Consider the following 72,089-nt stretch of genomic DNA (forward strand, 5'->3'; position numbering starts at 1 on the left):
ATTTGAATGACTTGGTTCAACTTTGTATCAAGGTTGAACAACAAAATTTGAGAAAGAATTTCAAAACAAGCTCATACTCATCTTCTTATTCAAAGGTTGACTACAAGAGGGAGGGAAATTTTTTTGAAAAGAAAAATACTTTTGATTCCTCCAAAAATCTAGACAAGGGTAAAGCAAAAGAGGAAAAAGAAAAGAAAAACACCTCACACACTAACACCAAGTCTAGTGACATTAAGTGCTTTAAGTGTCTTGGGAGAGGCCACATTGCTTCTCAATGCCCTAATTAAAAGATCATGATACTAAGGGGCCAAGACATTTATAGTAGCCAAGATGAAGCTACTACTTCTCCATCTTCAAGTGAGGATGAAAAAGAAGCAAGTGAGGGAGAGTCATGTGAGGTCACTTATCCTTATAATGGGGAACTTCTTATGATGAGAATGGTCCTCAATAACCAACCTAGTGATACACAATCCCAAAGAGAGAACATTTTTCATACAAGATGTAATATTTCAAACAAAGCTTGTTCTCTAATTGTGGATAGTGGTTCTTGGTGCAATTGTTGTAGCACTTGGATGGTTGAAAAGTTGGGCTTAACTACCACACCCCATCCCAAACCTTATCAACTTCATTGGCTCAATGATGATGGGGATATGGTGGTTAACCAACAAGTGGAAGTAGAGTTTTCCAATGGGAACTATCAAGATAAAGTTAAATGTGATGTAGTTCCCATGGAAGCTTGTCATATTTTATTGGGTAGGCCATGACAATTTGATAAGCAAACACATCATGATAGCCTAACAAATAAAATAACTTTCACTCACAAGGGTAAGAAGTTTGTGCTTCATCCTCTATCACCTTCACAAGTGATGGAAGACCAAGTACAAATGAAGACCAAACATGAGCAAGAGAAAGGAAAAGAAAATAAAAAAAAATGAAATTTTTTTTCTTCTAAAAACTAGTAATCAAGAGGATTATAGAGAGTCTAGTGTTCCCTCTCTAGAGATAGTTCAAGAAGAGACATTTGAAACAAAAAATTTACAAAAAATCACTCTCTTACTTGAACCATCTTCTCATATCCTCATGTGTAGAGGAACACTCACATGCACTGCCACAAGTTCTTTGGAAACTTCTCTACCTCTTGAGGTTACAAATCTTTTAAAAGAATTTGATGATGTATTCCCTAGTGAATAACCTACGGGACTTCCACCTTTTAGGGGAATAGAGCATCAAATAGATCTTGTGCCTGGGGCTAGTCTTCCCAATAGACCAGCCTATAGGACCAATCCACAAGAAACTAAAGAGATAGAGAAGCAAGTACAAGAATTGTTGGATAAGGGTTGGATTCAAAAGAGTCTAAGCCCTTGTGTTGTACCTGTTATTTTGGTGCCAAAAAAAGATGGAAAATGGAGGATGTGTTGTGACTGTAGAGCCATCAACAACATCACAATAAAATATAGGCACCCAATTCCTAGGCTTGATGACATGCTTGATGAGTTGCATGGGTCATCCATATTTTCCAAGATAGATCTTAAAAGTGGATATCACCAAATTAGAATCAAGGAAGGTGATGAGTGGAAAACTGCTTTTAAGACTAAGTTTGGATTATATGAATGGTTGGTAATGCCTTTTGGGCTTACTAATGCACCTAGCACCTTCATGAGGCTAATGAATCATGCCCTTAGGGATTGCATTGGTAGGTTTGTAGTTGTTTATTTTGATGATATCTTAATCTATAGCCAAAGTCTAAGTGATCATGTGGATCACCTAAGACAAGTCCTGCTTGTTCTTAGAGACAATCACTTGTTTGCCAATGTAGACAAGTGCACTTTTTGTGTGGATAATGTTATATTCCTAGGGTTCGTGGTAAGCAAAAAAGGGGTTCATATGGACCCCGAGAAAATCAAAGCCATCCAAGAATGACCTATTCCTACTAATGTTAGTGAAGTTAGGAGCTTCCATGGATTGGCAAACTTTTATAGAATATTTGTTCCTAACTTCTCTACATTAGCTTCACCTCTCAATGAGTTGGTAAAGAAGGATGTGGTCTTTTTGTGGCAAGAAAAACATAATTTAGCATTTCAAGAGCTTAAGCAAAAACTCACTCAAGCACCTGTTTTAGCTCTCCCTGATTTTAGAAAAACCTTTGAGCTAGAATGTGATGCTTCAGGTCTTGGCATAGGAGCTGTGTTGTTACAAGGTGGCCACCCCATCGCCTATTTCAGTGAAAAACTTCATGGGGCTGCCTTGAACTACCCTACCTATGATAATGAGTTGTATGCTTTAGTTCGTGCCCTTCAAACTTGGGAACATTATCTTGTGACCAAGGAATTTGTTATTCATAGTGATCATGAATCACTTAAATACTTGAAGGGTCAACATAAGTTAAATAAGAGGCATGCAAAATGGGTTGAGTACCTTGAGCAATTTCCTTATGTCATCAAATATAAGAAAGGCTCTACAAATGTAGTAGCTGATGCTTTGTCAAGAAGACATGTGTTGTTGAACATCCTAGGTTCTCAAATACTAGGGTTTGATGACATAAAGGAATTGTATGAGAAAGACCTTGATTTTGCTAACTTTTATTCTCTATGTATTCAAAAACCTTATCAAGGTTACTATATTTCTGAGGGGTTTCTTTTTAAGGAAAATAAACTTTGTATTCCCCAAGGATCTATTAGGAAACTCTTGGTAAAGGAGAGCCATGAGGGTGGGCTCATGGGGCATTTTGGAATTGAGAAGACTCTTTCACTTTTGAGAGAGAAATTCTTTTGGCCTCATATGAAAAGAGATGTTCAAAGATTTTGTAGTAATTGCATAGCTTGTTTACAAGCTAAGTCTACCACAAAACCTCATGGACTATACACCCCCTTGCCAATATCCAATGCTCCTTGGGTAGACATTTCCATGGATTTTATCCTTGGTTTGCCTAGGACCCAAAGAGGAAAGGATTCCATCTTTGTGGTTGTGGACCATTTTAGTAAAATGACACACTTTATTCCATGCCACAAAATGGATGATGCAAGTAGTGTTGCTAAGTTATTCTTTCAAGAAATAGTGAGACTTCATGGGTTACCTAAAACTATAGTCTCAGATAGAGATGTTAAGTTCCTTAGCCATTTTTGGAAAACTCTATGGGCAAGGCTAGGAACTAAACTTCTATTTTCTACCACATGTCATCCCCAAACTGATGGGCAAACTGAGGTAGTTAATAGGTCTCTTGGGACTATGTTGAGGGCAATCCTCAAAGGCAAAAAAAAGTCATGGGATGACTATCTCCCTCATGTGGAGTTTGCCTATAATAGGGTGGTCCATAAAACCACCAACATGTCTCCTTTTGAGATTGTTTATGGTTTCAATCCTCTAACTCATTTGGATTTATTACCCTTTCCCGATGTTGCTTCCTTTATCCATAAAGAAGGCACATCTAGGGCTGAATTTGTCAAAAACTTATATGAGAGGGTTAGAAATCATATTCAATCCCAAACAGAAAAATATGCAAAATACAATAATAAGGGTAGAAAGGAAGTTGTCTTCAAGGAAGGAGACTGGGTTTGGCTACACCTTAGGAAGGATAGGTTTCCTTCCAAAAGAAAGTCTAAACTTAGTCCTAGAGGAGATGGACCCTTTCAAGTCCTTAGAAAAATAAACAATAATGCTTGTATCCTAGATCTCCCTTCTGAATATGGTGTTAGTCATAGTTTTAATGTTTCTGACTTGTCTCTCTTTACAGGACTTGCTACCCAAGAGGAGGATGCTTTGGATTTGAGGACAAATCCTCTTCAAGAGGGAGGGGATGATGGAGGAGGCCCATGGGCCAAGGGCTCAACTACTAGGGCTATGGCAAAGAGGATCCAAGAGGAGTGGGCCCAAGCTCAAGGAAAACCCATCACACTTTTTAGTTGGGCTTTGATTCAAGCCCAAGTAGAGTAAGAATAGTGTAGGTTTGGGCCTTAGGGTTTGTATTTCATTTTAGGCCTTGTATTTTTGGCCACTTAGACTAGGAATTTCATTTCATGGTCATTTGAATTTAGGGTTAATTTAGGGTTACATGTGTATAGTCATTTGAATGTAATTAGCATAGCATTTGGTATGCATTTCGGCCATGTGCACACATGCACATGGTGTGACTGAAATGCAACTCAAATGGATGCCAAATTACATCCCAAATGAGTGCACATGGGTAGGTGACCGGGTTGGCTCCAAAATTTGAATTTTGAATTCAAATTTTGGGCGCCTAAGGTTAAGTAAACCATACCATGGTTTCACTTAACCTTAGGCTAACCCATGGTATACCTTAACCTAATTTTTCCTATAAATTCTAGTTGGCCGAGATTTATAAACACTTTTGGACATAATTGAATGAGTTTTCTTCATCTGAAATCTCTCTCTCCGAAAGTCTCTCTCAACCTACCTCTACCCTACTTGAGCTCCTCTCCTTGTAGAGTTAGGTCATTGTTCTTCTATCCGGACTTAGCTAGGTCAAGACTTGGCTACTTTGTTCTTCTTGGAAGCTCCTATTCCTTGCACTTCATCCAAAGATCCGAGAAGAATTGAAGTATTCCTTGAGGATTCTTGAAGTAGAACCTCATCAGAAAACAAAAGACACAATATAATAAAAACAAAATTAAATGTTATGAAATAGTAACAGCCACACACAGAGAATTAAACTAAATATAAACATCTAATAACAAATATTTTTAAAAAATGTATCATATGCAAATTATATATATTATAAATTTATATAATTTTATTCACAAATAAAAAAAACCTTAATTTAATATGAATTTATTAAATACTTTTTTTAATATATATATATATATATTGTGCAAACTATTTTAATTTTTCACCATTAGATATGAAAACACTTCCATAAAAGTGATTGTAAGGCAACTAACCCATGTTGAGGAAATGATTTTGCATAATGGGAACATTCATATAAATTCTGTGATGCCTAATAACTTTTTTACTTTATACTTTTGAATTTCTTTGATTGTATTTTGTAAATTTCACAACCACCAAAAGAATTTGTAAATTACTCACACCTAAAAAAAAACTTATTTTCCAACAAACTTAACTAAATATTAATTCATATTTACAACATACAAATTCATAAAATCAATTAAATATCACCTTTTATTTTTTTAATAATTTATAATAAACTATTTAATTAAACAAAATAGTATCAATAAACAAGCATCCCACATGTTATAAATTTTAGTTGTCCCACATACTCCTATTTGGTAACAATTATTTTTCCAAGAAAAGCACAGCTGAAAAATTAGAAAATAATATTTCCTAAATGCTATAACCACCTACATTCAAACCCCAAGCTCAAATCCACCTGGCTATACTAAAAATTACTTTGATATTGATTTTTTTATGCATATTTTATATTGATATAAATAATAGAAAAAAAAAATTAAAACCCACCTGGCTGTTATTAATATTTGTTTTTCCCTTCCCAGACAATTATTTACTAATTTTCCTTTCCCTCCCTTTTTCTCGTGTCCAAATAAAACCCCAAACGCACGCCACAATCAAAACAACTCAAAAGCTTCCTTTTCCTCTTCACTCCAACTCTCTTCAAATTATCGTCCCTCGCCACTTCAAAAACCACCATGCCCTTGGATCCCGCCGCCGCCACAACCGCCGCATCGCGACCCATATCGCCGCTCCCTCAGGCGCACTCGCACCACCATTACCCTTCGCAACAACAACAACCACAACAACAAACCCTTCCAATTCGCGCCCCAAGCCCTCTCTTGGCCAAACCCCACGACCCCCACTTCGTCTACCCCTTCGCGCCCAAGGCCGTCAGAGGCCTCGCCTCCGCCGATCACGGCGCCGCCGCCGCCGGGTTCCCACCTCCCTCCCTCATGTACGGCGGCGGCGGCGGCGTCCGCACCATGCCGCTGGACTATCTCAGCCACGCCTTGCACGTGACCAGGCCGGTGCCTCACGTGCCGTTCCCCCACGCGGGTAACGCCACCACCACTCCCACCGCCTCACCTCCAGTTAAGAAGGTTCTGACTTTGAAAACTCGTTTTTTTTATTTTGGAATTTTATATACATACATATATATAAATATATATATTTTTTTTATAACCGCGTTTTTAGTATGAAATATTTACCAGTTTTTTTTTGCCAATGACTAGTATCTATTGCCTGACTGGTCACCTTTAGTGATGTTATGTGTCCTTGCATAATGGGGTCGAGTTCAGTACCACTCAGACCAACGACTAATAGTTGTTGCCTTGTAGGTTACTTAGGCCTTGCTTAATGGTCGAGTCCAGTATCACTTGAACCAAAGATTTGTTGGTGGAGTTTTACAATTTTGTGGAAGAGTGATTTATGTTAGAATGAATAAATGATGATTATGGTTTTTCCTTTTTTTTTTTTTTTTTAATGAGATTCTAAATATTGTGGTGTTTTAAATTTTAATGATAGTACCAATTGGATTCGATGTGGTTTGAAATTGAAAGTGTACCTTTGGTGTTGGTTGATGTAGTGTGGTGGAAATCTTATGCTGTTTTTTTGTTTTTCAAATTGTTCATATTCCGTTGTTTTTGGTTTGGTTTTAGGCTGCTCCTCGGTCTGCGGTTTCTGATATCAATGGCAGTAAAGACACGAGTATGAGGTGAATTTTTTGAAAATATATTTATGTGGTGTTCTGCCATGTCTTTGAATGGTAATGGAGTTGGATTGATATCTCTGATTGGTTTCTCAGGGATAAAGGCAGAGATGATACATACATTGTTGTTAGAGATCGAAAAGTGAGTCTCTTTTTGTCTTATTTTACATCCTTTGCATTGTATGTCTTACAATGGTGTTTATAATGAATTCATTCGCAGTTAATATGACGTGGTTCCTTTTTGTATGTGGTGTAATATGCTGTGTGCAATTGCAACTGCTTGTTTAAATTTTTGTTAAAAGGGATCTGCACGATGAGCTTATGTTCTGCCTACATCGTGTCTTTCATGGAATCTCTACAGAATTTAGAGATGGATGAATAATTGTCATAGAAGCTATGAGATATGTTATATCTATAAAATGTGTGGTGTAGGAGTATAGCTTTATAAAGAAATAAGTGGAAAATAGCTTTAATGATTATGAAGCTCATATAAGTGCTTGTAATAATGATAATCATGGTAAGAATGAAGCATTATCAAAATTAAACTTCCATATGCTTAGAACTAAATAGTAAATAACATAATAGAACCTAGTGGCGACAAAAAAGGTAAGTATCATTATGAGCCCAAAAGGTCATCAAAGTAAAAAGAATACTGTGCTAACCTAAGTATCATTTGGATAATATACCAATTAGTTATAACAAGAGCCTATTAGTTTGGTGCATGTTAGTGTATATAAAATTACAACAAAAAAGGGAATATTTGTTTGTTAGCCTTTATTTACTTTTTGCATTCTGTTATATCTTTAGGATATCTTCAGAATCTTTTAGTGGACACCTGTCCAGCCACCTCTCATGATTTTCTCTCTCTGCTGGTTGCTTTTTACAACCGTTTTCACACTTTTCTCTCTCTGCTGTATTTTAGGAAGGGTTCCCTATATATTCTGAACCCGTGCATTCATTTGTAAGCAACAATGATAATGAAGCTTCTCTATTAAATTTTTTATCTCCCTTGATTTTGTCTAACATGGTATCAAGAGCCTTCTGATCCTGTACCAGAACCCTAAATTTCCTTCCTCATTTCTTCTATGGCAACGTCAAATAATCTCTCTCCCTTTTCACAATTTTTCTCCAACTCCATAGCTGAAAAACTTGATGATTCGAATTACCTTCACTGGAGGCAGCAGATCGAACCAGTCATCAAGTCCCACAAACTTCAACGGTTTGTGGTTAATCCGCAAATTCCACCTCGGTATTTGACCGATGCTGATCGTGATTATGATATTGTTAATCTAGCATATGAAACCTGGGAGGTCCAGGATCAAATGCTTCTCACATGGCTGTAATCGACGCTCTCAAAGACCATTCTCTCACGAGTCATTGGCTCCATTCACTCTTATCAAGTGTGGGACAAGGTTCATGAGTATTTTCATACTCAAACTAAAGCTCGTGCACGACAGCTCTGCATTGATTTGCGTTCCACCACTCTTGATGGTAAATCCATGCGTGACTTTTTGACTCAAATAAAAAATATTGCTGATGAACTTGTTGGAGTTGGGAGTGCTGTGTCACTTGAAGAATATGTTGATGCTGTTCTTGAAGGTCTGCCTCAAGAATATGCACCTGTGGTCTCTGTTATTGAAAGCAAGTTCGTCACTCCTCCTATTGCTGAAGTGGAAGCTCTTCTTCTTGCTCATGAGTCAAGAGCTAACCGGTTTCGTAAGCAATCTTTTTCTCCTTCTATTAATTACACTCAGGGCTATTCTCGTGGCAGTATTAGTGGTGAATCTTTTAGAGATAGAGGTGGTGGTCACAGTGGGCGTCGCGGTGGTCGATGTTCGGGCAGAGGCCGTGGTGGTCGATTTGCAAATTTCCAGTGCCAGATTTGCTTCAAGTATGGCCATACTACCAATGTTTGTTTCTATAGAGCTGATGTTAATTATCAACTTGCAAAATCCCTTGTTTTGTATGATCCTACCACACTGTAGCCTGTGCAGGTCACTCCTTCTTCAAATCTTAAGGTCTCCAACACTTGGGTGAATCCTAATCAGAAACAGCCCAGCCAGGATGCTCATGCCAATGTCACACCAAGTGCTATGGTTGCTAATACTTCTCAAGAAGGTGCTAACTCTTCATGGATTCCTGATTCTGGTGCTTCGTTTCATGTTATTGGTGAGCCTCAGAACATTCATCAGCTTGAGCATTTTGATGGTCCAGACCAAATCTTCATAGGAAATGGTCAAGGTTTGCAAATCAATGGTTCTGGTTCTTCCTTTTTTGTTTCTCCTATTAACTCTCAATTTAAGTTTCAGCTGAATAATCTTCTTCATGTTCCCCTTATCACCAAAAATCTGTTGAGTGTTAGTAAGTTTGCTAAAGACAATTGTGTTTTCTTTGAGTTTCATGCTAATCATTGCGTCCACAAATCTCAGGAAACCAATGAGGTTCTTCTTCAAGGTATTGTTGGTGTTGATGAGCTTTATTCTTTTCCAAATCTAAAGCTCCAAAGTCCCTCAGCATTGGTCTTTTCTTCAGCTAAAATACCTTCTCAGTCTGCTGTCTCAACCTCTGCAGTTTTAGATAATTTCAATTTAAAAAAAAGTTCTGATGTATCTAGTTCTTCCACTATGTGGCATACTAGGCTAGGTCATCCTAATTCTCATGTTCTTAAGCTTGTTCTTACACAATGTAACCTTCTCCCATCAAATACATATGTTACTGAATTTTGCTTATCTTGCTGTGTTGGAAAGTCTAGACTTCCTTCTTCTGCGTCTCAAATTGTATATTCTGCTCCCTTGGATTTAATTTTCATTGATTTGTGGGGACCATCTCACATTACATCTTTTTCTGGTTATATTTACTATGTTGCCTTCATTGATGCATTCTCTAAATACACCTGGATATATCCCTTAAAATCAAAAGCTGAAACTCTCTCTGTTTTTCAACAATTTAAGGCTATGGCTGAACTTCAATTCAACACCAAAATTAAAAGTGTTCAACCTGATTGGGGAGGGGAATACAGAGCTTTTACTTCGTTTCTTGCCATAAATGGAATAGAACATAGACTGATTTGTCCCCACACACATCATCAAAATGGTGTGGTTGAAAGGAAACATAGACACATTGTTGAAATTGGCCTCACCCTTCATCATGCCTCCTTACCTCTACAATTTTGGGATTTTGCTTTAACCACTGCAGTTTATCTTATCAATAGATTGCCATCTGCTGCATTAAATTTTGATGTTCCTTTCACTATTTTATTCAGCAAATCACCTGATTACAAATTCTTAAGAACATTCGGTTGTGCTTGTTTTCCTTTCTTAAGACCATATGCCAGTCATAAACTTCATTTTAGATCCCAGGAGTGTTTTTTTTGGGATACTCAAACTCTCACAAAGGTTATAAATGTCTCTCTTCTTCTAGCCGAATTTACATCAAGGTTATCGATGGCGGATAACAGTCTATGGCGGTGAGGCCAAAAATCCTTTATAACTCTATGGCGGATGCCATGGCGGCCTATGGCGGACGTCATGGCGGACAAAAAAAATATAAAAAAATATTTATATATATATTATATACAAAAAAAAAAACAGCAAAACAATAAATAACAAGCAATAAAACTAAATTAAAACCAACATAATATCAACTTAAATACTTAAATATCATAATAACAATACCATAATTCATTGTCTCATAACATAATTGATTAAAACACACCAAAAAACATAGAAAAACAAGAGTACAGAAAGCATTTTTCAGTTCTAATCATCCTCATCATCATCATTCTCCTCCTCTTCCTCAATGTAATCATTCTCTTCATTGAATGCCAAAGGGGCATAGCCTTCAACTTCTTCACCTTCTGAATTGTCAAAGTTAATATTTGGCAATTCTTCCTCTGACTCCTCACTAATATCTTCTGAGTCTTCTTCAACAACTTCAACAATTTTTCCTTTTCCTTTCCTAGTTGAAGAAAACACTCCTTTGCCCTTTTTAGACGATGCTCCTTCCCCACTTGGAGGTTGCTTCCTTTTGTTACGCCTAGTATACATTAGAGGCTCTCCAACCCCTGAAACATCATAAACTTGATTCCAAGTAAGTGGATCATTTCCACCAAAAACCCTCTCATCTAGAGCTTCAACTTCATCATCATCATCCCCATCCATCTCTCCAACCAGCCATTCATTACATTCATCAATATCATTAAGGCTAATGGGATCAACTTCATCCTTAAGGTTGTATCTTCGCATGAGTGCTTGATTATACTTAACATAGACCAAGTCATGTAATTTTTTATGATCAAGCCTATTTCTTCTCTTAGTATGAATCTGCAACATTAAATTAAATAATTAAGTAAACATTTTAAAATATTTGGAACTAATAAGACTCTTCAAAAGAAAATTAATTACTTGCTCAAAGACGCTCCAGTTACGTTCACAACCGGATGAACTACAAGTCAAGCTCAATATCTTTATTGCTAGTTGTTGTAAATTGGGGGTTGATGAACCATAAAGTCTCCACCATTGAGCTATAAAGTCAAAAGAAAGTGTGTTAAATATGGAACAATTAGTAGAATAGAAGTTTAAAACTCTTAAAGGTTTAGTTTCTAACCCGGTGAAACCTTTTTCCTCATTGCTACAGCAAGTTCAGTCCCAAACAATTCTCCTGCAACTTTATAAGTGTGTAGCTCCATCATGATTTTTTGCTCCACTTGCAAATCTCCTACCAACTTATTCATGCTTGCATAGAACCCTCTTATAATCTCACTATCAAATTCCATTTGAGGATTGTCATAATACATCTCTGGATTCAAAAAATGACCAGCTGCATGTAATGGGCGGTGAAGCTGAACATCCCATCTTCTATCAACAATTTCAAACACGGCTTTATATTTAGTCTCATTATTATTGAAAGACTTCATAATAGCCTCCTTTGCCTTATCCATAGCTTCATATATATAGCCCATAGCTGGCTTTTTCTCACTATCAACAAGTCTAAGTACTTTTACAAGCGGTGCCATGACTTTAAGTATGTACACTACATTCCTCCAAAAAGAAGGCATCAAAACAGTTTTACATGCTTCTCTTCCTTTTGCTTCTTTTGATAATTTGTTTGAATTCCACTCATCCGAAACAAACATCTTTCTTAAATTTGATTTTTCTTGGTGGATCCTTTCCAAAGAAAGAAAAGATGTTGCAAATCGAGTCACTGCATGTCTCACTAGCTCCCTTTTGTTTGTATAAAACCTTAACAAACTTAGGGTGCTTGAATGGCTATAAATGAAGCCAACAAGAGAAATTGCCCGTTGAATTGTTTTCTTGATATTTGGAAGCTTCCCAATATCCTCCAACATTAAATCTATGCAATGGGCTGCACATGGGGTCCAAAAAATTTTCTTTCTTTTTGCTTCCAACATCTTGCCAGCAAGAACATAATTACTCCCATTGTCCGTGATAACTTGGACAACTTTTTCCTCCCCAATATCCTCTACAATAGAGTCTAGTAATTCAAATAGCTTTTCTCCGGTCTTCACAAAATTAGACCCATCAACAGATTTAATGAACATTGTCCCTACAGAAGAGTTCACCAAAAAATTAATAATGCATCTTTGCTTCTTGTCCGTCCAAGCATCTGACATGATGGAACATCCAAAACTAGCCCAATGTTCCTTTTGACTCTTCATCAATTTTTCAGTATACTCTATCTCTTTTTGGAGAAGTGGAACTCTTATCTCATGATAAGATGGAGGTCGCAAATGCGGTCCAAAAGATCCAATAGCTGTAACCATGTCACGAAAGCTCTCCAATTTGATCATGTTAAAAGATAGTCCAGCTTGAAACCAAAACCGGGCTATATATTGGTGGACCCTTGCTGTAGCTTCTTTGTCACAACTCTCTCTTATATTTATTTGCTTCAATTTCTCCTTGTTTTTTGCAATTGCTGTTTCCGGACGTTTACAAAAAAGGTCAATAGGCCCTTTTTTCGTAGCAACCTTCTTCCTTTCATTGATCTCATGTGTCTCAACTTCTAACTCTCTTAAATCTCCTTCCAATGCATAATCTTCACTACCAAAAGTCACATCTTCCATTATTCTTTGACATGACTCACTTTCTTTCATCTTCTTATTTTTCTCAAGTGCCCACAACTCATCTTTAACCTCTTGTGGAACACTTTGACAAGGTGCAACATTTCCCTTTTTTCCCATTAGATGTTGCTTTGCTCTTGTAATTCCTCCTTTCATGATTTTTTTACAATAATTACACATAATTTCATTTGTATCATTGTCTTTGGTAGGATGACAATGTTTCCATCCTATATCTGTCCTCTTAACAGAGTTTGAGGATGTTTGACTTTGAGTTTGAGGATTGCTAGACATTGTCCTAAAAATAAAAATAAGAACAATAAAAAAAAATAGAGATTTGAATTGAAACAATTAGTACAAGAATTAAAAAAAAAAATTTGATGTTGCAGATTAAAACTGCATAGTAAAAACTAAATAAAAAAGTTCATGTTGCAGATTAAAATCTGCAGAGGACTTTAATCAAAAAAAAAAAAAAACTGCAGAGGAAAAACAATAAAAAAATTGATGTTGCAGATTAAAAACTGCAGAAAATTGAGTAGGAAAAAATAAAAGAAGAAGGAGGATTAAAATTGCAGAGGAAAAAAAAAATAAAACCTTTCAGGTTTTACGTCACCGGAGCTGCTCGCCGGAGCGCTAAACCACCACGATTCAGGTCGCCGGCGAGAAACGTGACCAAAGGGTGGTGGGCGATGGTGAACGGTGATCAAAGGAGGTTTCGAACAGCCTTCTTCCTGTTCACGCGCACGTCGTGGTTGAGGTTTTCGGAGTCGCGGACCACCGCGGTTCAGGTCGTCGGACGGAGAGGTGGCCGGCGAGTGGTGGGCGATGGCGGAGGAAGGTCAACGGAGACGGGTTGAAGAAGGTTGTCGAGCTGCGCGAGTGCTGGTGGCTACGTGCGTTCTCATTCATGAACCCTAAAACCCTTAGGGCATGCTTATTGGGCCTACGCTGAAGCCCAAAACTGGCCCAAAAACCTTTACGTCCGCCATCACCTTCATAGCGGAACAGCTCAAAACGGCCATGGCGGCCGCCACAGCGGAAATGGCGGACGGCGCCATAAAACGTGATTTTTCGGATGGCGAATGGCGGAGAGGCTCGAAACCGCACTGCCATACCGTTATAACGCCTTTATAACGGTTATTTGATAACCTTGATTTACATTTCAAAAGATGTCATTTTTAATGAACATAGGTTTCCTTACACAGATTTGTTTCAGCCAAGTCCTACTCAAAATGTCTCTCCATGTCAATACTTCACTCTCAATCCGGATTTGTCTCCTCCTTGCAATACTTCACCTGTTCTCTCACAGCAGCCTCCTCTGTCTTCTCAAATTGGTGATCTCGGTGTATCAATCAATCCTACAGTGTCTTCTTCACAAAATGTGTCTCCTTCTTCTCATGAGTCTTCCTCACATAATGTCTCTTCTCCTACCTCTTCCTCTGACACTACAAGTATTCCTAGAACCATTAATAACCATCCCATGCAAACCCGGTCTAAATCTAGCTTTCATAATCCTTGGTTACATCCATCTTTGTTCTTGGCTCACAGTGAACCTAAAAATGTTAAGCAAGCTCTTGCTGATCCTAATTGATTCTCTGCTGTGCAACAAGAGTACAATGCCTTAATGCTCAATCATACTTGGGATTTAGTTTCCCTGCCATCTGATCGCAAAGCAGTTGGATGTAAATGGGTTTTCAGAGTCAAGGAAAATGCTGATGGCTCTATAGATAAGCTCAAAGCTCGGCTGGTTGCAAAAGGTTTTCATCAAGTGCATGGTTTTGATTTTCATGAGACATTTTCTCCTGTTATTAAACCTATAACTATTCGAATCATTATCACTCTTGCTCTCACCCATAACTGGGACCTATTTCAGCTTGATGTAAATAATGCCTTTCTGAATGACAATCTAGAAGAAACTATTTACATGGTGCAGCCTCCTGGCTTTTAAGCTGAGGATAAGAATCTGGTTTGCAAGCTCAACAAGGCTCTCTATGGCTTGAAACAAGCCCCTCGACAGTGGTTTGACAAACTGAAATTGACTCTTACTCAGTTTGGTTTTCAAGCTAGTAAGTGTGATCCATCTCTGTTTTGGTACAAACATCAAACTCATACCATCTTTATTCTAGTTTATGTGGATGACATCATTATCACTGGCAGCTCTTCTTCCCTCATTCACCAAATCACCAATCAACTTGACTCCATTTTTTCTTTAAAGCAATTGGGAAGCTTGGATTACTTTCTAGGTCTTGAGGTTAAATACTTGCCTGACAAATCTCTGGTTCTGACTCAAAGCAAGTACATTCGGGATCTTCTCTTTAAAACCAATATGGCTGAAGCTCATGGTGCTCCTTCTCCTATGTTCTCTAACTGCAAATTGTCCAGGTCTGGGACTGACTTCTTTCATGATCCCACTCTTTTTAGATCTGTTGTTGGTGCCTTACAGTATGCTACACTCACAAGACCTGAAATTAGTTTTGCTGTTAACAAAGTTTGTCAATTCATGGCTAATCCTCTTGACTCTCACTGGGTGGCTGTCAAACGAATCCTAAAGTATTTAAAAGGCACTCTCTTATGGTCTTCATATGCAACCTGCTGCTGTAGACGGTCCCATCTCTCTTACTGCTTTTTGTGATGCTGATTGGGCCTCTGATATTGATGACAGGAGGTCCACTTCTGGTTCTACTATCTTTTTTGGACCCAATTTGATATCTTGGTGGTCCAGGAAACAACGTGTTATTGCTCGGTCTAGCACAGAAGTTGAATATCGTAGTATAGCTCGAGCTTCTACTGAGTTACTGAGTTAACTTGGATTCAAGCTCTTCTGCAGGAACTTCAGATTCCCTTATCTACACCTACTTTGCTCTGTGACAATCAAAGTGCAGTGGCCATTGCCCACAATCCTGTCTTCCACAGCAAAACAAAGCACATGGAGATTGATGTGTTCTTTGTTCGTGACAAAGTTCTCTCCAAGCAACTTCTGGTTTATCACATACCCGCTCTCGATCAATGGGCTGATCTTCTTACTAAGCCACTGTCTGCTACTCAATTTGAAGTTCTTAGGGGCAAACTCAACGTGCAAAGTTTTTGTGACAAACCTCCACCTTGAGCTTGAGGGGGGCTGTTAGTGTATATAAAATTACAACAAAAAAGGGAATATTTGTTTGTTAGCCTTTATTTACTTTTTGCATTCTGTTATATCTTTAGGATATCTTCAGAATCTTTTAGTGGACATCTGTTCAGCCACCTCTATGATTTTCTCTCTCTGCTGGTTGCTTTTTACAACCGTTTTCACACTTTTCTCTCTCTGTTGTATTTTAGGAAGGGTTCCCTATATATTCTGAACCCGTGTATTCATTTGTAAGCAACAATGATAATGAAGCTTCTCTATTACATTTTTATCTCCCTTGATTTTATCTAACAGTGCAACAAAATAAGTCCATGATCCATCTTCTAGGTTGAATGAAAAGCCCCAAAACATTTTCATATATTATATCCATCCTTGTTAGTTTTTTAACTAAATATTTTAAGCTCAATGCATAAACTTGAAGTGGTTGGTTATGACAATGAGTTGTACCTTTTGAGCTAATATCTTAGCTTTCTCCGTTGTATGTTTTTTAGTTGTGGTAATTAAGTTATATTTCAATCTTTTAGGTCAGAATAATAGAGGATGCTTCTCTGTATGCACTTTGTAGATCATGGTTGAGAAATGGAATAAATGAAGAAAGCCAGGTTTGAGATATATTTGTACTTCCTCTTTTTATCATCTTTTGACTTCAAGCATATGATGACTTGCTAAATGTTATTCTATAATTCTAGTTTGATGTTGAAGAAATGATACTAATTGCATGTATACTTTGATGATTTATAAAAGTAGCATCAACTATTGCAAACTTTTGCTATAATTAAACTTCCATTTTAAAAAAGGTTTGATTTGAGGAGACTTCATGAATGGTTGTATTTTATCCTATGTATAAAGGTGATTCTTGATCAAGTCATTTTTTTTTGTAAAATTTGAATGAAATACATGGATTTTATAATGCTGCCGTCTATGAACTAGGGTCTATGAAGCCCAAATACTTAGTACGACATAGGTATGATACGGCACAGATACGAGGATATGACAATTTCTTATAAATTTAGGATATGATACGTCAATAAACTTTTATAGAAAGATTTATATAGATGTAGAATATTGGTAAAGAAAGAGACATTAATTCTTTCTTATTAATTCATATTTATGATGATTATAATTTACAAAAAAGATATTTGTAATCATAACAACAAAAAATACAGGTTTTGCCCATATTAAGTTAACTATATTAATAAAAGCATCTTTGGTAGAACTTAAAACTAATATTGGTTCTATACAATGGCTTATAACTCAAAAGCATTATTACTAAATTACTGTCTGGTAATTGTATCACTCTCTTCTCTCCTATTACCATCATCTAGAAAAAAACATAGTTTTAAAGTTTGGTTCATCAAGAGAGAACTCTTCCAAATCAAGAAGTCTAGCACCATCATCATGTGTATGATGTATACCTCTACTAATGTCTCACAACCTAGTCTTTTTTTTTTTATACTCTTCATCTTTCATGCATCTTAGAATAGTGAATTTGAGCCTAACTTAACCTTACTAAACTGGCTTATAAGGTGAGGATTGAGGATTGCTCTCCACTTATATACTCTTTAATTGCCTTATCTTTAATCAATGTGAGACTTAGGTTTTTTCCAATACACCCCCTCACATCCAGTACTATTGGGCTTGGTACGTGGATAAATGGTGGATGACCCTTTTTAATGATCTAGGATAGGTGAACCTTTTTTTAATGATGTAAGATAGATTTGATACCATCTTAGAATAGTGGATTTGAGCTTAATTAGAGATAAGGAAATTAAAGAATATATAAGTGGAGAGCAATTCTCATCTTACAAGTCCGTTTTGTAGAGTTGAGTTAGGCTCAAATCCACTATTCTAAGAATGAACAAAAGTTGAAGGTTGAAATGCACATAAGCCAAATCTTCTATCCTTTTCAATCCATTTTGTTTTTCTTCAAAGAATGAATAAAAGAGTATGTACCCCAATTCCTTTCATAGCATGACAAAAAAATGATTGTACAAAAAGCTAAAGAAATGATTTTTTGGATACTTTTCAATTACATATCTAGAAGTATCTAGGAAGTATTTGAGGAAAAAAAGGTTAAAAAATAAATAAAAAGGATTAGATATGTTTCAGATACCTTTTTGAAAGTATCTAAGGAGTATGAGTATCTAGCACGGGTATAATACTTATTCTTTTCCATTTTTGGAGTATCCAGGCTTTATAGACTAGGGTCTTATAACCTGTTCACTTGATTACAAGTTTAACTGGAACACATAGTCTGGGTTTAAAAATTGTGACTAGGATATACCTTTCTCAGATAAACTTGAATTTGAATTTAATTAAAATCATCTAAAACTAACTTTTTTGGAGCCAAATCATTTGAGGAAGTTGTATGGATAGTTAATGTCAAAGCACTTAACACTAGATATTAGAATGTGAAGGTTTCAAGAGTAAGAAAATTGAAAATGAAATTGTATTCTTCATATATTAATCAGCTATAAGAGTGTACAAATTTATATGCAAGTAGGTAGACTTTGAGAAGAGTGTAGAACAAGCTACTGACTTTGCTAACTCAACATTGGTGTAACACAAAGCTAACTGACAGAGTTGCGGATGGAGAGAAAGATAGCATACTAAAGAGTCGCTATTATAAAAGTAGTCAAGAAGAAAGCTAACAAGTATATACGTTAGGTTGTATGCTTTAACACTCCCCCCACAAACTCAGGGTGATTTATAATGATCAATGACCTAGAGTTTGTCTCTCAAGTAGTAGAATCTGTTCTTGGACATGGGCTTGGTGAGGATATCACCTATTTGGTCTTGAGAAGGACACAAGAGACAATCCAAGAGTGAGCTAAAACCTTTTCTTGAACAAAAATAAATGTCCAGCTCCATATGCTTGGTTATGGTTCTCAAAACAGGGTCGTGACTCAAGGCAATAGTGCTTTGATTGTCACACTAAATGATAAATGTGGCTCAATCGTTCCTTAGTTCTTGTAGAAGAGGCTGAATCAGTGAATCCACAGGATTTTGATGGTAGTGGTGGCAAGACTTGTGTACTTTGCCTCAACGCTTGATCTAGCTACTAGAGTTTATTGGACCGCCAAGAAATTAAATTTGGACAAAGAAACAAGCACTCACTAGATGTGGATCTTTGGTCATCAATGAGAGGTCCAATATGCATCACAATAGGCATATAGTAGACTAAGATTTAGAAAAGATAGGTTACAAACTGAGACCATATGTGATTGTCCCTTTCATGTATCGCAAAATTCTTTTTATTGCCCTCTAATGATCTATATCAAGGGTTGTGCCATAAATTGGCAAACGTTGCTGCATTGTAACCAATTTAGGTCTTGTTACTTACTATTATACATTGCAAAGCACCGACAGCAGATATATGCAAAACAAGATCAATTACATGTTCAGAACCATATTTGGATAGCTTCATTTGTCCCTGTCCTGGTAAAGGATTGGAAGTTCCATTGGCCTCTGACATACTAGTTGTATCTAGCAAATCTATGATATATTTGGTTTGAGATAAGAGGGGAGAACCATTTTTGAAGTCTTTGACCTCAATGCCTAGAAAATAGTCAAGATCCCTTAGTTGATTGAAAGCAAAAACTGAATGGAGTTGAGTGATAGCTGTCTGAAATTTAATTTGTATGTGTTTTAGAATAATATATTCTCTTAGAATGTGGGTTTTGGGCCTAAATAAACCCTACAAAACTTATTTGTAAGGTTAGAGTTGCCTTCCACTTATACACTATATTTTGGCCTTATCACTAGCCAATTTGAGACTTGAGTTTTTGTTTAATACACTTCCTCACACCTAGGACTATTAGGCTTGGTGTGTGAATAATATGGTAGGTGACCGGTTAATTGATTTAGGATAGAATTTGATACCATCTTAGAATGTAGATTTTGGTTCTAATTCAATCCTATAAAATTGACTTGTAAGGTGAGGTTGCTTCTCACTTATATACTCTATTTTCATCTTACAATGTGGGTTTGGGCCAACTCAACCTTACAAAACTAGCTTGTATGGTGAGAGTTACCATTTACCTATATATTATATTTTGGCCTTACTACTAGTCTTGAGCACTAATAGAAAAGGATTGCACTTGTTTTGAACATTGCCAAACAAACCTAGCGAGAGTTTTAGTGATTCTTTCATACCAAGTACCTACTTAAGACCATAGATAGTTTTTTGTAATTTGTAGACAAGATCTGAGTTTCTATATTCAAAGCCTAATGGTTGAACCATGTATTCATCCTCTTCTAATAGACCATTCAAAAATGCATTGTTTACATCAATTTGTGAATATGCCAATGATTTGTGAGGGCTAAGGTGATAATAAGTCTAGTAGTAATAGATCTTATCACTAGAGAAGAAGTTTTTGAATAATTACAATCAAAATATTGATGAACATCTGTAGCAACAAGTCAAACTTTGTATCAAATAGTAAAGCTTCAGAGCGTGGAGGGTAACTGTTGAAGTTCGCTAATAGGCTCATTTGAGACAAAGACTATTATAAGATGAGAAGCAAGTGGAGTGCAAACAATTTGAAGGCTTTACTTGGGTTTAGGTACATGACCCAACCCTTTTACTTCCCTTTTTCCTTTTTTTTTGCCACAAACATTATAGTCCCCATGGTTGCCATAGGTATGACGGTTGCCATGTGAAACTTGCTATTCTGCCGCCATAAAATGCCTGTATCAATTTTCTACCATTGAAATCTGCCATGGCTGCTATTTAACAATACTGCATTATAGAGTAGCGTATGATTAAGATGAGGATTGAAAATACTAAACTTGGAATGAAATTGCATAGGGTGAGTGGATTTGGAGGTTGTTGTGAGGATTGAGAGGCTGAAGAAGGAGAAGAAGAATATGGATTTATGGTGCTTTAGGAAGTAGAAGGTAAGGGCCCAAGAGAAGAAGGGGGAGAAAGTAATAGTTGAGTAACATGCTGTACTCTAAATAGGGTTAAAGTTTGTCTTAGGTAGGTGAAGAAAAGGATGCAAGAATTGCACAAGGCATAGTGGTAGGCATGACACTAAGAGGTAGCACTCTAGTAGTAGTCATAGGATTAGGGGAGTACTGGGGGAGTTCCAAGTTTTAGTAGCAAAGGAGAATTTAGATTTTAGACTCATCAAACATCTATGTAAATGGAAATTTTTTCCATTGGTATGTAGACACTTGAAGCCTTTGTCACGAGGATAATAACCAAGGAATGTGCACTATGTAGATTAAAATTGCAATGTGTTTGACGTTTAAGGTCAAATGTGAGGATAACAAGCACAACTAAACACCTTTTGGAGTGCATAATTAGGATGTTTATCAAATAGTGAGTAAAGAAATGGAATGACAAGAGCAGAGGATGGTATCTTGTTCATTAGATAGATTATTGTGTGAAAGGCATGATCCTAAAAGGATATGGGAAGAGAGGTTTGAGATTTGTGTGAGTCCCATTTTGATTATATGATGATGTTTTCTTTCTATTACACCATTTTGGTAGTGAGTGAGGACATGTGTGGTGATGATGGTTAACAAGAGAGGTGGGGAATACCAACATTGGTTGGCACAAGTGGTAACGACTTGTGTCCTTTAACCAAGTTGTGCAAGATTTGAATCCTAGTCTTGGATATGAAAGAGAATATGTTGGGAGGGGAATACTTGTCTTGTGTGCACTCACAATCTCTTATGAAGATTAGTGACTATTGTTGGTGGTGGATGATGGAAACCTTCCTAGCATTGATGGAAGAAGGAGATAAGGTGTTTGATGGAAGGTGTAAGAGACACTCTAGGGTTTGGCTCAGTCCAAGGTTGATGAAAGCCACTCCTAGGGTTTTTACTCAAGGTGGAGATAGGTAGGGTTCTTGGTCGAAAATAGACCAAGAGAGACTAAGGAAAATATAAAGGCTCAAAGGCTCACTCTATATTGATTTCCAAAGTGTTTACATGAGGTGCTCCCTAGGGTATTTATAAGTGATGGGTGAGATCATAACCCTAGGGATGTGTGAAGGCTAGGTCATCATGGAGTGATCATTCCCACTTCAAAATGAGAAGGAAATGCACTCTAAATGAGACTTAAATGTAACCCTAAAAGTGGCGCACACGCCTAGGCCAAGTTGGCATCTTTTTGGGTTAAGTTAAGCTACAACTAGGTGCATGACGAGATTATGCAACCTAGGTGCCCTTCCACTTGGGCCAATGCTCTACTTAGCCCAATAGATCCCATAATGTTCACGGCCATTCACCATATCTCTAGGAATTAAAGCCCTAAATTCTAAGTACCCCAAAATACAAGGGCAAAATAAAAATACAAAGAAAAATAAATCCTAAATTCTAAGTACCCCAAAATACAAGGGTAAAATGGGAAATTAAAGACAAGGGCAAAATAGGAATAAAAATAAATTCAATGTTAACAAGGCTTAGGAGAATGATCAATATTCTATAGCCATAAGAAGCATGTCTCTAGGGGTGTTAGCTCCCCTATCCTCTTCCAATCTCTTAACCATGGACCTAGTGATGGGTCCCACATGAAGCTCCAAGGATGGTCTTCCATCAGTGGATACTTTGTACCAATCTCATAGTTACTTCCTCCTCCCCAAAAGAAAAAGAGGTGAGGAATTGAGAGAATGGTCTGAAATCACCCACTAATCTTTTTCAATCTCTTTATTTTTCTTGTTAAGTTATAGCTAACAAGAACTTTAAATTGTTTGAAGATATTTAGATTTTCTGAATTTTGTTTTATAAAATAAATCCAAGTATATTTGCTATAATGCATCAATGAATGAGCATAGTAATGATATCCTTTGGAAAATTGCACTTGGGATGGATCCCACAAATCGCAAAAATCAATGGTAAAGGTTTAAACTTCAAAGTATATGGAGGAAGATGGGTGAAATGGTAGTTTATGAGACTTGCTCTTGTAGCATGCTACATAAAAATCCACTTTCGTTTTTTTAGAATTTAAAATTTTGCATATTTCAAAACATTGGAGAGTATAATTGAATTGGGATGGCCATTCTTATTGTCCCACAGAAAACAAGGTGGTGTGTGTGTGGATACAGTGGGAAATCTATCCATGCTATGCGTTGTAGGTGTAATATATTTGTAGTCTAAAGGTCTAGCAAGAGTTGACTTAGAGTGAGTGCTTGACAAAAATCAATGAAGCTTTCAAGCTAGTTTAGTATCTTGAATGTCACCAAAATTAGTCATATCATGTGTATTTAGCTTCGATGTTGGATTTTGCCATTGTATTCTTCTTCTTGCTACTGCTGTTGGCCACACTGCCTCTCCTGTTTCTACGGCATCTGGTGCTACCCCTTCTGATAGTTCTGGCTCTGGACCTCCAGCTCTCTTCAATGACTTCCTTAAATTGTATGAGGAACGTCAAGCTTCTAATTCCACTGCTTCTGTTGCGCACACAGGCCCTTCATTTGTTGGTCTCACTCACTCCACCTCTCTTGGCCCTTGGGTCCTAGATTCTGGTGCTACTGATCATATTTCTGGTAATCGGTCTCTTTTCTCCTCTCTTTCTACCTCTGCTTATTTACCCTCTATCACTATGGCTAATGGCTCTCGCGCCACATCTCATGGTGTTGGTACTGTCCATCTTTCTCCTTCTCTCTCCATTGACAATGTTCTTTATGTTCCAGAGTCTCCCTTTAATTTATTATCCCTTAGTCGTCTTACTCGCTCTCTTGATTGTCTTGTCTCTTTTACTAAAGATTCTGTTTTCTTACAGGACTGGAGTTCGGGACGGATGATTGGCACCGGATGTGAGTCTCATGACCTTTATCACCTACGCACCTCTGCTCCTGTTGGTTTGGTGGCGGATTCCCCTTCCCTCATCCATGCTCAATTGGGTCATCCTAGCCTGGCCAAGCTTCAACACCTTGTACCATGTCTATTTAAGTTGTCTCATTTGTCGCGTGAGTCGTGTCAGTTAGGCAAACATAGTCGTAGTTCCTTTTCTCCGAGTGTCCCCAACCGAGCGTTGTCTCCTTTTGCTTTAGTTCACTCGCACCCTCTTACTTCATGGTCACGTTCCTCAACCTTTTTGGGGTGATGCTGTTCTCATCGCATGCTATCTCATCAATCGAATGCCATCTTCTGTCCTCAACAATCAAATACCTCACTCTATTTTATTTCCCACTCAACCTCTCCACCCTCTACCTCTTTCGCGTCTTTGGATCTACATGTTTTGTCCATAATCACAGTCCTGGTCTTGACAAACTCTCCGCTCGGTCTCACAAATGTGTCTTTTTTAGGGTATCCTAGGTCTCACAAATGTGTCTTTTTAGGGTATCCTAGGGAGTGTTAGATATAGTTTTATCTTATGGGCCTAGGCCCACTACTTGTATATAAACACATCTTTTGCTTTGCAATACACAAGGAATATGTTCTCTCCATTCACCATTATTCTCAACACCTCCAATAAAAACGCAATATTGAGTAGTGGATCTCCTATCTAATGATAACTTACCCAATCCGCATCAAAATAACATAATTTTGGCATTGCTTTTATCTTCATATAATAGTTCAAGTCATGGTGCATTTTCTATATAGAAAAGAATACGAACAATAACATCCCAAATCCAATGACTATCACAACTTCACAAGGGGCATTTAGAAATCGACTTACAATACTTATTGCAAATGTGATATTAGGCATAGTAGTCAATAGCGGCCGGAGCGGCCGCTATCGCTGCGCTCCGGAGCGAAGCGGCCTCACCCCGCAATCTGGCTGCTGGAGCGGAGCGGATTTGTGTAGCGGCTGGAGCGGCCGCGTCGGAGCCCAAATCGCGGAATCGCGGCGCGATTTCAGACTTACCCTTCATTAAGGGTAAGTCGGTCTTTTCAATGGGGTTTTTTTGCCCTAATCCTCCCTTTCCCTCTCGCGATTTCAGACTCATCCAAACCAAACCCCTCCTTTCGTCTCTCCCTTTCTTCTTCTCTGGCTATCGTGCATGCAGCGTGCAGCTCCAACGAACTCCGGCTCCGACGCACCTCCATCGCCGACGCGCCTCCAGCTCCGACGCACCTCGGACTCCGACACGCCTCCAGGTCCGACGCAGCTCCGACGTGGCGAAAGCTCCGACGCGCGTTTGTCTTCTATTCTCCTTCTATTCTCCTTCGAGGATGCCTTTTATGCAACATACAACATATTTTTTTTAATTATTTATTAAATTATTTCAACTGATTTTTTTTTAATTTCTGATTTAATTTAATTGAACAAAATTTATTTTTAAATTCTGATTAAATTTAATTCAACAAATTTTATTTTTAAATTCTGATTAAATTTAATTCAGCAAATTTAATTTTTAATTTCTAATTAAATTTAATTCAGAAAAATTTATTTTTAATTTCTGATTAAATTTAATTCAGAAAATTTTATTTTTAATTTCTGATTAAATTTAATTCAGCAAATTTTATTTTTAATTTCTGATTAAATTTAATTCAGAAAATTTTATTTTTAATTTCAGAAAATTCTATTTCTATTTCAGCAGCATATTTTTTTTAATTTCTGATTCTATATATATATATATTATTAATTATTTTTGTTTTTTTAGCTTTTATATATATATTATTAATTATTTAATATATATAAATTAATATTTAAATAGCGGTTATCCCGCTCCGCGTCATCCCGCTATCCCAGTTTTAGGGTCGGCCGCTCCGCGCCGCTATCCGGGATTGACTACTATGATATTAGGTCTAGTGATAGTTAGATAGTTAAGATTGCACACAAGACATCAATATCTTCCTAAGTCTTTCAATAGCCCCTCTTCCACCACCACCACCCCCCTAACTCCTCGTGAGAGGCTTGACACTGGGATCCATAGGAGTATTGTAGAGATGACAATTAGGCATACCCGTCGCAAACAAAAAGTTTAGAGCATATTTTTGTTGGAAAAAAGCAATGTTAGAGGACGATTGGACAACTTAAATAGAGGTTCCAACTCTTCTGAAACTAATTAAAGAGGTGGGACTTGAGTTGTTGGATATTGTCCATGTCATCAACAAAGATGATAAGATAAATGCATTGCCCAGCCAAAGAGTGGATGGAAAACACAATGATCAACCTCACAAGTCATGCCAAACGTTAGCAAGACACAATTGAAGTAGCCAAACTAGGCACAAGTAGGCTGCTTCAAGGCATAGAGAGAATGATGAAGTTGACAAACAAGTTAAGAGTCACTTGAAATTGTAAAATATGGTGACTAATCCATATAAACCTCTTCCTGCAGTTCACCATGCTAGAAGACATTATTGATTTACAACTGGTGAGGAAGCCAGTGACACATGGCAGCCTTAACAAGAATAGGTGAACGGAAATAATTTCGGCTATCCCCATAATCAAGACCAAAAATTTGGGTAGTCTTTGCCACCAAGTGAGCTTTTGGTCCAATTTTTCACCATATAAACCCAACAACCAACAATAGTCTTGTTGTGAGGTAAGGGGACAAGTTCCCAAGTACCACTAGTGTGTAAAGTTTCCATCTCATCCAACACTATTTGGTGCTAGTGGGGATTAGTAATGACTTCACCTGCAGACTTGGGAATAGACACAAAACCCAAAGAGGAGACAAAAGAAAAATAAGATGGACATTAACAGATGTTGAAGTCTGAAATTGGGTTGGCTGAGCATAAGCATCTGCTATGCCTCTGTTGAGGTTGAATTTGTGATGGAAAGATAGGTTGCATTGGTGCATGTTGCTGACCACAATTCATTGAGTGAACTGGTTTTGAGGCTGGAAATTGCTTTGAGCAACATACTTGAGATCATAACAATGATAGCAATTGGCAGCAATGTAGCCAAATTTATTGGAAACTTGACACTGAAGCGACCTCCATGACCATCTCCAAGTCCCAATTGGATCCTAACCTGGAGTTTACTAGGTTTTATTTAGAAGCTTATGATTTCTGGGGATGATCTATTTGCTATGTAGTCTTAAAATTGGTTACAAATAATATGACAAATATGCTTTCTTCCTTTGTTAAAGTATTAGGATGTTATTGACAATGACTTGGTGTTGGTGGATGAATATTTTATATGCATCTGTTTATTTTAATGTGTTATTTATTTCTTATGATATGTTTCTTTGTAATTGGCAGCCACAGCAGAAAGATGTGATGAAGGGACTTCCTAAACCATTGCCTGCTTCTATGGTAGCTAGTTATCTGTCAAACAAGAAAGAAGATGAAAAAGAAGATGAGCAGGAAGAGGTTGGGTTTTCTGGTTAACTACCTATTTTAAAGCAATCAAGTAATTTGTGAAAGTGAAGTCCTTATTATAACACGGGAAATAGATATTTCTTTGACACAACTGGTGTTATGTTTTGTAGAATAGTGTGGTTCTCATCCAGATTTTTTCTTTTGAAAACAATTTTCTGTTGAAATTTCATTTCTTTCACTTAGATTCTATTTTCTGTCAAGATTTCAACCTTATTAATCCATATCCTATGTTCTAATCATCACTGCTCCTATTTTCTAATCATCACTGCTTTCAGAATGAGCAGTCTGTTGAGCACTTATCACCTCAAGATCTATTGAAAATGCATATTAAACGTGCCAAAAAGGTTAGAGCACGGTAAGTTTTATCTTTTAACCCTCCCTTTCACCTTCTGGTATATTTATTCATCATCTACATGTGACTTGTCCCAACACATAAGAACATTGCATGACTGAGTTGAAAATGCATTATAAATTGTAACATGAAACTATGAACTGAATGTAGTAGATTAACCATTTACCATACAGTTTGTGAAATTTTGAATCCATGACTTTTGGTCAGAACATTGCAAGACCGAGTTGACAGCAAGGATACCAAAATTGTGATTTTTCTCGTAATATCATTAGATCCTTTGAGTTTTGGATGGCTTCCATTCTCGATTCAGTGTAGGATTGCTTTAGAGTGTGATTGTACCAGGGTTGATGATCAAATTCGCTAGCTCATAAGATCCCCATGCTTTTGCTAGTTGAAGACCCTCTCTCATCCCACTCAGCTGACTGATTTTTGACTCCTTTTCCTCTCCTACACACCACAAGTTCACAACATTTTTTCTTTTCTGAATTTGACACCTTGCTTGTTTTGAATTTTCTTTTCTCCCCATTTTAACATTTGATAGTGGGCCTTGTCTATTTTTTATTTCCTTTTTTATGTTGGTTTCTAACCCTCGCCCTAAGATCACTTTGGTTTCTGTGGACCAGATAAGTGTGTTTTGGTTGTTTCTGAAGCTCACTTTGGGCTTGTTATGGAAATAACCTCTGATTTTGGTTGTTTCTGTCTGATATTTTTTCTTCCTCATATTTTCTTTCCATAATCATTGTCAAATATAAAATATAATTAAGATATTGATAATAGAATGACTAAAAGATAAATATCTAAATTATTGAATTTTAGCAGACTTCTTAAGTTATCCTATTTTTATATTTTTAGTAGGATCTTACGATCCATGGTATGCTTTCACACTTTATGATTTTCCCTCCTTTTACTACCTCATGTAGGATCTTAATTTCGACAACCTTGGTTGACAGTACATTATAAGTTATCAAATATAGCTATCCACTGAATGTTGTAGATTAACCATACAAGTTATGTGAAATTGAAAAGCTACATTACAACTGTCATAAATCCTTCCAATTTTTGAGTTTTGACATGGATATTAGAAGGTCCATGTTGATCGGATATTAAAGTCTGCCACGTAGCTCTCTTGTAATATTGCACATAGCATATGGATTTTGCTAGGTCTTAGAATAGTGGATTAAGCCTAACTCAACCCTTCAAAACTGACTTATAAGGTAAAGGTTGCTTTACACTTATATACTATTCAATTGTCTAATCTCTAGTCGATGTGGGACTTGGGTTTTTCCCAATACACCCCCTCACGTCCAGCAATATTGGGCTTGGTACGTGGATAAATGGTGGGTGGCCCTTTTTAATCTAGGATTGGCGGGACTTGAGTTTTTTTTCTCAATACACCCCTCATGCCTATGATGCATGTATCAATGGTGGGTGACTTATTTTTAAGAATCTAGGATAGCTCTGATACCATATTAGAATAGTGGATTAAGCCTAACTCAACCCTACAAAACTGGCTTATAAGGTGAGAGTTGCTTTCCACTTATATATTATTCAATTGCCTAATCTCTAGTCGATGTGAGACTTGGGTTTTTCTCAATACTAGGAGACGAGAAGCCCATATAGAATCATAAAATCATAAAATTATTTAAATATCACACAATATTTGCTAAAAATGCCTTTGGTTTTCCAATATGGTCTTCATTTGTGGTTTAAACATTATTGTATAAGAGATTTCATGCACTTTACATATTTACCACCTTATAAACATAAATGCAATTCTAAAAATAGTAATAACTAATTACAATGGAATGGAAAATTTTCTCTTTATCAAAGTATTGGAATAAAACGTGCTTTTTCTTCTCTCAAATACATGTCTCTTGAAGGTCCACTATATGACAGAAGAAACAAAGGGCTCAATTAAGTGCCTGTTTGTTTTACTGTTTGATGACCACGACTGTGTCAGTGGAAGAGCTCCTTCTTTCTCTTGTTAAATGTGTCTTGGGAACTGAAGAGCTTCTGTTTGCAGTGAAAATGAATCTATTCAAACAGGCTGCAAGTCTGTAATGATCTCTTTTACCTTTGATGGCATGCAATAATAAGGACTTCTTGTAATTTCATATTGATCCAATAGAATTTATTCCCTCGACATTTAAATCAATTTAAACTTGGCACTTTTATATGGCTAACTTGTTTGCCACGGTCCTATTTGCCATTGTTTTTAATTGACCAAGTGTTAATTTAAAACACTTTACACTATCAAGTTTGACTATTTCAACCGCTGCCTAGGAAGTTTTAACTGTTTTATTCTTGTACCGCAATATTGCTGGATGATAGTATAAAAGACTTGATGATGATATTATTCATATTTAAACCCTGTTGAAACGAGTTTCTTCTAGCATATGCAAATTTTCAGTTCTAAAATTAATTTTTTCCCTTGTCTGTTTTCTGTAAATTGTCTTAGAATTTGAATTTCAGATACAACTCAATCCTACAAAATATATTTACAAAGGGCTCTTCACACTTTATAAAGACTATGAGTGTTTGATTTTCAGTTTGGAGAAAGCAAATGCACTTTCATTTGAAAGTTTTCCTTGACATTCTGTTTAGTTGCCTAGGAATGTGGGCTAACAATAAAACAAACACATTATATTGGTTATAAATCTAGTCCATGTGAATGATGGTGTGATGCTTAGTCATCTTGAAAATTTGAATTTTCCCCGTTAACTTTTCAGGATGTAGCTTATTTTTTGTCATAATCTTAATTGTAGTGTCAAAATAGATTGTTTTTAAGCATAAGCATATTTTTCTTTTGCTTCATATTTGACCCAGCCTTGTTACATATACCACCATTTTATTTATTTTTTCTTTGAACTTGAAAGCTGTTTGTACCTTTGGGTAGAGTATGGATCCCAAAAGAATTATGCCATGGGGATGTTCCTTACACTAAATCTTATAACAATGGTTTTGGAAAGCGTGCACGCACACTTTTTTTATTATATACCATGCTTCAAGATGGAATAAATAGATTAACAATGTTGTTTTTACTCTTTGCTGCATGCAGTTTAAGAGAAGAACGGTTACAACGCATCACAAGGTACAGAAGTAGGCTTAGGCTTTTGCTTCCTCCAGCCATTGAACAGTGTAGAAATGACACAGCTACTGGTAACTGACCTTGCTGACTATTCAGACATCAAGGTTATTGCATGACTCTAACAGGCTTGTACTTGATTCAATATTATATTTGTGGTTCATTATTATATCAAATGTATAAAACTGATTAAAAATGCAGAGATTTTACAACTTTTCTCCACAGATTCTACTTTGTCTGGTCTTTGACCAGGAAATTGGCAATAGTTAGAGGTTGAATGAATAGCAATGACTCAGAAATCACTGCCTAGACCATTGTTTATTCTTGTGGGCTGATTCATTGTCCAACTCATAGTGTAGGTATGGCTTATCCGTATCCTCTCGGAAGATTATACATCATTTGTTTTTTTGGAGGATCAAGCATTTGTATTAACTTATTTTTGAAGGAAATTAGTTTTAACCACAAACTTGAGATTTTAAAAAAAATCAAAATATAATTAATTTATGATAAAATTTTAAAATTTATCAAATAACTTTTGAACTTAAATTAATGATGTAATAAATTTATCAAATTATCTATGCATATATATATATATATATTATATTAAAATACATGAATATTAAAGATACTTTTTGAAAATATTTGTCATGCATTTTTTTTATATTTATTTAACATTATTGGCCCCCTTCAATTATATATGATTTGGACAAAAGCAGTGTTTTTAGATAGAAATAGTGACGAACAGAACTCTTTTTTTTATTTTATTTTATTTTATTTTATTTTCTAAACCACGCCTTCAATGAATCGGTATTTGTAATCTTATAGTCGCTAAAACAGTGAATCTGTTGCCTGCATTATAAACTTGGAGCTTTCTGAAGAAAAGTGTAAATACATTGTGTTTTATTTTACTCTTTAGTCTTTATAGTATAAATAGACCTTTTGTTTTTTATTTATTTATTTTAATTTTTTTTTGTTCATATGATTTAATATATATCTTTTTAGTCTCTATATTTATAGTTTTTTAATCATTTAGTCCCTTAAGTTATTCCTTTTTATTGTTTTTTTTAACAAAGATATTAATTCAATTTTTGTATCTGATGGTGAATTTATTTTGATATACTTATTCTAAAGTAAATCTTTTGATGTTGTATGTTTATTTTGTACTCTCGTTTTATTGTTGAGATATTTTTTTTTAATCTTAATACGACCGAAGATTTCTACTATGTCAATAGGAATTAAAAAATTATAACTAGAGGGATTAAATTTCTTTTTTTATCTTAAATTAAATGGATTAAAATGAATTGAAAAAAATAAATATAGGGATTAAAAATGTCTATTTTAAATTAGAGAGTAAAAGGGAAAGTAAATAAAATTATTGGATTAAAAAAGTATTTTAATGAAATTTAAATAAAAACAGTTTGAGCACTATTCACGTGATTTTTTTTATAAAGAAAATTACATTATAATTTTATTCTTTCTATTATACAGGGAAAAGTTTTTAATAAAGTTAAAATTTGGATCTTATGACGAAGAGTTTGATAATTTATACACTATTTAATGATCAAGTCTTATTTGAATTAGACTAGTGATATTGGATGGAAGCGTTTATATATTTATTTTCAATGAAAGACTTGTAGGGCTCCTTTAAATCCAATATTTTAAAATTAAATTCTAGTGTTTTTAAAAAATATCAAGAGTTAAAATAATAACATGTTGTAATATAAATTATCTTTATAATTTAAATATAATTTATAAATTGAAAATTATTTTTATACCAAAAAAATATGTTGAAAAATATTTATTTAAATATTTTAATTATAATATTTTATATTAAAAAATGTTTATTTACTATAAATTTTAGTTATATAAAACAAATATTTATTTTGTGCATTTCAAGGATAAAAATACTTTGATTATTTTAAATAAAATTAACTATTGCAAATCATTTCCTAACATTTTTTTGGATTACTTTTATAAACGATTCCTTTATATAATTCCAATGAGGTGGATTAATTTAAAAATTACTTTTGCATCCAAACATAACTATTTTTTTTATATATATTAATGAGTATAGTAATAGTAATGATTAAAAATAATTTCGTTTTATAGCTAGTCAAAACACGACCACTTGTTTTGATTAACTATGTTTTCATGTTATGCTCGATCTTCTTCCTTCTCTTTTCATTTGGAAAATTAAAAAAATGGTTTGTCGGCAAAAAGTGTAAAAGCATTATTAGTGCTACCTTAAGCAAAGCTGCTCGTGTTATTGCCTTCCGATTCACAAGTTTCTAATCATCATCTTTTCCATTGTAAAACCGTAATGAACTTGTTCTCTTTGAAGTAAAATGTATTTTTTCTTTGCAAGAGTTGTTTTGTTTTTATGACAATTGCCATTAGAATGGGGTTGGTAAGTTGACTATGCTCTTAAACACACATTATTCCTAAACAGATTTCGTTTCACTGACGAGTAAGTGGCAACTACATTCATGTCTTAATTGATGCTCGTAAAAGTGAATTGACTTTGTGCAATTGTTTGGACTAATTGCAATTCGCAAATAGAATGAGCTTGACAAATCAAACACGTATCAACCTCAAACTTTCCATGGGTCAATCATCTCCTTTTTGATGGTTTTTCATGTAAAATAAATGTTGAAGTCGTTTTCGTTTCGTATGTGGAATCTGAATTGGGCTTCTTTATTGCAGCCATAAAGGGTCAACTTGTGGAAATTCAATTCTCATTATTGGCCAGAAACAAAAGCCACTTATCTCCCACCTTAGTGTGCTTGGTCTTCTTTTTGTGGTGAATTCAAGAATTGCCAGCAAAACCATATTCAAATGGATCAATTTCAAGAACTAGACAAACATGCAGGCAGAAGAACCCCAAAAATTATTCATATCTCATAATAGAAAAATTGGTGGATATATGGAGGATAAGGAGTTTCATTAGACTAAGAAAAGATCACATTTCCAAATTGGTGGACATGTAGGCACAAGATGTAATGTTATATCTTATGAAAATCTTCCTAAAATTTTATGAAGAAGCATGATATTAAATAGATATATTCAATATCCTACAAATATAAAATCATGTAAGAGTATTTTATTAGATAAATAAGAAAATTAGTAATAAATTATAATGGGATTTATTGTTTCTTCTAAACAACATGTTCATGCTTTGGTCATGATAGATATAATTAAACTAATCATGTTCACAATCACACCGTCACCATATAACCACTACCATTTGAATTTTGATTATCCTGTTTAATTCTGTCTGCTTCAACCATTTTCCATTATCAATCATTGTCTTTTTCCTTTGGATGGTTTACTCTAAGATTCAGCGGATAAGAATGGGATTTGAAAGGTGTCTAAAAGTCAAAAAGTCATTTTTTTTATTATTTAAAAAATTCCATATCTCAATATTGGTTTGGCTCGATCTTCCATTCCTTTTCCTTTTAGCATTCTACAATAATCTTAAAAGGATAATCTTATTTCAAATAATGTATTATACAATATGGTTATTTTAATTATACAATAATAATAGTATATTTAGCAATTATATAGTTAAATCAATCATATTTTACGTCACATCATTTAAGGATACGGTAACACTTAGGTACCAAAATGTTGTCCCATTACCCTTCAAATATATCATTGCTATATACTTGCGTGTTGAAGATGGCACCCACATCATGCCATGGAGTTTGGTACCACATAACACGCATTCATCACGTCATTTGTTTTTGGTTCTATTCTAGGGTTTCTGTTGTATGTACTAATGGTACTACTATTAAATAATGATTATATTTGTTTGTTATTGAAACTGTTCAGATCATTCAGAATTCCAACCCATACTAATTCACAAAGTCATCATTAATGGAATAGTGAAATACTTCAAACTAGATAACCATAAAATAGTTTTTAAATCAAAGATTAGAATATTCAGAAACTTTTCATGGATTATGTTTAACAGGGATATATAAAGCTTACTTAAGATATTAATTAAGTTCCATTACTGATGGTTACTTAATTAGGAAGCTATATAAACGCCAATATGGTGGTGGAGGTTTGTGTGTGTATATACATGTATAGTTATTGGTTACATATAAAAGTTGAAATTTCAGCAAAATGTGTAGTGAAAGATAAAAAGTTCCATTGAATGTTTGTTTTAATGTTTAGTACTTTAGCGTCATAAATGCGTAGTGAAAGTGGAAAACCCAGGGAGTTGCACACCTTACCCAAAATTTAGGATTTTGAAATTAATGCGTTGAGGTAAACTAAGGAGTGATTTTACAATAATCTCCATTTTAGACACAATATTAATAAGCATTGGTAATTCTTTTTTTGATTTTTGAAATTAAAATCAATATATACATGCATAATATATAGTTTGCAAAATAGCACTTATATATAATTCAAATAAAACATCGAAAAAGAATATAATTAAAATAAAAATGAAAAATAAAACGTATTTTTAAAACTTAGTAATTAATTAAATATTTCACAAACCAATTAAGGTAGCCAAAGTTGAGTATATTATGCTTATTGTGTACAAGGCTTACTATCCTCGAAAAGAGTAGGTAAAATTAATTGTGAGGATTATTTAAGATCATATAGTATCAAATAATTACATGATATTAAAAGATTCATCAAATCTCATAATATCTCTACGTTATTCCGTCGATTAAGGTAGCTAAAAGAAGTTGAGAGAAATAAATGAAACATAGTTGATTTCAAGTACTACACTATAAAATCTCTATCAGTACTAAATCTCTCAATTTGAAAAGAACATGACAAATCATCATGGGCATTTGATCTGGAATGTCTTATTAAAAATGATGAATGTAGCATAATGTATAAGCTCATATTATCTCATTTGTTGACTAACGTTATAACCTTATCTAGTTCTATCGTAATCTGGAAGAAATTCATTATAACTTATGTTAAACTTTAGAATATGTGAAAAATGGGAAAAAGGGAAAATCATTAAGTGAAAGGGAAAAAGAAAAAAAAAACCAATCTGAATTTATCTCCATTGATTAATGCGAGCGAACGAAAAACAAGAAACAGTTTCTTTTTCTAAAGTTCTTTTTAAAGAAATTAAAAATTGGATACAAAAAAAGTTTATGAACTGGTGTCGACATTGAAATAACACGCCAAAGTGTAGGCGAAATGGCCTTTAGCTAGGATTCAATTAAGAGATTAAACAATCTCCAAATAAAAGAGTACAACTTGAATTGAAACTCATAGTACATGTTTATATCTACTCTATGAATGAAAAAGTTAACATATACTTTGATTATTGTAAAATACAAGTATTACCAATTTAATAATAAATATTAAAATGGTAATTTAATTATGAAAGTGTTGTCGCCATAATAATTAGTTAGTTGTTAACATCAATTTTTTGATTAAAGAATATCAAAAAATAGTCTTTCAAGAATATTTTGATTAGGTGGTAAAACATGATATCTTAATATATTATTTTGATAAGTATTGTAAAATTATCTTTTGATTCATCTCAATATGTTAAAAATAAAATAAATTTTTTGAAGGTTTGAAGAATCGATTGTAGAAGCTATTAATAGTTAAGATATCAAAGGCAAAAGACATCAACAATAAAAATTATAGGTAGTTATTAGAAGTTAAGATAATTGGAAATAGTTGTCTATAAATACTAGTTTGCAACATTTATGGAATTTTGAAAATTGTCAGAAAGTTGTGAACCCGAAAAAGAATTTTGAAGGACTCTTGCTACCATTGCTTGTCTTGCATTCATGCTTGGAGCTTGTTTATCCAAGTTAGGGGGAGTGAGTTGTCTCACTCATAAATATAGTATGAATTGTGGTAGATGAGTTGGTCCTAGACCCTGTAGGTTTTGTTTTTAAGTTTTAGAGGGGTTATGAATACCCTAAAGCATCTGCTGTTTAAATGAATCCAACTATATATATTTCTTTGTGGTGCTTTCATTCATTGATTTGAAAAGACCTTACCATTGTTTGGATTGCTTGTTAATAGACTGAATTAATTTGATATTGTTGTTGATTTCATTATTGAAAAGTTGAATCTTAAGTGTGTTGGGGGTTTGAGTTTTTGACTTGAAGAGAACCAAATTGAGGGTAGATGTTTGATAGAATCTACCAAAGGCTGCACTTGGAAGAATTTGAGAAATAAAGAAAATGGATTGATCTGTGTGACAAGGCCCATGGAGACATATCATCTAATGTTATTTTGTACATATTGATGCAGACTAAAACTCAATTTGAAGACAACACATGACAAGTCCAAATTGACATGTTCAAGAAGAAACATTGATGGACAAAAGTTTAATTAGTTTTTGGGTTAAATAATTGCTTAAGCCCATTTTGTTAATAATAATGTAATTTTTCTATTTTTTTTTAATTTAAATAATTCATATGTCTTTTTATATTGTCTAGGTCCATTTTTAGTGTTTTTAGGCTTTCTAAACCATAATGATAGTTAGTGAGATATTGAGGAGTCAATACAAGAGAAAAATAAGTGTTAGTGGGAGTTTATTTCTTAGTGGAGTCTAAGTGGAAATTTATTACGTGTTGTCTATCTAAGCCTATAAATTGGAACCTCTTGTAAGATTTGAAAGGAGATGATGGAAAACTTGTTGAGAAACCAGATTGATGTTGATTCCTCTTCAAGCTCCTCCCTAGACCTTTGGCTCCTTGATTCTTCTTAAGCTTTTCCAAGGTCTCCAATGGAGGAAAAGACATTGGAAGCACCACGGTTTGGTGCAGAACCCTCTCAAAAGATGCCACTCCTTGGGGAAGAGATAAGTCTCTTCAATTCTCACCACACTCTTCTATGGAAGGGATAAGAGAATTGGATGAATATCAAAGAGGTTAAAGAATTTTGGAAGAGAGAATTTTTGTGCAAATTCTGATCTCACTCAAAAATATCATCAAAAGTGATTACAAAGGTAAAAAAAGGTTTATATATGGTGGGAGAAACTTATGGTGCAAGCTAGGCTAACTATGGTTCAAGAGAACCATGGTTACCTTAGCTTGACCATCCTAGACGGTTTAGGAGGCTTGTGGAGCAAGCTTCTAACTTAGAAGCTTGGGAAGCAAGCTAAGTTAGAAGCTTGTAGCACAAGCTTCCCAAGTGTAGAAGCAACTAAGCAATTTCGGCCAAAGGAAGGCAAGCTGGGCGGCCCGCTTGTTTTTCCATATTTAATCCAATCCAAAAACTTAAAGTTGGTTTAGTTAGGTTCACCATATGATGGTGAGACCTAGCTAAATCAATTCCTTTGAAAATATGGAGCAAAACAAGCCCAATATGTAAAATTTGGCCTAGGCCCAATTCTGGCTCAATTACTAGTTGCACCTACACACCTTGCTATTTGTCACCCCACTTCTACTACTGAAAAATACAAAAATGAATGACCCTTAGTACAAGGTCAAATGGAGCAAAAGTCTCCAAGAAACATACCCTAAGTTCCTAAAGGATAACCTAAAATAAAAGAAATAAAATGCCTCACAAATACAAAGACAAAATACACCTATACAAGTATCTACTATATGCAAGGTACAAGAAATCAAACTATACAATGTATGTACAATAGAAACTATAAGACTAAAAAGAGGAATCATACTCAATACTCATATTGAGCATAGGTCTAAGAAGCACCTCCTCTGTAGAAGCCTCCTCTAGCCTCCTAACCATGGACCTAGTTAAAGGCCCAATGGTATTCAAGTGTGAGCCTCCTTGGATCAACCTTCACCCTTCTTGGTCTTACCTCTTCCAAAAGGATCCTCGGGGATTAGATTTCCATCATACCTTCCCCTTCGAAAGGATTTGTCCTCAAATCCAGTGGTCCTTCCACAAGGATATCATCACCTACAAAAATAAGAAACAAAGCATTAGGAATGATATATTCATATAATACATGTGGAAAGTGCACTCTATGAGGAATTCCTTCTATAGTCCTAACAAGGGTCCTTAGACTAGGAAGGATGGGTTCCCTAAAAATAAGAATAGGATCCTCACTATGGTGTAGTCTAAGTGTAAAACTAAATCCTAAAAATGTGAAAGTGCTAAAACTATAAGAAACTAATGAAGTAGTCCTACATACTAAGATATCTTGCCTAAAGTACCTTATGTAGTAACCTAGGAGCCTACAAGAAAACAAAGTGAATATAATAAGGAAACTACCTAGAAAACCCTTGATCATATTATATGTTAAATACATCATGGAAGAGGGTGTAAAGAGTTTAGAAGAGTCATAGAATCTAATTTGGTCTTGAAGGGAAATAGTCAAGTTAAGTTCAAAGAAGTTTGAACTTCCCTTAAGATCAAAAATAGAAAATAAGATACCATTAGATGTATCTAATAAACAATATAAACCAAAGGTTGGGTGCTTTATTAGAACAACTAAAGTAGAAGAAGTCCTAAATAGACAATGGCTGTCTACTTTGGGCACCACCAAAGTAGTAGCATAAGAAGTAAAACTAGGTGAAGTCCAATTCTTCTTCACTAAACTAAGAACTTGAGATCCTTTCTTTTAAAAAATATTTAGGTTGTGGATCTTAAGCTCTAAGTCTGTGGCAATAGTAGAAAAAGAGTTAAAATCTTTGTGAAGAAGAAAAGTCTTTTTGCAATCATTTTGAATTAAAAAGTGACTTTCCTTTTTCACAAGATTTTTGGAGGAGACACTATCCTCCTTACTCTTTTCCAAGAGTAGTGTCTTTTTAGTTTTGAGAAGGTAAATAGGTTGTTCAACTAGAAGACATTTTTTAATAGAATGTTTTATTAAAAATTGACTTCTAGGAACAACTTCCTTGGAGGAGACACTACCTTCCAACTCTAGAACCTTCTTTTTCTCCTTTTTTCTTTTTTTTTGATTTCATAAATACTTGATCCTCCAACACTTGTGAAGGTGAAAGAGGAGTCAAGGTATGTTTCTTTCCTAGGTGGACTAGGCGAATTTTGTTTGTAACACCATCATGAATGACCTTCCTATCATGTTTCCAAGGCCTTCCAAGTAAAATGTGGCTTGCATCCATTGGAATTATATCACATAAAATTTCATCTTTATATTTCCAATGGAGAAAGGAACATTTACTTGGTCCTTAACTTCTATAGGTCCATCCTCATTAAGCCATTGAGGTTTATAAGATTTAGGATGGGCTATAGTAGTTAAGTTAAGCTTATCAACCAACCTTTGGCTTACAAAGTTATTACAAGAACCACTATCAACAATGAGAGAACAATTTTTCTTAAAACTTTTGCATCTAGAATGGAAAAGGTTCTCTCTTTGTGATTGATCTTGATCATTGGGTTGGTTGGTAAGTAACCTTTGAGCAATGAATAGGTCACCTTCACATGGTGCTTCCTCACTAGAACTAAGGCTTTCATTTTCTTCACTTGAGGAGCATGAAGAAGATGAAATGCTTTCCTTACTTAGGATCTCATTGCCCCTAATGATCATTGTTTTCTTTGTGGGGCATTGGGAAGCTATGTGTCCCCTCCCTAAGCATTTAAAGCACTTAATAGAACTAGTTCTAGTCTCATTGGAAGGTTTTTCTTTTTGTTTTTCTAGTGGTCTATCTTTTGAATAGGAGGAATGGCCCTCCTTCTTGAAGTCCTTTCTAGGGTATGAGGTAGATTCCTTCCTAAGGGTAGGATTTCTCCTAAGTTGTTGTTCTACCCTCACACAAAGTTGAACTAATTCATTAAGGTGTCTATAGGGTAGTAGTTCAAACTTGTCCCTAATCTCTAGGTTTGGACCACTTTGAAACCTAGCAATGGTGGTTCTCTCTTCTTCCCTAATTCCAGCCCTTAGCATAAGAAACTCCATTTGTTGCCTATATTCCTCCACACTTTGATTTCTTTGTTGGAGCCTTTGGAGCTTGTCCATTAACTCTCTCTCATAATAGGGAGGAATGTGCCTTCTCCTTAAGGCACTCTTAAGTTCATTCCAATATTTAATGGATGGCTCTCTCATAATTTGTTTTTCTCTCATTAGGGAATTCCACCAATGCATGACACTCCCTTGAAAACTAAGGGTGGCCATAGGAAATCTTTTCTCTTCACTCACATTGTGGCAAGCGAAGAGTTTTTCAACCTTCATCTCCCAATCCAAGTAATCATCAACATTGTCTTTTCCATGAAAGGGAGGAAGGTCAACTCTAGGTTCTCTTAGAGAGGTTGTTTCATGCCTAGGCCTATGTTGCCTAGGGGGTCTTTGATAGTAGCCATCATCATGGTGACTACTATAAAACCCTTCACTTGAAGATGAGTGAGTGTGTGAATGATGGCTTTTGGACCGTGAGTGCTCTTCATCATGTTTTCCTCTATGAGGCTTAGAAGGCCCGTCACCATCATGTCTTTTGGGCCTAGAAGGCCCATAACCCTCATTGGCATGGGGTTTGCTAGACTCACCCCCACCACAAGTTTGCTCAACAACTCTCTAATGGTTTCATTATTTTTTTCATTTTCTATTTCTTTTTTCCTAATATAATCCCTAAGTTCCCTAAGTTCATCTTTAGTACTCCTATGACTTTTAGGAGTATGATGACCATGCACACTACTATTATGAGAATGATCACTCATTTTTGCAAGAGAAAGGTTTTCACAAGTTTTAAAGGATTTTGCAAATTGAGTGATAAAGGTTTTCACAAAGATTTTCTCTTTTTGGTGCAAGACTAAGTATTTGGAGGTCTAAGTATACAAGTTGCACTATCAAGGGAGGTGAGCTACAAGGAGCCACTTAATAACCAAGCCTTTTCAAGTGGAAATTACTAAACTCCCTTATACTTGTCTCACAAAACAACTTTTCACACAAGCAAGTCAAGTAGTTGTGTGTGTGTGCATGAACCCCTAGTAGGCAATAGGAAGCCTTCTAAATGAACTTGGAACTAAAACAAGTAAAGGAAAGCAAGTAAAGCATACACTAGTCAGTTTTCCCTAGGGTGGAAGTCCAAGTGACAATTAGAATTCCCTTGAACCACTTCTACAAGTACTAAACGTCCTATGAAAGCAATAAAGCCAGGACAATCCTAGTGGAAGCCCAAATGACACTTGAAGCCTTTTTGGGGACACTTCCACAAGTGCTAAACGAATCTAAGAATCTTTATTTGGAACTATTTAGGAAGTGGTGAGACTTAATCAAAGAGTTTTCCCAAACAACCACCCCTAAATGTGAGTTTGACTTAACAAAAGAAAGTTAAAAGTTAACCCAAGGGTAGGGTTAAGGAATTACAAACAAGAAGGTAAAACAAATCAAGAAAATTGAAGAGTTTCTTCAAAAGAGGTTGGTGACCGAATTTGGAACAACCCTTGTATCAAGTTTAGTGACCAATTTGAGAGTAGGTAGGTGATTTCCACAAATCCGTCTCTAATCTCCACAATCTGTCACTAGTTTCTTTCAAAATCCGTCACTAGTTCCTTTCAAAATCCGTCTCCAATCTTCAACCTAAAATAAGAAAAATTCTTGGCTGCAAAATGAACAAACAAGTGAGCCTTTCCAAAGTGTATCACTCTAGGATTTTAGTACCTCAATCTTCCTCAAATGGTGGCCTCTTTGAGATGAACCCAATATGTCTCAATTATCCTTCCCTTCGAAGTGTAATGGCTTGAAAAAGAATTATCTTCAACCAAGGCTTAACAACAATCAAGAGAATGCGGAGGCCAATGAAATCAAAACTAAAAATGCACAATTAGGAGAGGCTACACTCAAATAGGAGGTAATATTACAAAACACAAAGAGAGCCAAGAAAGACACAAAGCAACAATTAAGGGTTTATTTTCAACATTAGCACTCAAAGGAATAGTCCTAGGAATGGCTCTAGAATTGATTATAAAACCAAAACAAAAATTGTGCTAATATTTTGAGTATTTAAAAGTATTTTTCCAGCCACTGGAAAGCAAGCAAACCTCAAGAAAAATCACACAAAAATTCAAGGCCAAGTGCTCCTAATAGTTTCTTGTTTTCACTTTTTCTTTTTCTAGGTTTTTCTCTTTTGTTTTCTTTTCTTTTTCTTGTCTTTTTGTCTCTTTATTTTCTTTTTCTTTTTAATACAAAGTATGAGCACTTAAAAACAGAGGCCAAACAATAACAAACTGGTTTCCAAGTGGTGGAGAAAAGAAGAGTAAGAAGAGTAAGAAGTGTAAGTGTACTAGTCAAAAATTTCAATCACAAAATGTTACTAGTTTTGGTACTAGTTTGTTCTTCTTTTTTGTACACTTGAATTTTCGTTTTTAATACACTTCTAACTCTGTTTTCTTTTTCAAAACAAGCAAAATAATTCACAAGGAATTTCTGTCCACAAATTTCTAAGAAATTAATAGCAATTGAAGTTCACAAAAAAAAAATTGACTCTAGAACATGTTATGACTAATAACATGCATTGGAATCATTTTATGAGCACTCTAAGATTTATTAATGTTCAGCCAACAATGACACCATAAACAAACAGAGATTAATGCATATAGATTCAAAAATAAAAAGGCACACAAAGGATTTAATGACAAGCAAAGCAACTACACATGACTTTAAGACAAAACTAGAAGATTAAGAAATGAAAAATGCTTATATTCTTGTTTCTTTTTAGGAGTTTCTTTTTAGACCGAATATAATAGGATTCTAATGGAAGATAAAAGCAAACCTAAAACATTAAAAAGACATACAAAGAATACCTAAGGCACACACAAAGATTGATTCACAAGAATTTAGAACATGAATAAAAAACAAGCAAGACAATGTGAGTTTGTTCTATAGATTTATTAATGTGACACAAGAACAACTCAAGGCAGACAAACACAATACAATAAAAGGAAATACATGTAGGAACACATTAGACACAATATAACATCTTTTTGACCAAACAAATTGAAAGAACAAAGATCAAGAACGAATTTACCAAGGAGACCTAGCTTTAATACCAAATGATGGAAAACTTGTTGAGAAACCGGATTGATGTTGATTCCTCTTCAAGCTCCTCCCTAGAAATTTGGCTCCTTGATTATTCTTAAGCTTTTCCAAGGTCTCCAATGGAGGAAAAGACCTTTCAAGCACCACGGTTTGGTGTAGAACCCTCTCAAAAGACGCCACTCCTTGGGGAAGAGATAAGTCTCTTCAATTCTCACCACACTTTTCTATGGAAGGGATAAAAGAATTGGATGAATATCAAAGAGGTTAAAGACTTTTGGAAGAGAGAATTTTCGTGAAAATTTTGATCTCACTCAAAAATATCATCAAAAGTGATTACAAAGGTAAGAAAAAGGTTTATATATGGTGAGAGAAACTTATGGTGCAAGCTAGGCTAACTATGGTTCAAGAGAACCATGGTTAGCTTAGCTTGACCATCCTAGTTGGTTTAGGAGGCTTGTGGAGCAAGCTAAGTTAGAAGCTTGTAGCACAAGCTTCCCAAGTGTACAAGCAACTAAGCAATTTCGGCCAAAGGAAGGCAAGCTAGGCGGTCCACTTGTTTTTCCATATTTAATCCAATCCAAAAACTTGGAGTTGGTTTATTTAGGTTCACCATATGATGGTGAGACCTAGCTAAATCAATTCCTTGGAAAATATGGAGCAAAACAAGCCCAATATGTAAAATTTGGCCTAGGCCCAATTCTGGCCCAATTACTAGTTGCGCCTACACACCTTGCTATCTGTCACCCCCACTTCTACTACTGAAAAATACAAAAATGAATGACCCTTAATACAAGGTCAAATGGAGAAAGAGTCTCCAAGTAACATACCCTAAATTCCTAAAGGATAACCTAAAATAAAAGAAATAAAGTGCCTCACAAATACAAAAGCAAAATACACCTACACAAGTATCTACTATATACAAGGTACAAGAAATCAAACTATACAATGTATGTACAATAGAGACTATGAGACTAAAAAGCGGAATCATACTCAATACTCATATTGAGCATAGGTCTAAGAAGCACCTCCTTTGTAGAAGCCTCCTCTAGCCTCCTAACCATGGACCTAGTTAAAGGCCCAATGATATTCAAGTGTGAGCCTCCTTGGATCAACCTTCACCCTTCTTGGTCTTACCTCTTCCAAAGGGATCCTCGGGGATTAGATTTCCATCAGGAGAAAATTGAATTAATCAAAATTTGGATATTTTTCTAATTAAGAGGATCGTTTCTCTCTAAGTTATTAGGAATTACTTTTGAATTTTATCCTTGAATTTTATAATTCAAAGTGACAAATTTTCCGCAATTTATCAATCTTTAGGGATTACAATGATGTTCTTCCATTTCTTACCTCAATCCATATTTTTTCCATTTTAATTTCTTTATTTTCTTATAAAAATTGTCCAAAGAATTTCATGTTTTGAGATACTAGAAATTTGATCTTATGGGGTTCATATCATTTGATATTAGAGCCAATTTCAACATCAAATTTGTGAAGGTGTAAATATTTAGGCTAAGTAGGTGCATAATCTGGTTGGAACTTTAATTGGTTTGAACATGAATTGTTCTAAAAATCCATTTAAATTGGATTTAGTTCTATGGTCAGTACTAGTATTACATTAAATTTATTGTGATTACTTTGGTTGATATCAAAATTGAGGTTGGTGCATTTGGATCATATTTGGTGGTTGCAGTGCAAATTTTGGGAAAATTGTTGCAAGTCTTGGTACATAAATTTTGATATGAGGTGCATCAATTTCTAATTTTGGTGCCTTTTGTGTTTTAAAATTTTCATGCCAAATTTAAGTTATTATTAAATTAGATCTATGTCATTTGTGATTTGTTGGTATGATCATTGGTGTTCTTGTTGATTTTTGGGAAAAAAAATTGGGGAAAGAACATTCATAATGTTCTTGAGGCGTTCTTGTTGTTTTTGGTGTAGTCGTTGTTTGATCCAAATAAAATTTGTTTGGAGTGAGTAAGGTTGTTTTTGCACAAAACAATTTGATGTTAAAAAAAGAAGTCCATAGCAAAAGTTAAAAAAATTGAAAAAGGAAAATCTTCTACACCATTGAATTGTTTTTATTTCTCCTATTAGTTACACTTTCTAAAATTTCTGTGGGTTTTTTTGTTTAAGTTGTTCCTTGCCTTGAGTTTCCTATCTTGTCCTTCTTTGGCATTTTACTTTGAGTTATCTTTCATTTCTTTTAGCTTTTTCATTGCTTGTCTTTTAAAGTTCCTTTGCTTTGTCTTTATGATGGAAAACTTGTTGAAAAACCGGATTGATGTTGATTCCTCTTGAAGCTCCTCCCTAGACCTTTGGCTCCTTGATTCTTCTCAACCTTCTCCAAGGCTTCCAATGGAAGGAGAAGCCTTGGAATCACCACGGTTGGTGAAGAACACCCTTCAAGAGGTGCCACTCCTTGGAAGGAAGATAAGCCCCTTCAATCCTCACCACACTCTTCTATGAAAAGGATAAGAGAATTGGATGAATATCAAAAAGGTTTAAGACTTTTGGAAGAGAGAATTTTCGTGCAAATTCTGATCTTACTCAATCAATATCATCAAAAGTGATTACAAAGGTAAGAAAAAGGTTTATATAGGGTGGGGGAAACTTATGGTGCAAGCTAGGCTAACTATGGTTCAAGAGAACCATGATTAGCTTGGCTTGCCAATCCTAGACGGTTTAGAAGGCTTGTGGAGCAAGCTTCTAACTTAGAAGCTTGGGAAGCAAGCTAAGTTAGAAGCTTGTAGCATAAGCTTCCCAAGTGTAGAAGCAACTAAGCAATTTCGGCCAAAGGAAGGCAAGCTAGGCGGCCCACTTGTTTTTCCATATTTAATCCAATCCAAAAACGTGGATTTGGTTTAGTTAGGTTCACCATATGATGGTGAGACCTAGCTAAATCAATTCCTTGGAAAATATGGAGCAAAACAAGCCCAATATGTAAAATTTGGCCTAGGCTCAATTCTGGCCCAATTACTAGTTGCACCTACACACTTGCTATTTGTCAACCCACTTCTACTACTGAAAAAGACGAAAATGAATGACCCTTAATACAAGGTCAAATGGAGAAAAAGTCTCCAAGTAACATACCCTAAATTCCTAAAGGATAACCTAAAATAAAAGAAAGAAAGTGCCTCACAAATACAAAGACAAAATACACCTATACAAGTATCTACTATATACAAGGTACAAGAAATCAAAGTATACAATGTATGTACAATAGAGACTATGAGACTAAAAAGATGAATCATACTCAATACTCATATTGAGCATAGGTCTAAGAAGTGTTGAGATTCATGGAGTAGTGAATCAACTCAGATTTGGAGTATGAAAGTTTTGATGATAACAAAAGGTAGATTCTGAGAATCAAAGCTGACCAAGGACATCAACAAGACAAAAACAAGTCAAGAAGAGGATATGACTATTATGATGTGTAATAGGAATAGTTTATAAGTTCTTATGAGTTGTATTGCTTGATTAGCTTATTTTGCATGTGTGTGATTTGTGCATGAGTTAGTTTTAATCTAAATTGACTGAGAGTGAGTATGATGATGATTTAAAATACTTGGAAAGAATTTTTGAAGTATAAAATTGAGTTTATAAACTAACTCAAAATAATCGATTATCATTAAATGGAATCAATTATTCTAGCAACAGGTGAAAATAAACCTTGTTGTAATAATCGATTATTTGTGAAATAATCGATTATTCCAAGAAGGACTCTCTAGAATAATTGATTATCCTACAAAATAATCGATTATTCTGTTCTTGAGTGATTTCCAGAAATCTTGAAGAACAAAATAATTGATTTATCTGGTTCTGAAAATTTTATAAATAGATTTCACACTTTGAAACTTCATAACAGAGAATGAATTGAGAATCAAAAAGAGAAAAACCGTATTGTGAAGTCTTTGTGACCTTCTTGGAGTGTTTTCTTTGTGAAACCAAGAAGTAAAACATTTTGGAATGCTTTGAAAGAGATCATCATCATCATTACATTCTTTGGAGAGAAAGATTAAGATTTGCTTCTGGAATTCACCGTCTGATTTGTTCAGCTTCTAGGTGAATTTGTTTCTTTAATTCTTTGTGAAAAGTGTAAAGGAAATCTTAAGTAGGTGTTTCAAGTGGTAAGGAATTCTTATAGTGGGTTTCTACAAGAAGTGCTTTCTTGGGGGTAAGAAAGTGGTTATCTTGAATGTAGGAGTATATGCATGTGTTGTATGCTTGTAAAACTTCTTCATTGAGATAGTGGAACAAATTTTGATCAGGTTATGATTCAGGACTAGATATAGGTCACATGTGGAGTGGCTGAACCAGGATAAAAGACTTGTGCATTCTTCTTTCTCACCCTTATCTTTTACTTTGAGCAAAATCTTGGTTGAGTGCTAAAATGAATAATCTTGATTAATATGTTTGTATGCACAACATTGCCTTAAACTGAATCAAAGTGTTACATATTAAGTGTTCTTAACATTGAATTTTATCAAGATTAATTAAGAAAACATATAGGACTCATTCCCATTAGCAAGTCTTTCAAGGAACTTTTTTGAGAATTCATATTAGAAATGTTTAAGTTGAAATAAAGATCCTTAGAACTCTAAAAAGATTTTCAGTGTCATAGAATCCAATTCACCCCCTTTTGGATTGAGCCATTCTTTTATAACAATTGGTATCTAGAGCAAGGTTCTTGAGTGTTAATCAAGATTTCAAAAATGGACAACAACAACCTACCATATGGTGAGGGTGTGTCTATTCATAGACCTCCTGTTTTCAATGGTGAAAACTATGTCTATTGGAAAATTAGGATGAAAATTTTCATTGAAGCAATTGACATTGTTGTGTGGGATGCAATTGAAAATGGACCCTATATCCCTATGACCAAAGATGATGATGGAAAGAGAGAAAAACATTGGAGTGAGTGGAGTGATGATGAGAGAAAGAGAGCTCAATATGACTATAGAGCAAAGAGCATTATTACATCTGCATTGTCTATTTATGAGTTTTTTAGAATTTCTCAATGCAAATCTGGTAAAGAAATGTGGGACACTTTACAAGTTACTCATGAAGGAACAAGTGATGTAAAAAGATCTAGAAAGCATACTCTTATAAGAGAATATGAATTGTTGAGAATGAATCATGGTGAATCAATTTCTGATTTTCAAAAAAGGTTTACACACTTGATAAATCACCTTGTCGATCTTGGCAGGAAATTTGAAGAAGAAGAACTAAATTTGAAAGTGCTACAATGCTTGGATAGATCATGGCAAGCAAAGGTTACTGCAATAGAAGAATCAAAGGACTTGACTTCATTGACCCTTGCAACTCTATTTGGAAAGCTAAGAGAGCATGAGCAAAAGCTGCATATTTTTGAGGAAAATGAACAGCAAGACAAAAAGGGTAAAGGAGGGTCTCTAAGAGCCTTGAAATCAGTCAAAGGCAAAGAAATATGTGAAGAATCAAGCTCCTAAGATTCCGATTCAGAGAACTTCAACTTGCTGGTGAAGAAGTTCAGAAAATTCCTATGAAAGAAAAGGAGTTCCCCCTACAAGTTCAACAAGAAGACCAACAGGAAAGAGGAAGGAAACACATCCTCTTACAATTGTTTTGAGTGTGGAAAACCAGGCCACATAAAAGATGAATGCCCTAACCTTCTAAAGAAGCAACAAGAGGAAAAGAAAGGGAAGAAAAATTTCAAAGGAAAAAAAGCCTACATTGCTTGGGAAGACAATGACTCAAGCACAACAAGTGATGAATCTGAATTTGAGGAAAATAACTTATGTTTGATGGCTGGAGTTGATCAAGACACAATAGTAAGTGATTCTGATCTTGAATCTAATCCGGATTATGATCAACTTCAAGAAGCCTTCATTCAAATTCACAAAGAGGCTGTGAAATTAGATGCCTTAAATTCAAAGCTTAAAAACAAGCTGTCATGGTATGAAAATGCTTTAATTAGAGCTGAACAAGAGCTTGAAAATTTGAAAAATGAACATGAAAATCTTCAAACAATTTTCAACTTCAATGAAGCTCATTGTGAACCTCCCCTTCTTCAAAAGTTGATTGTGAAAACTGCAAGGTTTTGGAAAAAGAAAATGCTGATTTGAAAAACACTCTTGCAAAGTTCACAAATGGAAATGAAAATTTGAATATCATTTTGGGAAAGAAAAGACATACTTTTGATAGAAGTGGACTTGGTTTTAATCAAAGCATGAACATGCTGATGGCATCCTTACTTGCATGAACTTGAGATGATGAGCAAGGAGGAGGACGCCTTCTCCAAGGATCAAGTTCTTCAAAGGTGGACCAAGGTTTTAGGGTGGATGATGATGGAATGGACGAAAATGAAGGTTGGGTAGAAGGTGTTTGAGGAAATGCTTGAGAATGGTACTCTAGGGTTGGCTCACTTCATGATGATGAAGGCCACTTCTAGGGTTGTTTCTCTCAAGGTGGAGATGGTAGGGTTTGGCCGAAAATAGCCAAGGGTGACTAAGGAAAGATATAAAGGCACTAAAGGCTCTCTTTATATTCAATATCCAAAGTATTTACAAGGTGTGAGGTGTTGGGTATTTATAGGAGGGGAGGCATCTAGGGTTGCATTTGGAGTAGGCAAATGCATTCCAAATGAAATGCAAATGAACCCTAGATGCAACTTGGTGGCCAAGGATGGAATCTTTGGGTTTAGATTGGCTATATCTAGGTGCATGATAAGACCATGCAACCTTTGCCCTCCACTTGGGCCTAAGCCTTTCTAACACAAAAAATAGATCCAATGAACACCAAAAAAATGCGTCACCCTTCTAGTTAACACCCTAGCCCAAAATTAAAAACCCTAATCATCTAGATCACCCCATAATACAAGGGTAAAAAGGGAAATACAAGGGAAAATAAATTCTAAGTCCTAAACACCCCAAAATACAAGGGTAAAATTGGAAATACAAGTAAAATAAATTCTATGACTAAAAAGAACTTAGGAGCTAAGGTCCAAAAGTGGCGTCACTAACCCATTCCTCTTGCCTCCTTTAATATATCACCTCTTGGTCTTCTCGGCCTTAGTGTTATTCCATCACATGCCATCAAAATCGAATAAAAGGGTTTTTAAGAGGAACGAATTGTTTAGAAAATACAAAGGCAATTTCATTGAACAAACTACTTGCTTTTATTGTTGTAAGAAAGGTCATACAATAAGGAATTGCTATTCTAGGAAATATGGTGTTCCAAATGGAGAAATGATTTGGATTAAAAAGAGTCAAAGGCTGAGAACTAACCATCAAGGACCTTTCACATGGGTACCTAAATCAATTTTCTGATTTTGTTGTAGGAATGCTTGAGAACCAAAAGCTTATTATGGTATCTTGATAGTGGCTGCTCAAGGCATATGACTGGAGATCGTTCAAAATTCTCGAGTTTGAAATTAAAGAATGAAGGATTTGTTACTTATGGTGATAACGACAAAGGGAAGATTCTTGGTCATGGAAATATTGGTAACCCTTCCTCCTCAACATTGATTGAAAATGTATTGCTTGTTGAATGGCTGAAACATAACTTGCTTAGTATAAGCCAACTTAGTAACAAAGGATTTAAAATTAAATTTGATAACACTTGATGTTTAATCTGTGATAAATTGACAAAAGAAATTATATTCATTGGAAAAAGAATTGACAACATCTACATGCTAGATTTAGAACACTTAATTACAATTTCTAACACCAGGTGTTTAATAACCAAAGAAGAAAATATTTGGCTTTGGCATTGAAGAGCTGCACATATACACATGGATCACTTATACAAACTTAGTAGAAAGGAGTTAGTGATTGGATTACCTAAACTCAAGTTTAGCAAGGACAAACTATGTGATGCTTGTCAAAAGGGTAAGCAAGTGAAGACTAGCTTTAAAAGCAAAAATCAGATTTCAACTTCTAGACCTTTACAATTAATTCACATGGATTTGTTTGGTCCTTCAAGAACCATGAGTCTAGGAAGGAATTACTATGGGCTAGTTATAGTAGATGACTATTCAAGACTCACTTGGGTTATGTTTCTTGCAAATAAAAGTGAAGCTTTCAATGCTTTTAAGAAATTTGCTAAGCTTGTTCAAAATGGGAAAAACACAAATATCACCTCAATTAGAAGTGATCATGGAGGTGAATTCCAAAACATTTTGTTCCAAAAATTCTTTGAGGAGCATGGAATTAATCATAATATTTCAGCACCCAGGACACCTCAACAAAATGGGGTTGTGGAAAGGAAAAATAGGTCTCTTAAGGAATTAGCTAGGACTATGTTGAATGATACCAAACTACCTAAATATTTTTGGGCTGATGCAATTAACACAACATGTCATGTGTTAAATAAGGTTCTAATTAGGCCTATTCTAAAAAGAACACCTTATGAGATTTATAATGGAAGGAAGCCTAATATCTAATACTTTAGAGTATTTGGGTGTAAATGTTTTGTGCTGAATAATGGTAAGGAACAACTTGGAAAATTTGATGCTAAAGCTGATGAAGCAATTTTCTTAGGTTATTCTACAAATAGCAAAGCCTATAGAGTATATAACAAGAGAACTCTAATAGTTGAAGAATCAGTACATGTTGTGTTTGATGAGACTAACAAGCAAGAAACAAAGAAAACTGAAATAAAGGACTTGACTGATTTTCTTGATCAACCACCATTAGAAAGTGAACCTAGTGAAAAGCCTAAAGAGAGTGAATCAATTGAAACCACTATAAAGACAAGTGAACAATTTCCTAAGCAATGGAAAACTTCTAATGACTTATCAATTGAAAATATAATTGGAAACATTGGTAAATGAGTGTCAACTAGAAGATCCATCAAGAATATTTGTAACACTATGGCTTTTGTTTCACAAGTTGAACCTAAAACAATAGATGAAGCACTACATGATGAACATTGGTTAATGTCTATGCAAGAGGAACTAAATCAATTTGAAAGAAATGAAGTTTGGGATTTAGTGCCATTACCAAGTGATTATCCAATTATTGGAACCAAATGGGTTTTTAGGAATAAGCTTGATGAATCTGGAAACATTATAAGAAATAAGGCAATGTTAGTAGCTAAAGGGTATAATCAAGAAGAGGGAATTGATTATGATGAGACTTTTTCCCCTGTAGCAAGGATAGAAGCTATTAGATTACTTCTTGCTTATGCTTCAATAATGAATTTCAAGCTCTACCAAATGGATGTAAAAAGTTCTTTTCTAAATGGTTTAATACAAGAAGAAGTGTATGTGGAGCAACCACCAGGTTTTGTTGATTTTAAGTATCCTAATCATGTGTACAAACTTAAAAAGGCACTGTATGGCTTGAAACAAGCTCCAAGATCATGGTATGACAGGTTGAGAAAATTTTTGATTGAGAATGACTATGTTAGAGGTAAAGTAGATAATACATTGTTTGTGAAGAAATTCAAAAATGATATAATGTAGGTTCAAATATATGTGGATGACATTGTTTTTGGATCTGCTAATTCCCCTCTATGCAAAGAATTTGCTAAGACCATGCAAGGTGAATTTGAAATGTGAATGATGGGAGAGATTACATTTTTCTTGGGGTTGCAAATCAAACAAATGAGTGATGGAATCTTTATAACTCAAAGCAAGTATTGCAATGAACTGTTGAAAAAGTTTGGTATAGAAGGGTGTAAGGAGGCTGCAATACCAATATCAAACTCATCCAATCTTGACTTGGATGAGAAAGGGATAGTTGTTGACAACTCAAAATATAGAGGTATCATTGGATCACTTTTATATTTGACAGCTAATAGACCTGATATAATGTTTGATGTGTGCTTGTGTGCAAGATTTCAAGCAAATCCAAAAGTGTCTCACATGAAATCCGTAAAAAGAATTTTTAAATATCTAAGAGGAACAACTAATGTAGGTTTATGGTATCCGAAAAGAGTCTCGCTAAGTCTGATAGGTTATTCGGATTCAGACTATGCTGGGTGTAGACTTGATAGGAAAAGTATAAGTGGTACTTGTCACCTACTTGGAAGTGCATTTGTCTCATGGCATAGCAAAAAGAAAGCATGTGTTGCTTTAAGTACAGCTGAGGCTGAATATATAGCTGCAGGCAGATGTTGTGCACAAATCCTCTGGATGAAACAACAACTAAAAGAATATGGAACTGAGCTGAACAAAATTCCTTTGAGATGTGATAACACAAGTGCAATAAATCTAACCAAAAATTCAATCTTGCACTCTAGAACAAAACACATAGAAATAAGACATCTTTTTTTAAGAGATCATGTTCAAAAGAATGATTATGTTGTAGAGTTTGTTGAAACAAATAAACAATTAGCTGATATATTTACAAAACCTCTACCAAAAGAAAGATTTAATCAATTAAGAATTGAACTTGGAATTATCAATGAGTCTTGTTTGAATTGATTGTGAGTGTGCACTTGAGTGTGATTGTTTGAATAAAACTTGGTTGATGTGTGTATAGAACAATGAAATGTGATGCATAAAAGAGTGGTTTAAGAGTTGAAATGGATCAGGAATGGTTTAAAAGGTTTAAAGTAAGAGAAACAAAACTTCTCTGACATAATCGATTATTGTAAAATTTAATCGATTATTGTAAGTAAGCCTAGGAAAATAATCCATTATTTAGAAAAAAAAAATTGATTATCTGGGAGGAGAGGAATTCCAGAAGTCTATGAAATAATAGATTATTTGAGCAATAATCGATTATCTGGGTAACAAGAAAACATGGAGCCTCTGGAATAATCAATTATTTGGGTAATAATCGATTATTTAGGCATGTGAGAGGAAATGACCCTTTGGAATAATCGATTATTCTAAAAATAATTGATTATTTAGTGCAGAAAGGGTTTTTCAAGAGATTTTACTGATACAAATAATCGATTATTTGTATAGATAATCGATTATTTGCGCGACCCTTGGTTTTCTAGACGGTTTTTGAACGGTTTTATTCGCGCCAACCCCCAACCTCCCACTTTCCTTCATAAGTGGCACCTCTCTTCTACTCAATCCAGTGTCTAGGGCTTTAATAACACCTAACCCTCTTATTCTACAAATAACTTACATTCTCCCAACTCTCACACAAACCCTAACCCCTTTACCACACTTTCTTCTTCATCTTCTTCATCTCCAACAAAGAACCCATCTTTAACCATAAAATGGCCTCATCTTTCAAGAGACTCAAGAAGCTTGAAGTTAGGGGGAGCAAAAGACCTCTGCTCACAGGAGGTGAGCAATTGATCTCCAAGTGGTTTGCTGAGAAAGAGACCCAAGACTACTAATTTGAGTGGTATGCGGGTAAGAGAATCATTCGTTCGAAGACTTTGAAGCTGGAGTGGTTCAAGAGTGAGGGTTTCAGTTTTCCTCTTCTCTTGGAGCATCAAGAGCTTGGGAAGTTCTTGGAGTTGGAAGGTCCGTATTACCCGGAGCTTATTAGGCTATTCTTGTGCTTTGCCTCAAGCAATAAAGGGATAATGCAATCTGTGGTGAAAGGCAAGCTCATAAAGCTTGATGGACCAACATTGAAGGAAGCGGCTGGGCTGAGCAGAGACGGAAGTATAAAGCCCCAATCCTTCAATTTTGGTGACTTTGAAGAGCTGACAAATTTTAGAGATTGTCAAAGGAACCCGGAGACCACCAATTATAACAAATTTCTAGCTGGAGGTATGAAGAAAAACTCTAGGTTGATTTCTTTTAGAATAGCTTGGATGCTTAAGCCTAGACTTCATAACCATGCTCAAGTGTCTAGAGATGACATTTTGCTTATGCATGTCATTAAGAAAAAGATAAAGATAGATTGGGTGTCTATTGTGAACGATTGTATCTGGAAGGCTAGGAGAAAGGAGGATGGTCCAATACCATATGCTTTATTTCTATCTAGGATTTTTGAGAAAGCTGGTGTGGATCTAAAAGGGGAGAAAAAGATAATTCTTCATGCCTCAAATAAAATTAAATAAATATTCTTTACATCATATGGGGATGCTAAAACAAAAAGATAAATGAGTATTCAAAGGTGATGTTCCTCCAACACCGGAACCAGCAACGGATGAAGATGGTGTTCCATCTCATGATGAGGAACAGCCACCGCAAGTGGAAATTGAACCTGAACAAGAGCAAGAATCGGAGCCTAAAGCATTTTCTCCGTTTGAAAAAATTATGATTAACAAGCTTGATGTTGTGATGGAGATGTCAAGGAAGCATGAGTCATATTATTCTGGCATTCTTGATCAGTTTGATAACCTTGATCATGAGATTGCAAGGATTAAGGCTCAGCTTGGAATGCAAGAGGACTCAGAGTGATGAGTTTAGGAGCTTTAGTGTTCTATTTTGGAAGTTTTAGTTTTAAATTTCAATTGGGTTGTAATCATTTTAATTTCTGAACAATTTGCTTATTTTGGTTTGAAAAATTTCAATACTGGTGCAATATGAATTTAATTATGTTTATATTGTGTTTGGTATGATTTGGTTATGGTAACATTGATTTGGATGTTTGATAATGCTATATTTTGGTTTGAACATTGATATGTGATAGTATTGATGCATATATGTTGATGTTTGCTGGTATATTTGAGATGATGCTGAGTATAACTGATGTATCATGCGGAATCATTGATGTATGAAGTACATATGTGTTCATAATGTATCAAAATCTCTGATACAAATTCTGGTATTAATTTGGATTAATTGGAACAATGCCTATGGTGATATTGCTTGACTAATTTCTTGGTATTAAGTTAGTATTGTGGCATTGATTTTGAGCAAATGACTCTTGTGCATAAATCAAGTGCAATCTGAACATATATATATATATATATATATATATATATATATATATATGTTTGTTTTTGATGATGTCCAAAGGGGGAGAAAGGTTTTTGAGTTTGTTTTGCAGGACTAAATATGAACAAAGCTCATATCTAAAAATGTGAAATGCTGGTTTGCAAAACAAAATGACTTGTATGGTTTGTCATCATCAAAAAAGGGGAGATTGTTGAGATTCATGGAGTAGTGAATCAACTCAGATTTGGAGTATGAAAGTTTTGATGATAACAAAAGGTGGATTCAGAGAATCAAAGCTGACCAAGGACATCAACAAGACAAAAACAAGTCAAGAAGAGGATATGACTATTATGATGTGTAATAGGAATAGTTTATAAGTTCTTATGAGTTGTATTGCTTGATTAGCTTAATTTGCATGTGTGTGCTTTGTGCATGAGTTAGTTTTAATCTAAATTGACTGAGAGTGAGTATGATGATGATTTAAAATACTTGGAAAGAATTTTTGAAGTATAAAATTGAGTTTTTGAGAACTAACTCAAAATAATCAATTATCATTAAATGTAATCGATTATTCCTGCAACAGGTGAAAAGAAGCCTTGTTGTAATAATCGATTATTTGTCAAATAATCGATTATTCTAGGAAGCACTCTCTGGAATAATCGATTATCCTACAAAATAATCGATTATTCTATTCTTGAGTGATTTCCAGAGATCATGAAGAACAAAATAATCGATTATCTGGTTCTGAAAATTTTATAAATAGCTTTCACACTTTGAAATTTCAGAACAGAGAATGAATTGAGAATCAAAAAGAGAAAAACCATATTGTGAAGTCTTTGTGACCTTCTTAGAGTGTTTTCGTTGTGAAACCAAGAAGTAAAACATTTTGGAATGCTTTGAAAGAGATCATCATCATCATTACATTCTTGGGAGAGAAAGATTAAGATTTGCTTTTGGAATTCACAGTCTGATTTGTTCAGCTTCCAGGTGAATTCATTCCTTTAATTCTTTGTGAAAAGTGTAAGGGAAATCTTGAGTAGGTGTCTCAAGTGGTAAGGAATTCTTGTAGTGGGTTTCTACAAGAAGTGCTTTCTTGGGGGCAAGAAAGAGGTTATCTTGAATGTAGGAGTATATGCATGTGTTGTATGCTTGTAAAACTTCTTCATTGAGATAGTGGAACAAATCTTGATCAGGTTATGATTGAGGACTAGATGTAGGTCACATGTGGAGTCGCTGAACCAGGATAAAAGACTTATGCATTCTTCTCTCTAACCCTTATCTTTTACTTTGAGCAAAATCTTGGTTGAGTGTTAAAGTGAATAATCTTGATTAATATGTTTGTATGCACAACATTTCCTTAAACTGAATCAAAGTGTTGCATATTAAGTGTTCTTAACATTGAATTTTATCACGATTAATCAAGAAAGAATATAAGACTCATTCCCATTAGCATGTCTTTCAGGGAACTTCTTTGAGAATTCATATTAGAAAACTTTAAGTTGAAATAAAGATCTTTAGAACTCTGAAAAAACTTTAAGTGTCATAGAATCTAATTCACCCCCCTCTTAGATTGAGCCATTCTTTTCTAACAAGAAGCACCTCCTCTGTAGAAGCCTCCTCCAGCCTCCTAACCATGGCTCTAGTTAAAGGCCCATTGGTCTTCAAGTGTGAGCCTCCTTGGATCAACCTTCACCCTTCTTGGTCTTACCTCTTCCAAAGGGATCCTTGGGGATTAGATTTCCATCACTTTAAGTTTTTCTATTTTCTTGGCCTTTTGAGTTGAGCTAAGATTTTTTACATCTTTCACTTTGAATATAAATTCTAGATTTATGATTGAAAGTGTTTCTTAAGAGTCCTAGAGGAGTTTGAGTGGAAAAAGGTTAGAGTGGACATTAGAGAAAATGCCTCGAAAGTGTGAAACACAAGTGAATTTTGAGTGTATACCTTTAGAAAGTGGCGAGGTCCAATTGATTTTTAGTGTAGGCACTAACCTTTAAGCGCAAGTATGTATTCTTCATTTTATTATGGAAGTGAGGGAGGTAATTGGAAAGATGAGGGAGAGTGGAAACTGAAAAGACATGGAAGAGGGAGATATATAGGAGATAGAGAGAATAAAATTAAGGGAGTGAAGCTCAAAATACCACTTTTCAAAAGGAGAAGTGATCTTGAGGCATACTTGGAGTAGGAAATGTCTTTGGATCAAATTTTCTCATGTCAAAACTACTCTGAAGGTAAAAAGTTGAAACTTACAACTTTTGAATTTACTGATTATGCTCTTGTTTGGTGGGATCAAATGCAAAAAGAAAGAGTTAGATATGTGGAACCGTTGGTGGACAAATAGGAGGAGATGAAAAGAATTATGAGAAGACAATATGCACCATCTTGTTATCATAAAGAAATTCACAAAAAGTTGCAACTTCTTTCCTAAGAATCAAAAGGTATTGTGCACTAAGTTAACAAAGTGGAGAGACAACTTGCAAGAAAGCATTACTACAGAAAGGCCTATCACTATGACTCTTCTAGTGATTAGAAAAAATCCAATAAGGAGCAATCTTCCTCAACTAAGAAACAAGAAGTCTCCAAGTAGTAAACAAGTTCCTAACCTTAACATTCCTTTTAGTGCTTAAGTAAAGGCCATATTGCATTACATTTTCCAAACAAGAAAACCATGGTCATAAGGGACAATGGAGTTGTCACTAGTGAGTTATGTTCAATGTTTTAAAAATTGCCTCGAACCGGGAACCAATGGTTTGACCGATCTGAACCACTGGTCAGATCAGATATGTAGTTGACTTGGTGCGACCCGGTTAAATTCCTGGTTGAACAATTGACCCATTGAGTTTCATGACCCAGGTTAGGTCATCATTTTTTTTAAAATAATAATTTAAAATGACACCGTTTTGATTTAAAAAACATTCAAAATTAGAAAACATTTCAAATGCTCCACTTGTGCGTCTTTCCCTAACCTTAAGTCCCTAATAATCTAATATTGAGATTTTGAGACCCAACCCCATGTTTAGACTGTCACTAGTAGACTTGTTGTGTCGCTACCTTACCATGCCACCGTCTACTATTGCGCTGCCACACTGTCGCACCGCCACACCAATGCCCTATCACATTGCTGGCTCATTATACCACAACCCCTCTCTGACGCTGCCACATGTAGAACTGTAGAGAGCACGTGCATTCCAAGTCATTACCGTCATCATTCAATGCCACACCTCCCATCTCCTTTGTTGTTGTAGGTCACACGTCGCACATGTAGTTCGAGTTGTTGCCGTTGTTGTTCAACACCTCCCATCCCCTTTGCCGCACCTGCCATCTCCTTTGTTTTCCCTCTATGATGCATTTTTTATTGTTATCAACGTTTCTCGTTCGTGTTCAAGTTTAATTACGACATCTTGTGTTCACATTTGTATTCAATTTAAGTTTACACTCCTTCTTCTTGTTCAGGTTAACAACCATATTATTAAATTTTGACAGCTTGGATGCTCTTCTTAGTTGTTGTGTACATTGAAATGTTGGATGCTCTGTTTGTAAAATATAATTATATGTTAGCTTCTTTTTGGCTATATAATTTGGTTGCTTTAACATTATGTTAGCTGCTCTTTGACTCTATAATTTGGTTGTTTTAGCATTATGTTATTGTTAGCTGCTCTTTGACTCTATAATTTGATTGTTTTGGCATTATGTGTTATTGTTAGCTACTCTTTGGCTACTGATTATTATATTGGCTTTGGTTGATTTAATTTACAATAAATTTTTTTTTTGGTTGTAATTGCATGATATTTTGATATTAGGTATGGAAATTGGTGAAATGCCATCATCACAAGAGGGTTCTACTCAAAACTTTTTCCAAAAGAATGTTAGAGGGAAAACTGATATAGCTTGGGGCATTGTAAATTGCTTAAGGAGAATGAGAAATATATTATATTATGCATTTACTATGATAAAGTTATTCGAGGAGGTGGAATTAATAGGCTTAAGAGTCAATTGGTTGGTGAGAAAGGTCAAGTTGAACAATGTAAGAAGGTTCCTACAAATATTCATTTTCAGATGAAACAAAAAATTGATGAATGTAAGAGCAAGAAAAGAAAAATTCAAGAAGAAAATGATGATAGTTACACTTTCCCGCCTATTGAAGAAGGTGAAGTGCTAGAAGTGGAACAATCAACATCAACATTTTTAAAAGGCAAGAACCGCATTAGTAACATTTTTATGCCTAGAACAACTCTTGGAGCTCAACCTACCTTAAAAAGTGTGTTGCAAAGCAAATAAGTGATAGAAAAATGTGACATTGCTATTGCCAAATGGTTCATGATGCATTTGTTCCACTCAATGCAGCTAATTCAACATATTTTCAGCCTATGGTTGATGCTTTATGTAGTACAAGTCCAGGGAACAAGGTTCCAAGTATGCATATTATTCTTGGTCATTTGTTAAATAGGCGCGTTGATGATGTAAAGAAGCTTTTAGAAGATTATTGTTCTATTTGGAAGAAAACAAGTTGTACTCTTATGGCGGATGGGTGGATTGATCGGTGTAGGCGAACTTTGATTAACTTTTTAGTTTATTGTTATTTTTCTTAAATCTATTGATGTTTCTCATGCTTCTAAAACTATTGATATGTTGTATAAGCTTTTTAGGGAGATGATTTATATGTTAGGCCTGAAAACATTGTTCACATGGTGACAAACAATGTTGCCAATTATGTTGCTACTGGTAGGTTATTGGAAGCAAAGTTTCCTAAATTATTTTGGTCTTCTTGTGTGGTACATTGCATTAATTTGATGTTGTAAGACATGGGAAAATTAGAGGAAGCAAGTGAAGTTGTGTCACATGCCTAAAAGATTACTAAACATGTCTATAATCATTGTTATGCATTGTATTTGATGAGAAAGCACACAAGTGAAAGAAAAATACTTCGTCCTGCTCCAACTCGCTTTACAAAGTATTTTGGCTCAAAAAGATGCACTAAGAGCCATGGTAACATCTAAGGAATGGACAAGCTCAACTTATGCCAAAGAAGCAAAAGCAAAGAAATTTGTGGAACAAGTCTTAGAATTTGGGTTTTAGACTAGACGTGCTGATATAGTAAAACTCACAAAACCCTATGTACATGTGTTGCATATTGTTGATAGTGAAGATAAACCTGCTATGGGTTTTCTTTACCAAGCTTCACATAAAGCTAGAAAAGAGATAATGAGAAGGTTTAGAAGAAATAATAATAAAGTGGAACCTTACTTGAAGATCATAGATAACTGTTGGGATTCACAGCTTCGTAGAAATCTTCATGCTACTGGTTATTGGTTGAATCCAACTTGTAGATTTAATGATGAAGAATTTGAACAACATTTGTCCACAACATCCAGATTTTTAGATGTCATTGAAAAGTATTCTCATGGAGATCCTGAGCTATGAAACAAATTAACTATTGAGATGAGAATATATAAAGATTCTGAGTTGGATTTTGGAAGGCAATATTGCTTTGTATGAAAGAAACACGGTTATGCCAGGTAACTTTCCTAACTTGTGACTTTGTGATCCTTAATGTTTATTTAACTTTAATACATATATTGATTTATTTTATGCAATATTCTAGATCAATGGTGGGAATCTTATGGTTGTGGTGCACCAAATCTACAAAAGTTAGCTATCCGTGTTTTAAGTCAAACTTGTAGTGCTTTGGGTTGTGAACATAATTGGAGTGTATTTGAGCATATTCATTCAAAAAGAAGAAATAGGTTGGAGCATCAAAAGCTTAATGATCTAGTTTTTGTTCATTACAACTTGAGGTTACAACATAGATATTATTATGTTTCTTCTTTTATTTTGTATCCTTTTATTTCTAAATACATGTGCTTAGATTTAAATACATTACATATTTACACGTGCTTAGGAAAAAGAGACATCAAAGTTATGATCCTATCAATCTTGAAACACTTGATGACCATTCTAATTGAACAGTGGAGGATTTCCCACCATTTTTAACTAATGAGGAGGTGTATGCATTATGTAATGACCTTGTAAATATGGCCATCGAACCAATTTCAAGTGATATTGGTATTTTTTTATATTGTTATTTCATTATTTTGTATTTGTTATCACTAAATTTGAATTTGTAATTACTAACTTATATCCAAATTATTGTCATAGATCAATTAAATTTGGATGAGGATGATGATGATGATGATGATGATGATGATGATGCACAAGAACAAGATGATACTATGGAAAACATGAATTTAAATTAAAGCAATGTTGAGAAAATTATTGGAGACATAAATATTTTATATAGACTTGTTTAAACCTTGTAGTCTTATTATGTTTAAATGTTATTTGTAGCTTTGTTATGTGACTTGTTATATGTTTGAACTCACAAGTCAGATTGGAACTTATGTGTGTTTTTTATTTGTTTGAAACTCATATTTAGAACTTGTTTTATCTACTTAAAACTCATGAATGACATTATGAAATTATGTTAAAATGTGTTTGTAATTTTTTTGGAGTTTCTTTAAGGTATGAAATATGTATGGAATAAATATTTTTTTAAAATTTTTTAATAGAAACCGGGTCATGTGGTTTAATAGGTGACCCATCGGTTCGACCTTTGATCCACTAACCTAGTACCCTCATCAGTTTAATGACCGGTCCGATTTTTAAAACATTGGTTATGTTTAACTAGCTCATCCAATAATTCTAGTGATAATGATAGTGGATGTGGTACCAAACCTCTAGAGGGTGAGTTAATGATGTGCAATAGGTTGTTAGGTATCGAATATAAGGATAGGGAAGAGGTTCAAGAGGAGAACACATTTCAAACTAGATGAGTTATTCTAGGGAATGTGTGTTCTTTGATTATTGATGAGGGTAGTTGTATGAGGACATAGTGCCTACCACTAGACTTATTATCATAAGGGTAATGTTAAGGAGGATATAAGAAGAATAAGCTTATGATGAAGAGATAGAAGGCCTAAGCACTTATTAGGCTACAAGTTTGTCTCTTAGCCTTTTCTCTCTTATTGTATTTTTTTTACCTTGTATATATTTTCCTTATTTTAAACCTTGTATTTTGGTCATGTAGTATTGGTATTTTTGTACTTGTATTGTTTGTAATTTGAGGGTGTAAATAGTAGTTTAGCAGGAGTGTAACTAGAAAAGGTCCATTGTTGTTGTTAGTCTTGAAAGTGTCTTTGGTGCATTTCCATCTCTCCTTAGTGTTTTCAACTAGGTAACCACGTATAGTCTTAGTGAGAGTGGTCCTTGGAAGTCTTTGGTACTTTCCAAGCTCTCACTTACGTTTATTGCCTTTCACGCCTAGTTTATGTTTTCAGCCCTTTAAGTTTTCAAGTCATTTAAGTTTTCATGCAATTTATGTTTTAAGCAATTTATGTTTTCAAGTCTTTATGTTTTGATGGAAGACACATAAGCACTTGCTTGTTATTTTATTTTTGAAAAATACTTTGTGAAAACCTTTTGTGTAAGATAAGGCATAAGAGGGTTTAGAAATTTTTACTTGAAGAGGCTTGGTTATTAAGTGGCTCCTTGTAGCTCACCTCCCTCCAAAGTTCAATTTGTATTCTTAGACCTCTAAGTGCTAAGTCTAAGCACTTCAACAATATTATTTTCTTAAAAACAATTTTTGTTTGAAAAAAAATCTTTTTGTTTAAAATGTCTCAACAATCCGACTATAGTGCAAGTGATAGTTGTCCTAAAAGCATTTCTTACTTAACAAAAGAGCTAAAATCACTTAAACTATGGAGGAAGCAAGAGGCCATCCAAAAAGAGAAGGATAAAATTGAAAGGGAGGCCCAACTTGCTATCCTTGAGGAAGACTTGAGACTTCTTAAACAAGAAGAAGAAAAATTGAAAGAAGATATGACAAAACAAAAGAGGAGAAGTAGGAGTTCACATTCCCAATACTCTTATCCCGATGATAGCCTAAACATAGGCGATCATTATCAACCTACACCTAGAAGAACCACTAGGTCAAGGGAAGTCAAAGTTTATCTCCCTCAATTCTTTGGAAAGGATGATGTGGAAGCTTACTTAGATTGGGAGATGAAAAGTGAGCAACTCTTTGCTTGTCATAAGGTAAGTGAAGAGAGGAAAGTCCCTCTAGCTACCCTTAGATTTCAAGGGCATGCCATGTATTGGTGGACAACCTTATAAAGAGAAAGGCACCTCCACAATGACCCTCCTATCCAATATTGAATGATCTTAGGAGTACATTGAGGAGAAGACACATTCTCACCTACTATGGAAGGGAGCATATGAATAAGCCCCAAAGGCTCCAACAAAGGGACATGTCTGTAGAACAGTACAGACAACAAATGGAGCTTTAGATGACGAGGGCTTGCATAAGGGAAAAGGAAGCTACTACTGTAGCTAGATTCTTGAGTAGTCTTAACTTAGAGATAAGAGACCAAGTGGAGCTATGTAGACACCCAATTTCGTCCGCGGGGGCATACAAACAAAGGAATGAACGTCTATCATCAAAGAAATGGAGCTCCCAAGCATGGAAATAACAGGACATGACATCAGAAAGCTAAAAGCCCAAATAAGCTGGTTTTAGTAGCCCGGAACGGGCTGTTCCAAAACTAGAACGGGCTGTTCCAATTTACAAAAAGGGCCTAAAATCCTAATTTGGAATGGGCCGTTCCAAGCTCTTAAAAAAGGGGCTAAAACCTACGTTTGGAACGGGCCGTTCCCAAATAGGAACGGGCCATTCCAAGTGAAAAAAAAGGCCTCAAATCTTAATTTGGAACGGGCCGTTCCAGCATAGCAATTATGTGTTAAACGTACCTCTGGAATGGGACGTTCCGGTTTCAGAACGGGTCGTTCCAATATACGAAATTAACACACAACGTTCAGATCCAGACCGGGCCGTTCCGAATCTGGAACGGGCCGTTCTGGCCCCCATTCTGATACCTATAAATAGACAACTTGGACACAGTTCTCAGGGCCCCAAAAATTTCGTCCAGGACTCTTTAGAGCTCGAAATTTCTCTCTCTCTCTCTCCTATTGTATTTCTTGAGTATTGTGAGGCAATTGTAGTGTGAAAGGTTGCCACAAAGCACCTAGATTTTCCATATTTGAAGATCTAACAAAGCTTGCCACGAGGTATTTCATTTAATCATCTTCTCTCTTTTATTTCTTATTTTTAATATACATTGTTATAACAAAAGCAATCATGTAGACGTTTTAGGGTCAACCGTGTAATTTAAATTTCAAGCATGTAAATAGTAATTCTTAAAGGAGATCTAATATTTAATTTATTATTTCTTATCACATTAACTTCATCATAGGGTACTGATTGAAGGCGCTGTAGGGGTGCTTAATACCTTCCCTACACGTAACCGACCCTCGAACCCAATTCTGGTTATTAAGGCCATTATTGAATTTTTAAAAACCTTTTCTTTTTCTAATGTTTTGAGTAAAACATTGGTGGCGACTCCAAGAACCTATTTTCAAAACTATTAATTAGGGATTAGTCTGGTGTCCGGGCATTTCCTAATTGATGAGATCTTTTAAAAGGATGTCTAAACTATATGTTACGAGATCAAAAATTTTTAGGTTGCGACAAGCTACTACCTTACAGGGACCTAAATGACTTGGTCCAACTTTGTGTAAGGGTAAAACAACAAAAGTTGAGAAAATCCTCTTTTAAAGGAGAAAGCTCCCACTCTTCATCTCTAAGGAAAGATTACAAGAGGTAGGGAAAATCATTTGAGAAAAAGAAAGCTTTAGAACCCTCCAAGGATCTAGCTAAAGAAAAAGATAAAGGGAAGGGAAAGATCACTTCACACACTAGTTCTAGGACTAGTGATATTAAATGTTTTAAGTGTTTAGGGAGAGGCCACATTGCCTCCCAATACCCCACTGATGAGTCATTATTTTCCCTTATTTTCTTACCTTTCTGTACTTATTTTAATCTCTGATTTGCGTTTAATTGTTGATTATCTGCACTGTTTTCTATTTGGGCTTTAATTGGACCGGTAATTCATATTTTAACTAATTTGAATTTTCTGAATCTAATTATTCCAAATTTTTATTTTCAGGGCAGTTTAATAATTATCTGGGCTTGGAATTAATTTATGGACTTCAAGTGGAGCTGCCACGTCATCTGCCACGTCATCTGCCATGTCACTGTTGCACCATTTTCCACCTCAGCATTTAATTTCATTTTTGTATTCTGTTTTATTGTAATTTTCGGGTCAAACCTGACTTGGGGCCCATTTTGACTCTTGTAGGTTTTATTTTAGGGTTTTAGGGCAGCCACTAGGGGACATTGTGAAGTGACTACGTAGCTGTATTCCCTCTCTTTGTTTTCCTTACGTTTGATTTTCTCTGTAGCTACAGTTCACGTTTTGGGGCTCTCCATTTCTGTTTATTTTACGTTTTGCTTATTTTTGCTTCCTTTTGAACTTCTGAACTCCATTCCATTGTTATTAACATTTTTGTTGCTCTCTGTTGGGTTATTTTTCGTTTTCCCTTCTCTGCCTTACATTTCCATTTTCTCTTTTCTGCCTTGCATTTTCGTTTTCTCTTTTCTGCCTTGCATTTTCGTTTTGTATTTTCGTTTTAATATGGAAGGCTAAAAACCCCTGGGTTGGCTTGTTGTTGTGGATTGTAATCTCTGTTTGAGGTTGGGTATGTTCGTATGTCTCTGTTCTACTTTGTTCTTCTCCATTTAACCTCTGTGTCCATGCTTAATGGGCTGTGCTCCAACGCCACAGTTGCTTAATCTGTGAAGAGGTTGATGTTGTATACGTTTGCTTAATTCGTGTAGGGAAATCTTGAGTTAATCTTCGCTTAGTTGATTAACTCGGATGCAACAAGGATTAAGTGGTTAATAGAGTAATCTTTGAGAACCAGGGATAAAAGAGTTACAATCCAAACAAGGAGCCAATCTATTTTACTTACTGTGTTATTTCGTTTTATTTTGTTATAAACTGAAAATCTGAACCAAACCCCCCCACTTCGTGTGTTTAAGCCTTTAACAGTAAAAGACGGTCCTTGGGAGATGACCTAGGAGTCACTTCCTAGTACTACATTTAATTGTATTTATTTGACCGAATACGGCTTCGATCACCTACAAATAAAGTCATGATCTTAAGGGGGCATGACACTTATAGTAGTCAAGAGGAGACTATTACTTCCTCTAGTGATAGTGAGGAAGAAACAAATGAGCAAGAAGAGAATGTGGAGTTGACTTTTCCTTATGAGGGGGAGATCTTAACGATTAGGAGACTCCTCAACAACCAACCTAATGGTACTCTATCACAAAGAGAGAATATTTTTCATACTAGATGTAATGTTTCAAACAAGGCTTGTTCTCTCATTGTTGATAGTGGATCATGGTGCAACTGTTGTAACACTAGGCTAGTTGAGAAATTGTGTCTAACTAATGTTTTCCATCCTAAACCTTATCAACTACATTGGCTTAATGAGGATGGAGATATAGTAGTTGAACAACAAGTAAAGGTCAAGCTTTCTATTGGGAAATATGAGGATGAGGTGCTATGTGATGTAGTACCAATGGAAGCTTGTCATATCTTACTAGGAAGGCCATGACAATATGATAAGAAAACCATGCATAATGGCCTTACTAATGAGATAACCTTTACTCACAAGGAAAAGAAATTTTTGCTTCATCCTCTTTCTCCTCAATAGGTGGCAGAAGATCAAGCACAAATGAAACTCAAAAGAGAAAGTGAGAAAAAAATACAAAAATAGGAAGAAAAGAGAGAAAAAAGAAGTCTGTGAAAACTAGGGATAAAGAGAATTTTAGGGAGAAAGGAGTCCACTCCCTAGAAGTTGTTAATTAAGAGAATGAGATTTCAAAACAAAACTTCTTGATTAAACAACCCTCTTTTATCCTTCTCTGTAAAGGGACTCTTAATTGCACTGCCACAACTAGTGGAAATGAGATTCTACCTAAGGGGGTCAAAATTCTTTAAAAGAATTTGATGATCTATTTCCTCTAGAGGGTCCAATGGGCCTTCCCCCTGTAAGAGGGATAGAACATCAAATTAACTTTGTACCTAAAGCTAGCCTACCCAATACGCCAGCCTATAGGACAAACCCCCAAGAGACTAAAGAAATAGAGTCTCAAGTCCAAGAGTTGTTGGAGAAGGGCTAGGTTCGAAAGAGCTTAAGTCCTTGTGCTGTACCAGTGTTGTTGGTTCCAAAAAAAGATGACAAGTGGAAAATGTGTTGTGACAGTAGGGCCATCAACAACATCACTATAAAATATAGACATCCTATCCCTAGGCTTGATGACATGCTAGACGAGCTTCATGGAGCCATTATATTTTCTAAAGTTGATCTTAAAAGTGGTTACAATCAAATTAGAATTAAGGAAGGTGATGAATGAAAGACTGTTTTTAAGACCAAGTTTGGATTATATGAATGGTTAATTATGCCTTTTGGGCATACTAATGCTCCTAGTACATTTATGCTTCTCATGAATCATGTCTTAAGGGATTGCATAGGAAAGTTTGTTGTAGTTTATTTTGATGACATTCTTATATATAGTAGGTGCCTAAGTGATCACATAGGACACTTAAGGCAAGTCTTTAATATTCTTAGGAAAAATCATCTTTTTGGGAATTTAGAAAAATGTACCTTTTGTGTAGATAGTGTTGTGTTTTTAGGTTTTATAATTAGCCTAAGAGAGGTTCATGTGGACCCCGAGAAAATCAAGGCCATCCAAGAATGGCCCACTCCTAAAATTGTTGGAGATATTAGGAGCTTCCATGGGTTGGATAGCTTCTATAGGAGATTTGTTCCTAATTTCTCCACACTTGCCTCCCCATTAAATGATTTAGTCAAGAAAAATGTTAAGTTTCAATGGGGAGAGAAATAAGAGAGAACCTTCCTAACTTTAAAGGATAAGCTCACCTATGCGCCATTTTTAGCTCTACCAGATTTTTCTAGAACTTTTGAGCTAGAATGCGATGCCTCTAGGGTTGGCATAAGGGCGGTTTTGTTATAGGGTGGGCACCCATTTCTTATTTCAATGAAAAACTAAAAGGTGTCTCCCTTAACTACTCTACCTATGACAAAGAGCTATATGCTTTAGTTAGGGCCCTTCAAACTTCGGAACACTACCTTATTCCCAAGGAGGCTTTCATTCATAGTGACCATGAGTCACTGAAATATTTGAGGGGTCAAGGAAAACTTAACAAGAGGCATGCAAAATGGGTAGAGTTTTTTGGAACAATTTCCATATGTGATCAAATCCAAGAAAGGGAAAAATAATATTATTGCTGATGCCCTTTCAAGGAGACATACCTTGCTAGTCTCCCTTGGATCCCAAATCTCGGGATTTGATCACATTAAGGAGTTGTATTCCAATGACTCTGAATTTAATGAATCATATACCCAATGCTTGATTAAACCTCAAGGAGGTTTCTATGTTTCTAAGGGGTTCTTGTATAAAGAAGGACGAATTTGTATACCCCAAGGATCCATTAGAAAGCTCCTTGTTAAAGAAAGTCATGAGGGTGGACTCATGGAGCACTTTGGAGTTGATAATGTTGAGATTCATGGATGATGAATCAAGCTCCGCTCTGAAGTTCTGAGAAGTTTTGATGATAACAAAGGATACAAGCCAATAACAAAGGGCAAGCTAGTCAAGAAAGGAAGACATGAAAGAATACAATATGTAATAGGAATAACTTATATGTTCTTGTATGTTGTGTTGCCTTGTTGAGCTTATTCTGCATGTGTATGCTTTGTGCATGGGTTAATCTTAATCTCAATTGACTAAGAGTGAGTATGATGATGATCTAAATGACTTGGAAAGTTTTCTAAAGTGTGAAATTGAGTTTTTGAAAACTAACTCAAAATAATTGATTATCATTAAAAATAATCTATTATTCCAGCAAGAGGTTCAGGGAACCTTGTGTAATAATCGATTATTCTCATATAATCGATTATTCCAAGAAGTACTCTCTGGAATAATCGATTATCCTGCAAAATAATCAATTATTCTGTTCTTGAGTGATTTCCATAAATCATGAAGAATAAAATAATCGATTATCCTTATAAATAATCGATTATTTGGGTTTGGAAAACTTTATAAATAGTTTTCACACTTTGAAACAAGTACAGAGAGATGAACTGAACATAGAAGAGAGAAAAACTGATTTTGTGAAGTCTTTGTGACCTTCTTGAGGTGTTTTCTTTGTGAAACCAAGAACAGAAATATTTTGTGAAATGCTTTGAGAGAAATCATCATCATCACTACATTCTTGGAAGAGAAGGATTAAGATTTGTCAAGAATTCACAGTCTGATTTGTTCAGCTTCTAGGTGAATTCGTTCCTTTAATTCTTTGTGTAATGTGTAAAGAAATCTTGAGTAGGTGTCTCAAGTGGTAAGGAATTCTTGTAGTGGGTTTCTACAAGAAGTGCTTTCTTGGGGGCAAGAAAGTTTCTATCTTGAATGTTGAAGTGTATGCATGTGTGGTATGCTTGTAAAACTTTTTCATTGAGATAGTGGAACAAATCTTGATCATGTTATGATTGAGGATTGATGTAGGTCACATGTGGAGTGGCTGAACCAGGATAAAACACTTTGCACTCTTCTCTCATCTCTATCTTTTACATTGAATCATCTTTAATTGATTGTTAAAATGGCTGGTCTTGATTAATATGCTTGTATGATTAAAATGGTGTAATCTGAAACATGAGCATTGCATATTAGTTGTTCTGTAAGCTAATTCAATAAAGATTAAGCAAGAACTCATATAGAAGTCATTCCCATTTGCGAGAGGTTCAATTAACTTCATTGAGAATTCATATTAGAAAAGTTTTAAATTGAAATAAAGATCCTTAAACTTTGAAAAAATTTTAAGTGTCAATGAATCCAATTCACCCCCTCTTAGATTGAGCCATTCTTTTCTATCAGATAAGACTCTAAGTTTTCTCAAAGAAAAATTATTTTGGCCCCACATGAGAAGGGATGTTGAGAGGTTTTGCTCTAGATGTATAGCTTGTTTACAAGAAAAGTCTAAAGTGATGCCTCATGGATCCTACACACTCTTGCCTGTTGCTAACTCTCCATGGGTTGATATTAGTATGGATTTTATATTGGGCTTGCCCAGGACCCAGAGAGGCATGGATTCTATCTTTGTGGTAGTTGACAGATTTAGTAAAATGACTCATTTTATACACTACCACAAGATAGATGATGCTAGCAACATAGAAAGACTCTTCTTTAAGGAAGTGGTTAGACTTCATGGTCTACCCAAGACTATTATGTTAGATAGGGACACCGAGTTCCTTATCCATTTTTGGAAAAGTCATTGGAGTAGGCTAGGAACTAAACTACTTTTCTCAACTACTTGTCATCCCCAAACTGATGGGCAAACAAAAGTAGTTAATAGGTCCCTATCTACCATGTTAAGGGAAGTCCTTAAGGGTAACCACAAATCTTGGGATGAGTACTTTCCCCACATTGAATTTTCCTATAACAGGGTAGTCCATAAGACTACCAAAATCTCACCTTTTGAGGTTGTTTATGGTTTTAACCCTCTCACTCCTTTGGACCTAGTACCCCTACATGATTCTTCTTATTATTTTCATAAAGAAGGGGTATCTAGGGTTGATTTTGTGAAGAAATTATATGAGAAGGTTAAAACTCATATACAACAACAAAATGAGAGATATGCCTTAGAGAGAGGCAAAGGAAAGAAAGACCTCATATTTGAGGAAGGAGATTGGGTTTGGCTTCACTTGAGAAAGGAAATGTTTCCTTCTCAAAGGAAATCTAAACTCAATCCAAAAGGAGATGGTCCTTTTCAAGTCCTTCAAAAGATCGATGATAATGCTTATAGGTTAGACCTTCCCAATGATTACGGAGTAAGTAACACTTTTAATGTTAGTGATCTTATTCCTT

At 35.2% G+C, this 72,089-nt stretch overlaps 2 protein-coding genes across 4 annotated transcripts; one reads left to right on the forward strand and one right to left on the reverse strand.

The window, feature by feature from the left end:
- The first annotated feature begins 5,513 nt into the window (after nucleotides 1–5,513).
- LOC109806400 (proline-rich family protein) lies at nucleotides 5,514–30,818 on the forward strand. 3 transcript variants are annotated; one of them, XM_083065891.1, is made up of 8 exons: nucleotides 5,514–6,014; nucleotides 6,582–6,637; nucleotides 6,728–6,773; nucleotides 16,359–16,436; nucleotides 23,567–23,719; nucleotides 26,941–27,051; nucleotides 27,336–27,415; nucleotides 30,471–30,818. In XM_083065891.1, exons 1-8 carry the CDS (start codon nucleotides 5,619–5,621, stop codon nucleotides 30,577–30,579), a joined length of 1,029 nt encoding a protein of 342 aa, XP_082922017.1. In that variant the 5' UTR covers nucleotides 5,514–5,618; the 3' UTR covers nucleotides 30,580–30,818. The 3 variants fall into 3 exon arrangements, with proteins under 3 accessions (XP_082922017.1, XP_082922016.1, XP_020224377.1); XM_083065890.1 differs by having other exon boundaries at nucleotides 5,515–6,023; XM_020368788.3 differs by lacking the exon at nucleotides 23,567–23,719 and having other exon boundaries at nucleotides 5,524–6,023.
- On the reverse strand, nucleotides 10,390–11,405 carry LOC109806216 (uncharacterized). Its single transcript, XM_020368591.3, has 3 exons — nucleotides 11,237–11,405; nucleotides 11,035–11,153; nucleotides 10,390–10,953 (listed from the first exon to the last, which is right to left on the reverse strand). Exons 1-3 carry the CDS (start codon nucleotides 11,403–11,405, stop codon nucleotides 10,390–10,392), a joined length of 852 nt encoding a protein of 283 aa, XP_020224180.2.
- Nucleotides 30,819–72,089: the final 41,271 nt, after the last annotated feature.

This window comes from Cajanus cajan, chromosome 10, assembly GCF_000230855.2.
Source record: "Cajanus cajan strain Asha chromosome 10, NIPB_CcT2T_4, whole genome shotgun sequence".
NCBI classification, from domain to species: Eukaryota; Viridiplantae; Streptophyta; class Magnoliopsida; order Fabales; family Fabaceae; genus Cajanus; species Cajanus cajan.

Bases quoted from the DNA above. Each gene is read 5' to 3' on its own strand.
- LOC109806400 (XM_083065890.1), top strand. From the start codon at position 5,619: ATGCCCTTGGATCCCGCCGCCGCCACAACCGCCGCATCGCGACCCATA. The intron at 16,437-23,566 runs GTTTGAGATATA...GTTTTCTTACAG, and splicing joins GAATAAATGAAGAAAGCCAG to GACTGGAGTTCGGGACGGAT. The intron at 27,416-30,470 runs GTAAGTTTTATC...TGCTGCATGCAG, and splicing joins GCCAAAAAGGTTAGAGCACG to TTTAAGAGAAGAACGGTTAC.
- LOC109806216 (XM_020368591.3), bottom strand. From the start codon at position 11,405: ATGGAATTTGATAGTGAGATTATAAGAGGGTTCTATGCAAGCATGAAT. The intron at 11,154-11,236 runs GTTAGAAACTAA...TTGACTTTATAG, and splicing joins GAGGAAAAAGGTTTCACCGG to CTCAATGGTGGAGACTTTAT. The intron at 10,954-11,034 runs GTAATTAATTTT...TTAATGTTGCAG, and splicing joins ACTGGAGCGTCTTTGAGCAA to ATTCATACTAAGAGAAGAAA.